Source organism: Schistocerca americana, chromosome 2 (assembly GCF_021461395.2).
Source record: "Schistocerca americana isolate TAMUIC-IGC-003095 chromosome 2, iqSchAmer2.1, whole genome shotgun sequence".
Classification (NCBI taxonomy): domain Eukaryota; kingdom Metazoa; phylum Arthropoda; class Insecta; order Orthoptera; family Acrididae; genus Schistocerca; species Schistocerca americana.
In genome coordinates this window covers 255,345,334-255,417,422 of record NC_060120.1, presented here as the reverse complement: position 1 = coordinate 255,417,422, position 72,089 = coordinate 255,345,334, and the positions used below count along the sequence as shown (strand labels likewise).

Below are 72,089 nucleotides of genomic sequence, written 5' to 3'. Positions count from 1 at the left end.
TTTCGGTCCACCACGTCTCACAAAGGGAGATCAGCGTTGAATGAGATGAGTCAGTTTGATCTGAAATTTTCTTCAAAAGGTTTTCCCGAAGTGGAGATTGTGGAAAAAATTTTACTATACTTTTTATTGTTACAATACAGTTCCGCATCATAGGTATTTCACACAAATGCGCAAGAACTAAATTAAGAACATGTGCCACACAGTGTACAAATTGCACTCTCGGATATTGTTCTGCAATTATTGTTCTCACGCCTCGTAACCGGCCGCTCATTACTGCAGCGCCATCAAAGCCTTGCCCTACCAATTTGTCCATATCCAAGTTATAAGATAAGAGATGTGTTATGATCGTGTTTGCCAATGCTTGCGCTGAAACATCTTCCACGTAGATAGTCAAGAAAAATCCTCCCTGATGATCGATTTTCCAAATGAGCAGTCTACATATCGTAAACATAACGCTAGTTGTTCTTGGCGTGATATGTCTTTTGTTTCGTCAGCCAGTACAGTAAAAAAAACCTGCCTTCTTGACCCTTTACGGTACTTGTGTTTCAATAGCATTACCACACAGCTCGATAACTTCACTCTGAATTCCTAAAGAGGTATACACTGCTCTACTGTGGATTTTTTGCGTACGTAAGTGATTCGTAAGTGCTTCATCACCCGATCGAGTACGAAATCGAAGTATCTCTCTAAAATTACCGTCATTATGTGCAGGTTCGTTTATTCCAACTTCTCTAGAATCACGGCATCCTCTTAGCGCAATTTATTTCCTGTCTTCCACAGAGAAGAATTGTTTCTACAATAGCTTTCAATCTTCTTCTGTTCTCTTCAGCAATTTTACTGTTTTCCACATTGATGGACTTCGTAACATCAAGAGCTTTTCCCTCCATGACTTTTATAAAATTTGCTGCCTGCTCGACAGCAAATTTGATATTTTGTATCAGCATGGTGATAAAGCTGTCTAAAGCTTTCTTCGAGTTAGTAAATGGCTTACTAACAAAGGCTCCAAGCTCCTGATGACGACAGCCGGCTTGCATTTTTCCAAGTAAAACACATATTTTGCAAAATGCTCCCTGCATGATTTCTGAATACGCAAGCCATGAGTACCTGGTAGTCCAATGACGTTGATAAGAAAGGCTCTTCTTGCCAGTGACTGGAAACTTGAAAGTATCCGGTGGGGTCCAAGGCTCTTTTAATGCTCGCAGCTTTTCCTCATCATTGGCTGGAGGATGCCCGACATATCTCCCATTGTCATAATCTATGTATTTAGCTGGAGACAATTCCACCCTAGCTGTAAAAGAGAAGTAGAAAATGAAACACTACGAAAACATGCATCCATTTTCGCTGGTGTACAACTAGCTATAGTAATGGACAATAAATCACAGCCTGCTACTTTGTTGCAGATGTTTTTCTGTCATGGTTATGTCTTTGACACACTTCCTGAAATACCTGTGACAGGATAATGCATACCTGTTACATAGTGGTCAGTGTCAAAACTAATGCTTGTTATTGAGCTGTGACAGTCATAAAAGTCCTCCATTACCATCCAGCATTAGTGCAATTTCTGTTTTATTGAGAATATCTCCCAAAATAACCTCCACAAAACTGATAATACAAAATAATAGCTGTACAGCTCTTCTTAAATAACAACTATGGTGGTATTACAGTACATGTATAGTATTATTTGACATCTTTATATAATTTGTATTCCGTTTTCTGCAAGCTTACTTGTTTAAATAAGTGCTAGGAACTTTTTAGAATTTCCTGTTCAATGCAGTCTGTCTGCTTTCTTACTTACAGTATGTACAAGGGTTTCAACAAGATTATATGAAAGGGCTCTGTTAAAATTTTGGTACCATTGGCTTTAAATATTTTTAATATCTGTATTTTATGTAGTGTGAATTCGTTTGAAATCAAACTTTTGTACTGTTTACTTGAAAGATATTTTAATTTTTGCAACTTCATCTAACCAAAGTTCTAAATAAATTCGTGAGATTTCTATGTAGCTTAAGATTAAATACAGTGCTATCGTATACAAGAACACGGAGTTGAGGGCGACTTTGACGCAGCGACCATCGGCAGGTTGTTTCAGAATAGAAATTCGCTGCACTTGCGCGGGCCCGTATGACTGCTGCTGTGTTTTGACACTGACGGTTGTGAGGCAGTAGATTTGTGGTATCGCTCGGCTACTTCCACTGTGTGACAGCTGGCCTTTCGCAGCAACAGCAGACGTTGCGGCCAGATTTATGGTACGTGAAGCACACAACTCAAATAACAATCAGCCAAAGCCATTCGATGCAACTCTCAAAAATTGTCGAGAAAATCGATTTGAAGTTTTGCAATTATATGTAAGTACCAATAATTAACACCGCTGTCTCAGCTTTAAGTGTAGCCCAGGCGTCGGCACGGTAGCTCAGCGTGTTCGGTCAGAGAACTGGTTGGCCTGTGTAATAAAAAAACTGAGTAGAAAGATCAACAAACGAACTTGATCGGATGTCATGGGACGTCCGCAACGACCAAACACAAAAAACGGTGGTAGCGTACTGGCCTCACAACCATATAGTCGGTGATTCGAATTTGCCACGATAGTTCAATTTTTTTCGTTGTTCAAATACTTCCACAATTTTAATATATAATGGTAATTTTTACGAAAAAATGCACATGTTTTTGTTTATTCGTAATTTCCTATATACAGGCCTCCCTACCAACCGTGCCACGTCACGCCGTTAGGCCGCCACTCACGTAGCTGCTGACTGTTGGGTGGGGCCAGCCCCCCCTCTCATAGCGGCCAGCCAGTCGCTAACGGCGTGACGTCGCACAGCTCTTGTAAGGCCTGTGTGTTAGAAGGTGTTGGCAGTACGCGCTCTACGGAACGTTGGCGAAGCAGATTGTGTTTTGACGAGGTGTGCGCTAGATCCCCTTCTGACAAGAGAAAAAACGACTGTGATGTTGGACGCGTATGACGGCAATTTATTAAATATAGAAGGTTACGAATAAACAAAAAATATGTGCATTTTTCGTAAAAATTACCATTAGATATTAAAATTGTTGAAGTATTTGAACACTAAGGAAAAAAAAAAACCATCACGGCACGATTCGAAACACACTCTATGGTTGTGAGGCCAGTACACTACCACCTGAGCTACACTTAAAGCTGAGACGGCGGTGTTAATTATCACTAGGCAACAAAAAATAATAATTTTTAAATGTTTCGAGCACTTCATGAGGCAATTCCTACTAATTTTGGGTTGAGAAAAACAAAAGTGACAATGAAAAATTTTTATTAGCTCTAGTTTCTATGATATACACAAGGTAGAAGTATTACATGTTAATGGATTGAGAGAAAAGGTTTTAATTACATACATGCTAACAACAATGAAAGTGCATTTGATTTTTTTAACTGGTAATTACATCCTAAGAGTTCTAAATTGCTGAAAAATACTTCGCAGATGGTCGTGTCTGAAGAGAATCATGTTGTGGCCTATTGACTTCGTCGTCTTTTAGCTTGGCTCTTGTAATGGAGTTCCGCAGAATCCCCACACAAAGACCAATAGTAATCCGCAAGCATTGCTTCATTCCAACGGCCCTAATATCTTTGTTCCATAACAGAAATGTCCTGATGGAATCTCTCACCATGTTCATCACAAACAGCTCCATAACTAGGAGGGAAAAAGTCTAGATGGGAGTGGAGAAAATGGATCTTAAGGGACATGTTACATCCAAGGTTACGGTATTTTTGCACTAGCACTGTCACCAAATGCTTGTAGTTATCATCTCTTTTGTTGCCTAAGAATCCATGAACAACACCCTTGAAGGCTTCCCAAGCTTCCTTTTCTTTCCCCTCCAAAACTTGGTCAAATGCAGGATGCTTTAGAAGTTCTCTTATTTGTGGTCCGACAAAAATGCCTTCCTTAACTTTTGCATCACTTAATTTCGAAAATTTCTCTCTTATGTACTTAAAGGCCCGTCCTTCTCGGTTCATAACTTTGACCAAGTTTTTCATCAAACCCAGCTTGATAGGCAGCGTTGGAAGAAGAACGTCTTTTGGGTCCACAAGAGGCTTGGCAACGACATTTTTCTCGCTTGGGTGAAGATTTCTTGCAGGCTGTCTTCTTTAATATAATGCAATTTCCTATCTCTACTGTCCCTTATACATAAGAAGCAGCAATGCTTTGTGTAACCCATTTGCATTCCTAAGAGTATGGCAATGACTTTTAGATCACCACAGATTTTCCATTTGTGTTCATGATATTTGAGCCCAAGAGAGCTGTCATATTTGCATGTCTCCTTCACGTGAACAGCATGACCAACAGGAATAGATGAAAGAAGGTTCCCGTTGTGAAGCAACACAGTTTTCAAACTAAGCTTGAAGGAGTCTATGAATAGCCTCCATTCAGTTGGATCATGGTTCAGATTCAAAGATTTAATCAATGTCGCAGCAAACAACAAGATTATTTTTCTTCTCAAAAAAAAAAAAATAAATAAATAAAAAAAAATAAAAAAGGGAAGCAGTTCCATGTGACGTTTTCTGTATTATGAGATTCTCACATCACTTTGGAGAAGATTCCATTGCTGTAGTCGAGACCCAAGAATTTCTGCATTCTCCTTTGACAGGCCAAGGTCTCTAAAGAGATCACTCAATTCCGCTTGACTCAGTCTGTGCAGTTTATCATCTTTTCCCTCAAAATCAGGGTCATGGGATGTTCTTGGTTGTTCTTGTTCCACACTGTCTTCATTTTCTACTTCAAACACACAATTTTCGGGTGGAGTAGGAACTGGTAAACTATCCGAATGTGGAATGGGTCGAATAGCAGATGGAAGATTCGGGTACTGAACTGTTCTTCTTTTCTTCGTAGACAATCCTGCCTTTATAGGTGGAGTCAGGCAGAAATAGCAGTCATCTGTATGGTTTGTAGGCTCCCGCCAAATGATAGGCACAGCGAAAGCCAGAATAGTTTCTTATTTTTCAGCCATTCTAGCAATGTAACCGAACATGCGTTGCAACATATATGTGGAGCCCAAGACTTATCTTGGTCCCCTGCTTTCATACCAAAATATATACTGATAGGCAGTCTTTACAAGAGGCATCAGGTTGCATTTCTGTGAGAAAAATGTTATTTCACCACAAATATAACAAACGTTATTCACCATTTTTACACATTTTCGTGGCATTTTTACAAATTTTACACTAAAAGAGCACTCGCGAACCAGAAATTTTGCATTAATTTGAGTAGAAACTACATGTAATTCAGTCACAGCAACAGTATCTATGTTTATGACTTGCAAACAGCTGAAGAGCATTTGTGTTTAGTTATTTGACAGGCGTGCCAACTAAAAAAAAAACCCAAATTTAAAATCTTCACACTAAAAAATGAAGTGTCACTTCATCTTCAAAACAAGAGCTAATCTGTCATTTTTATGGTGATTTTTGAATTCAGCAGATGGAAATACATGGTAATTCCCCATTTTTAAGCTCGAAACATTTTCATTGTTGCCCAATGTTATTGGTAATTACATATAATAGCAAAACTTCAAAGTCGATTTTCTCGAGAATTTTTGAGGGTTGCGTCCAATGGCTTTGGCTGATTGTTATTTGAGTTGTGTACTTCACGTACCATAAATATCAAAAAATTCTAAAATCCGCTACCCATGTGGTCTCCTTTTTAGAACCTACAATAAAGTTTGTTCACAAGGAAAACAAAAGGGGAAGTAAGTTCCACTTAACACTTCCTAGCCGAGTGAGGTGTTAGGGACGGTGCGAGGGGAAGAAGCCGCTCTTTCGTCATGAAGTGTTAACACTACATTTGTCTTTTGTGTACAAAAGCTTGTAGTTTTTGCGGAATTGATAGTTTCATGTTGAATGATGGCACTTGTAGCTGCTACTTTCGTATCAGTTCTCATAGACAATTCGAAATTAAAAGAAATACAATTGTACATTTTACATTGTGTCAATGAAAAGAACTTGGCTCAACGATCACTTCTCAGTAGCTTCATATGCAAAGTTCTGTATTAGTTTACTGAGGATGGCAGCAGCTAGATAAAGAACATGAGTAAGTCGAGGTCGACCGACTTGTACTTGCTATTGTAGATTCAACTCCTGTGAACTTGACTTTCCTGTACCTTTTTCATCAGAGATGGATTTGCGTATAGGCCCACTAGGCACGGACGTAAGAACGGTAGCTTTAGAGGTCGGCATTTTTTGCATTCTATTTAATATTTTATGTTTTAAAAATAACTGCTCTAACACATGGCAAGAATGATAAATATTGTGAAATAACCGGGTAGTTTGAACAACCCGTAACAACGACAATCGACAATACAAGTTTGAAATATTGTTAGTTTACTTGGCGACTCAATGGAAATTTAAACACTCATTTTCCGCCTGGAATCGAGTTTGGAAAAGTTATTATTGCCAGAATGCTGTCGGCTTGCAAGTTAACGTTCATTGAGAATAGAGAAAGGATCGACAATGAAAATAAATTATTCTGCATTGTCATTCTTGTCTTAACGATTTTATCTCATAGCACAGATTGGTCAAGTAATCCAAGCTAGTCAGTTTATCATTGTTGTGTTTAAAGTAAAAAGCTTTCTGCTCGTGTACAGTGTGGTTCGATTTTCAACTGGAACTTTTTATTTACAAACTTTTTTTTGTGCTGGTGTTGGTTGACAATTGCATAAGTATCTTTAACGTGAATAAGAGTGACAAAAACGAACGTGCAAAATTAAGTGGAGCGCATATATTACGGTGTGTTTAGGGGTGCAATTTTTTTTTTATACGCCACTGTTTGTCACATTTACTTTTCAGCCAATGAACAGTCAGCATTTCTGCTGGCAAAAGAAAGCTACTTCAATATGTACAAAGTTGCAGCCACTATTCAATATTAAACTTCATAAAATTATATCACACTGTACAGTCTCAGTGATCGTAGTTTCAAGATTAGGTACCACAAAAAGAGAGCTCCAAAACAATCACACGCTTTCTATTTTTATATTCGCCATGGAAAACTTATTTTAGAAAAAATATAAGAAACTTTCAATAAGTGATTGAATAATTCTGTAAGTTGAGAACTGCCAATACATGTGCCTGTAACCACATGAAACTTCATTAACATCAGACTAACACATTTCAAGAGTTTTGAAGTGAGTAGTTCCTAGGGTAAACGCCCATAATCCAGGCAGTTGTTACTATAAATATAAGTAGAAATTAGTTGTTAAACATTATAACCAAATTCTCTCGTGCAATAGCCTAACGCGGAATTAAACTAGAAAAAATTGGTATAACGTATTTTGCGATAGGCCCATTTGTTCACTTGCAATTAAACGTTAAACTAGAAGGTTCTTCGTTATTTTTTTACAAAACTGCGGCTCAAAATCATATAACCCTTTTTATAATGGTAAATAGGAGACTCACCGTCGGCCGGAGTGGCCGAGCGGTTCTAGGCGCTACAGTCTGGAACCGCGCGACCGCTACGGTCGCAGGTTCGAATCCTGCGTCGGGCATGGATGTGTGTAATGTCCTTAGGTTAGTTAGGTTTAAGTAGTTCTAAATTCTAGGGGACTGATGACCTCAGAAGTTAAGTCCCATAGTGCTCAGGGCCATCTCAACCATTTTTGAGAGTCACCCTTCTATGCTTCATCCTCAGTTTTCCTGGATGGTCCTGCTTCTTCATGCTGGGATTCCGCATCACGTGGTGACATGCCACTTTCTTTCGAAACAAGTGCATCAGAATTCTTTGTCTTTTTTAGAAAAAAAGAAGAAGCGATTTCTGTCTTGTACTTTACATAGTTGTTTCTTTTCTTTTTTCAAACATGACTCTTTTAACAACTAAACACACGCATGCACAGTTTAAGCTGCCTTAACACACGACGCGCGAAACTTCGTCACTCTAATTGTGGCTGCCCAAGGGGAAGCGACAGAACACACTGGATTCGTTCCGTTCAGTGTTGCCAGCCAAAAATAAGTTAATTCCGCTAAGAGCACATCCAAATTCCACTACAGTTTCAAATGTAATTTATGATATAGTCTACGTAATTCCTGACGATAAACAGACTAAATAAATAATTTAAGCTATAAACAAATATATTCCATATCTTTCCAGCTGGGGCATTTAACGATCAGCGACAGCTAGGACGACAGTGTCCAGTGATGGGCCTGAATATAGTGCTTCGTTCAAATAGTTGCTGTTGACATAGTAATTGTTGTTTGATGCGACAGGTAATTTTCCTCATTATATGGAATCTGAACTGGCTGAGGCGTAAGGAATTAATTTACAAGGTTTTTTTAAGCATTGTGTGTGTGAAACGTTCAATGTTTATTAAAATCACAGTGAAATGTATGAATTTGTTGATGCAGCAATATTTTGATCACCTACAGTTCTCAGATAATAATTGATACGTTTTTCAAACTCACGGAAATGTTCCTCCGTAATTGTGTACGAAATATAATAATTAACAGTAACGGTTCTTGTTTTGGATGTGTAGTCATACTTTCAACAAGTCACTTAACGTTTCTGCGAGTAGCTTAATAAGTCATTTAGTTTTAATGTCTATCATCATGGAGAAAGTCTGTTCGGTATCTGCATTCCCGTGCATATATTACATGTTTTGTACTTGGCAGTGAAAATTTACGAGGTTTTACATTTCGCCAAAGAAGGTTGAATTCCGCTGCATTTTTGACAATTTCAGAATTTCGCCGCTACGCCACGAAGGCCAAAAAACTCCAATACGCGTAGCGGAATTCCTCTACGGTTGGCAAGATGGCACTCACTTCCTTTGCACACGTAGTGAGGGTGGGGGTAGACACCCCGCCGCATTTGCAGCCTCATTCCTCCATGGCTTGTCACTATGGCAACCAAGCGCAGTGCGCGACTGTTTTGTGGCACGGGGTTTCAAAAGCGTTTATTCTTCTTCTTCTTCTTCTTCTTCTTTTTTTTTTTTAATTCCGATTTTGGCCGTCTAGGGACCGCGTTAAACAACTATTTTTCAATGTACATTTCTCCTATTGCGCTCCTCCTCTTTTCTCTTCAGCCAATATGTCTTCATCCTCTCTCTGTGCTGCTCCCTTCGGTCTTCTGTCCACGCTGTTCCTCCAGTTCTTCTCTTCTTCACTTCAAATCCTTCAAAATGTTGGATTTTGTCTCTCATTAAGTCTCTGTTGGTTATATCATCATCTCCTATACCCATCTCCTCTAAGTCTGCTTTGACTTCTTTGAACCAGGTAATTTGGATTCTGGGGCTCTTGTCAAAAAACATGAATATTTTCTTTGTCAGCCTTTCATCATTTATTCTTTTCAAATGGGCGTAAAAGCTTACTCTTCTCTTCCTCATAGTATCTCCCACTTTCTCAATTTTGTCATACACTTCTCTATTACTTCTAAGCTTCCAAGTCCCATTCTCAAACCTCGGCCCAAGTACTCTTCTAATGATTTTTCGCTCCTTTTTTGCTATAGCTTCCATTTCCTTGTTAGTGTTCATTGCTAAACATTCAGATGCATACAGACACTCTGGCTTAATCACAGTGTTGTAGTGACTTATTTTTGCGTTAATTGATACTGACTTCTTGTTGTACACATTCTTTGTTAGCTGGAATGCCATTTCCATTTTTCTTGTTCTTGTTTTATTTCCTTCTTTATCTGAAGCATTGGGCTGGATGATTTCCCCTAAATATTTGAAATTAGAAACCTTCTTTATCTGGCCATACTTTGTAATCATATTGTTCGGTGCCTCTTTTACATTGGTTAGGTACTCTGTCTTTTCAAAGGAGATTTTCAGTCCTGCTTTTTCTGCTGTTTCATTCAGAATATTGATCTGTTTGACTGCTTCTTCCAAACTTCCTGCCAGAATCGCTAAATCATCAGCAAAAGCGAGGCAATCTACTTCTAATCCATCCTTTATTCTTCCTAATCTGATTTTTTGTATTCCTTCTTCAGTCGTTTTCTTCCTCCACTCTCTAATAACTTTTTCTAACACACAGTTGAATAGGGTAGGTGACAACCCATCTCCTTGTCTTAATCCTGTTCTGATTTTGAATGGTTTGGATACCTCACCACGGAACTTTACTTTTGCATAGGTATCCGTAAGTGTTTCTTTGACGATTGCGACTGTTTTCTTGTCTGCTCCAAACTCCCTAAGGATGTTAACCAAGGTTGTTCTGTCAACGGAGTCGTACGCCTTCTTGAAGTCAACAAACGTGATAAAGATGTCTTTTCCTCTTAATCGTCTATATTTAATAATTAACTTCAAGTTTAAAATTTGCTCCACACAAGATCTTCCCTTCCTAAAGCCTGCTTGGTATTCACCAATTTCTTGATCAAGTTGTTTCTCCAATTTGTTTTGTAGGGCCTTAGATAGAATTTTATGCGTTACCGGAAGTAAAGATATCCCTCTGTAGTTATTTGCATCGGTTTTATCCCCTTTCTTGAAGATGGGGTGGATTAATGCAGTTTTCGATTCTTCCGGTATACGTTCCGTTCTCCAAATCTCATTGATTATTCCCAGTAGTTTTTCTTGAGTTGTATTATCCACACTTTTCCACATTTCTGCAATTATCATGTCTTCCCCTGGTGCTTTATTGTTCTTAAGGTTTTTAATGATTTCTCTGATTTCTATGAGGCATGGGGGTTCAGAATTATTGTTTACTGTGTTTGGGGTGTTGGCTGGTAATTTTTCAATAGGTTCCTGACAGTCGAGGAGTTGTTCAAAATATTTTGCTAATATTTCACAATTTTCTTCATTATTCATTGCCAGTTTTCCACTGGTATCTTTAAAACACAGATTTGTTGCTACATATTTTTGTAGTTTCTGTCTGAATGTGCTGTAAAAGGATCTGTTATTGTTTCTCTTAAAATCTTTATCCATTTGTGTAAGTTGGTTCTTTTCAAATAGTCTTTTTACTGATCTAATGAGTTTTGCTGTAGAAGATCTTTGCTGTTTGAACTCCAGGTAGTCCTTATCACTTTTGGTTGAGTGCCATTTCTTCCATGCCTTCATCCTTTGTTCTATTGCTTCCTCACATATCTCATCCCACCATTCGTGTTTCTTTCTCTTTTTCATTTTTGCGACTTCTTGAGCAGATCTTATCATTCCTTCTTTTATATCTTCCCATTTATCCGTTTATTCTTCTAATATTGGCGTTTTTGTGTAAACTAAGGAAGGGAGTGGGGGAGTCCGGACCCCCTGGACCCCCCCCCCCCCTCTTATACAGGGTGAGTCACCTAACATTACCGCTGGATATGTTTCGTAAACCACATCAAATACTGACGAATCGATTCCACAGACCGAACGTGAGGAGAGGGGCTAGTGTAATTGGTTAATACAAACCATAAAAAAATGCACGGAAGTATGTTTTTTAACACAAACCTACGTTTTTTAAATGGAACCCCGTTAGTTTTGTTAGCACATCTGAACATATAAACAAATACGTAATCAGTGCCGTTTGTTGCATTGCAAAATGTTAATTACATCTGGAGATATTGTAACCTAAAAGATGACGCTTGAGTACCACTCCTCCGCTGTTCGATCGTGTGTATCGGAGAGTACCGAATTACGTAGGGATCCAAAGGGAACGGTGATGGACCTTAGGTACAGAAGAGACTGGAACAGCACATTACGTCCACATGCTAACACCTTTTTATTGGTCATTTTCACTGACGCACATGTGCATTACCATGAGGGGTGAGGTACACGTACACACGTGGTTTCCGTTTTCAATTACGGAGTGGAATAGAGTGTGTCCCGACATGTCAGGCCAATAGATGTTCAATGTGGTGGCCATCATTTGCTGCACACAATTGCAATCTCTGGCGTAATGAATGTCGTACACGCCGCGGTACATGTGGTGTAATGTCGCCGCAGGCTGCCACAATACGTGGTTTCATATCCTCTGGGGTTGTAGGCACAACACGGTACACATTCTCCTTTAACGTACCCCACAGAAAGAAGTCCAGAGGTGTAAGATCAGGAGAACGGGCTGGCCAATTTATGCGTCCTCCACGTCCTATGAAACGCCCGTCGAACATCCAGGGTCAGCCTAGTGTTAATTGCGGAATGTGCAGGTGCACCATCATGCTGATACCACATACGTCGACTCGTTTCCAGTGGGACATTTTCGAGCAACGTTGGCCGATCATTCTGTAGAAACGCGGTGTATGTTGCAGCTGTTTTGGCCCCTGCAATGAAGTGAGGACCAATGAGGTGGTCGCCAATGATTCCGCACCATACATTTACAGTACACGGTCGCTGTCGCTCTACCTGTCTGAGCCAGCGAGGATTGCCCACGGACCAGTAATGCATGTTCCGTAAATTCACTGCCCCGTGGTTTGTGAAACCCGCTTCATCGGTAAACAGGTAGAACTGCAACGCATTCTCTGTTAATGCCCATTGACAGAATTGCACTTGATGATTAAAGTCATCACCATGTAATTGCTGATGTAGCGACACATGAAACGGGTGAGAGCGGTGACGATGCAGTATGCGCATGACACTACTTTGACTCAGTCCACCGGCTCTCGGAATGTCCGGTGTACTCATGTGTGGGTTCATGGCAACAGCAGCTAACACACCAACTGCACCCGCTTCTCCTGTGACGGGCCTGTTACGGACCCGTTTGCGTGCTATGACCATACCTGTTGCATACAGTTGGCGGTAGATGTTTTGCAATGCGCGGCACGTTGGATGCTCTCTGTCCGGGTGCCGTTCTGCATACACCCTGCAGGCTTCAGCTGCATTTCGTCGACACTCGCCGTAGATGAGTATCATCTCCGCCTTTTCAGGGTTCGAATACACCATGGTCACAGTTCCTACAACACTACACTATCACAGACGTCTGGTAACACGATGTACTACAGCTGGTCTGCGTGCGGAGACGAATGCAGAATAACAATAGCAGCAAGCGCTACATGCGGACACTGCGACAGCTAGACCAAACCACAACAGTGCACTACAGCCACACTCGTAAACACGGTCCTCATCATAAACATGTCCCTGCAGATGCTGCTCGCCGACCGTGGCCCGTGTTTGTTACAACACGCAACTGAACGTCGGAGGTTTCAAGCGTCAACTTTAGGTTGCAATATCTCCGGGTGTAATTAAATTTTACAATGCAACAAACGGCACTGATTACGTATTTGTTTATATGTTCAGATGTGATAACAAAACTAACGTGGGTCCATTAAAAAAAACGTATGTTTGTGTTAAAAAACATACTTCCGTGCATTTTTGTATGGTTTGTATTAAACAATTACACTAGCCCCTCTCCTCACGTTCGTTCTGTGGAATCGGTTCGTCAGTATTTGATGTAGTTTACGAAATATATCCAGCGGTAACGTTAGGCGACTCACCCTGTATACGCCCGTGGTTAAGTGTTCTACACCTGTTTATGCATTCTTTCCTGTACAGACCTAGACCAGTACCTGGCTAGGAATTTGTTCTCAAATTCCGAGAACGTCGGACACTGTTCCGCAATCTCCATCGACCACAGTGTCGCGTCTCCCGTAGTAAATGAAATCACGAACTGAATTTTCTGGTGTTCAGTCCATGACACAGGTAACACATTTCGAAAACTTTTGACAAAACTCAAGGGATGTACTTTTTCCTTTCATCACTAAACGTTTGAAACTGCCGGTGTTTAGTTAAAGATTCTTCGTGCTTTGTTGGTAGCACTCCGGCTTCTGTTGCAGCGACAATGCTTGGATAATTCACCGGAGAGAGCGGCTGCATTCTCTCGCGGTCTGATTTTCCTGTTCCGTACATATCAAGTGGTACATTTCCGACTGCGCTTCCACTTCCAGCCGAGTCGCGGCATGGGCTACACACTCATTAATCTTTTGCCCTAAAGTATTCGACATTTCTTCAACAGTTCTATTGATGTTCTTTACCTGATTTTCCAAAACTCTTTGTGGCTTGTCCAACTGAGCGTGTAGCTCGTCTAAGTGTGACACCTGTTGCGGAATGTCTTTGTTTCGTTCAACTAATTTTTCAACTAGTCTTTCTTTACGTGTCTTAACCATGTTTGCCGAAATCTACTATCACTATCTGGACACAAGTATACAAAGAAATCTGATCCCCCCCAAAATGTCACATACACAAAATATACAAAACACACACAAAATATTGAAATAACCTAAAGAAATCCTGTCAATCACTTCAAATGAAGCTATAACCCACCGACTTTACAGTGTAAACCTTTCACAATACATCTATAGTGTACTGCTAAAAATCTATCTATGCAGAAATATTACTAGGACGGCAATACACACACAAGTGAACCTGTCATTAATTGCACTGGAGTTTATTTGAACTAGACACAGCGGATTGTGTGACCTATGCCACAAACTCTATTCACTGTTTAGAAAATTCTAAAACTGATTCACTCACAAGTATCAAGTTACAGCAAATGAATCTGACTGAAATTCACTGTGGCAAAAGAATGTAATTTTACTTTAAATACGTGACTGTGACAAATTTGTGCCAACAAAGTCAGCATAGTACATGGCCCCTGGATTCCTCCCTCTTCTTGGTTCCAGGCCAGAAGCACATGCACTGACACCCTTACCTTTAGTAAGTGGTATTGCGTGCTGCTGCATATATCTCCGTTGAGACAATTGTATGTACTGAGTCAGTTGCAGGTCCAAAATCTACACCGCCTCGGTCTCGTACAGTTGTTATTCAGGTGTTTATGTTGGGGTACGTGGGACAATGTTACATATACAGGAATCTCAGTTATTCTTTATGTACTCAATATTTATGTACATAAATTTGGTAGATAAAAATTCGAGCCCCTCGTTCGTGGGCGCCATTTATCGTGGTACTCGGGATTGAGCGTGTTGTTAAATTCTATGTACAGGGTGAGGCAGTGAAACGGCACGATTTTGTAAAACCACCAAAGATTTATTTACAAGTAAAATCATAATAGTTGAACATGGATCTCAAGTACAAGAGTGGAAATTAAAGATTTAACTTAAAAACAATCATTTTTTAAATATGGTGTCAGTGAGGTGTCGTCCTTATTTTTGCACACATTGTCTAAGCCTGAGATGAAATTGTCCCATGACGTTTCGTAGCATCTGTACTGGAATGTTGTTAATTTCCTGTCGAATTCGCTCCTTCAGGTCTTCTTTTGTTCTTGGTGGATTTTCCTGGAAGACTTTGCACTTGAGGTAGCCCCAAAGAAAAAAGTCTGGTGCCGTCAGATCTGGTGAACGGGCAGGCCAGGGGAAATCGCCATTCCTGCTGATTAGACGTCGTGGAAATGCAAGTCTGAGCAATTCCATTGAGACATTAGCAGTATGGCTTGTTGCACCATCTTGTTGGAAGAGTGTTTCAGCATCTGGATCATGTCGATCAATTCCAGGCAGACCAAAAATGGTCAACATGTCAGCATAACGTCCAGAGGTGACCGTCACTGTGTTGCCATCTTCATCTTCAAAAAAATAGGGCCCCATGATTCCACGAGATGACATTGCGCACCAGACTGTTACTTTTTCAGAATGGAGAGGTTTTTCATGAAGTTCGTGCGGGTTATCTGAGGACCAATATCTGAAGTTTTGCTTATTTACGTACCCACTAAGATGAAAGTGGGCTTCATCACTCATCCATAAGTTATGCACTCTTTCTTCATTTCGTTCAATAACGTTAAGCATTGACTGGCAAAAGCGTATACGGTTATTGTAGTCATTAGGTTTAAGGGCTTGCACTACCTGAATTTTGTATGGATGATAGTGAAGGTCACTCTTCAAAATCCGTCTTACTGATCGATTGCTGAGACCAAGTTCTGCGCTGTGCCGTCTCGCGGATTTTCGCGGACTTCGTCCCAACGCTTCGCGCACACGATTAATGTTCTCGGGTGTCCGGATTGTTTTTGTGCTGCCGCCTCTTTTCTTTGTTGTGCTAGCAGTAGCTTCAAAGGTTTTAACCCAAAGGAGAATGGCTTTCCTTGATGGCACGGGAGCCCGTGGCGGCAGGTTGAATTCACGACGAAAGGCGCGTTGAGCACCAACCACACTATCCGCGTTTTTGTAATATGCCTTTACGGCATATGCACGTTGCGCACTCGACCAACGCTCCATGGCTACTGAAACTTCCACCACTCTAGACGCCCAAGGTCACTTCCCCCACTCTCGCAACCCCCCTCCGCGCCCGACAACCACTATCGAAATCGTGCCGTTTCACTGCCTCACCCTGTATACAGTGATTAATAAAAAAAATAGTGAAAACTGCAGTATTATCTACTCAGTTAAATATTGTGGGCTAGCATGAGACTTTGTAATCATCCAGTACCACGATAACATACGCACAGAATCAGCTATATTCCGAAGTACGCACATAGTTAGCGTGAGCGCTCCTATTATGGAGAGAAAATATGCGTGCTCTTACACAAACTGTAATGATTAATTTGGTTCTTAAGGGCTACTGGTCGTGTATGTACCAACTTTCACAAAGAAACTAAGATATTTTTTATGCTTATTAAACGGAATATTTTTCTGTATTTGCTATTCGTTAACTGCAAGGCAAAAACTGAGGAGAATCTCATCAGCCATTAAGCGGCCAATCTTAAACATGTTGAACTCATTCGATAGGAAAACATTAATGAATGGAATTTGTCTTTACTTTACTAGCTTTGAAATTATTAAAAGATCAAAATAGAGAAGTCTCCCGCATTTACATTTAATATTACAGACACTATTTCTGACTGAAAAATATCGTCAGCGTAATGGCCGACCAAATGCTGCTAGGGAAAGAGAGCTCGCCGCAACACGAAGTTCTGAAATAGTTATTGCTTACAATTAATGGTGTGGCTATTATGGGAGGGGCTCACTACTTCAATAGCCAACACTTTTTTAATAACAATTGGACATATGTTCTGATGAATTACAGACAGACTTACATTAAATATCAGACTGTGAAACAATGGTGGCCTTCCGCTAGTCGAATCAAGGTAGGAAAAAATCTCACCCAGAAAACATTATCTCTGTTCTTCTTCATCTACATTACACAGGTACTATAAACAAAAGGCTATTTGTTAAACGCTGTTTGCGAGCTTTACAGATAGTGAATTACAGTTTTTAATATTTGATTTTCATCGCGCACAAGGACGCAGTCTTTCAGTAATTTATAGTTCACACATCACTATTTTTTAACTGACAAAAACCCTTTTAATTTTTCGCGAAATGTCAATTTATATGACTTTCCGTCTCGAAGATTCTGACTGACAAGGGGGAAAACATAAAGCGGAAACTTCGGCCCGCTGTTTCTGGTGAAGAAAAGCAGCCGGATAGGAGGTTGATGCTGTTGCAAAATGGGTCGCAAGATGTTCCGCGAGAATCAACGGGTCCGTGCGAAGACCATACGGGAGGGCAAGGCCCGGGAGGTTGGACTGCCGGTGGCAACCTTGGAGAGAGCGAACTGTAACCCATACCCGTGACAGAGGAACAGTAGAACCGAGGGACGAAACAAAGCGTTCCCAACACACCCGTTTGTTCCGTTTGATTAAGTAACTGTCTTTGGCGCGAAGGCGTTAAAAGGTAATAAGATTGACAGCGTATGGGTGCCTCCTAAAGTGCTGCAAAGCTGGACGGCGATCACAGATGACAATGGTAATGTCTGTACTCCACCATGGGACTTGCCGGCGGCGTAATGGTCCAGAGGAGCGTGGGATAACAAGGCTAGCAGTGCGAACAATCGCATCAGACACGTCACGTAGGACGTCATCAATACAACCCGGCAAAGAGGGAGAAAAAACGACCTGAGAAGTATATAGAGGCCAATCGGCGCGTTGGAAAGACCAACGAGGTAACCTGTCCATCGGAAGCGGGAAGGGAGCGAGAGAATCAACGGGAAGTGGTCACTGTCGCTAAGGTCGTCTTGTGGCGACCAGTGTAATGAAGTGAGGAGGGAGGGAGAAGAAAGAGAAAGGTCAGTGGCAGAAAAGTTACCATGACCAGCTCTGAAATGGGTAGTAGAGCCATCATTAAGCAGGCACAAGTCGTGGTCTGCAAGAAACTGGTCTATGAAAAGACCCCGACTAGATGGAAGGGATGATGAGCATTAAAATCGTTGAGAAGGAGGAAGGGAGGAGGAAGTTGCTGAACAAGGGCAGTTAAGACAGCAGGTGTAGGAGTCCTGTCAGGAGGGAGATAAAGATTGCAAACTATGACCCCAGAGTCCAGGTGGACCCTAATCGCAACCGCTTCCAATGTAGTTTGAAGAGGAATCCACGTGCTAGCAACGTCCGTACGGACCAACGTACAAACGCCACCAGCGCCCTGCAGGAGGCTACCCGATTTCGACAGAAAGCATAGAACCCACAGAGGGTCGATGAGTGATATCAGTAAAATGAGATTCCTGTAGAACCACGTAAGCTGCAGAGTAAAACGAAATAAGGGATTTCAACTCCGGAAGGTGACGGTAATATCTATTACGATTCCATTGGATAACCACAGAAAAATGATTCAAATGGGGGGTGAACAGGCTAAAAAGCCAGTCATGCCGCCTGGTCATCATCCGTTACGCACAAAGAGGGGGCGACATCCATGAACAGCAGGTCAGAGTCAGGTTGCGAAGGTGGGAACGGGACCACTGGCGACACAAGAGGCTCCTTGACCCGGGACTTATGTTTCTTCTTCTTTTCTGTTTGAAATTGAGGATGGCTGTGCTGCAAAAGGAAGCCAGCTGCCGCAAGATCTGGAACAGAAAGAGAGCGGGCGACCTGGGGGCCCACAGACTGTGTGGCAGCAGACCTTTTTTTAAAAAAATTTATCCATTGTTTTTCAGTGTTTCGTCCGCGACTGTTTTACTTTCGTAAAATGAAGGCGGTTTGTTCTTCAGCAGACCTTTGGCTTGGAAGGTGCTGGGAAGGGGGTCCTAGGAGGAGCGACCTTGACCGGCAGACGCCGAAGTAATGGGTCACTTCTCTGGCTGGGGAGGGGGAGCGGGGGCCGGAGGGGAGGGGTGGAGGAGAGGGGTTTCGGACTGGGGTAAGGAAGGGGGAGGAAGGGGTGAAGATGTAACTAAAGCGTAGCTAGACGTCATTGACACAGGATGAAGATGTGCATACTTCTTACGAGCCGCAGTGTAGGTTAGACGATCAAGGGAGCTCCTGTTTCTTCTTTTCCTTCTTATAAGCCGGGCATCCAGTGGATGTGAATTTTATTTATTTAGCGTATGGCATCTCCAGAGTAAAATTGCTTACATACTATCAATTAATATAATAAACGAACTACAAATATATTATTAAATGATTGATTGCAAACAACAATATGCGAAAGATTAGGGGGACAGCCACTGCAGCTATTACACGTTCACATCTAAGCAGGTCACCCACTAAACAGCACACTGATCCCTGTGGGAGCCCATTGTTTGTAAAGTAGCATTCATGATATCCCTCCATTCTCCGTCAAACCTCCTCGCAGGACATTCGAAGATCAGGTGAGGGATTGTTTGTTCTTCTGCACCACAGTCGCATCTTGGGTCATCAGTGAGTTTCCATTTGTGGAGAATGGCCTTACACCTGCCGTGGTTAGTCCTCACACGATTAAGTCTGCACCAAGTTCTTCTGGGCATTTGAATTCCTTCCACTGGTATCGAAGGATCAAAATCAGTGATGAGAGGATGGTGATTATTCAGCGACCAGTATTGCCTCCATTCCTTTGCTATGTCGTACCTTTCTGGGAATTTGAGGACTCCGTCTTCCCACATAGGTTTCCTGGATTTTAGGCGGGTAGTTGGTAGATGGTCCAATATTTTTCGGATAGGTGTATCGTCAGAGACAGAGGGGTCATTAATTTTCTTCCATTCTCGGATAGCTGTTTGTTGCCTTCTGAGGGAGGGAGGAGCTATATTGCAAAGGGCATGAAGCCAGGGAAGTGGAGTTCATTGCAGAGTTCCTGAGACAATCCTCATCTTGGTATTAAGCTGGACATCTATTTTCTTAGTGTGTGTGCTCTTGTACCAGACTGGGACGCAGTATTCTGCCACCGAGTAAACAAGAGATTGTGCTGCGGTGCGTAGGGTGTTAGCTTGAGCTCCCCAGGAGGTTCCAGTCGGCTTTCTTAATATGTTATTTCGATTTTTATCTTTTGACTGGTTATTTCTAGGTGGTTTTTATAGGTTAGTGGCCGGTCAAGAGTGATTCCTAGATATTTTGGATGGCAGTTGTGCGTCAATCGCTCACTGCAGAATGTTGCTTGTAACTCTCGTCTTGCCTCATGATTGTTCAGGTGGAATATGCGTACCTCAGTTTTATTTGAATTTGGCCAGAGTCTCCATTTCGTATAATACTGGTTAAGAATTTGAAGGTCCGTTGACAGAGTAGCTTCCCCCTCTCCGAATGTCTTGCTCTGAGTGGCTACTGCAATGTCATCTGCATAGCAGAATTTTTGCGATTTAGTTGCTGGCATGTCACTCGTGTATAGGTTGAAGAGAAGGGGAACCAACACTGATCCCTGTGGGATCTACGTTGACCTACGTTCACTCTGAAGTAGCGATTTTTCAATATGTTTTCCCGAATCTTAGTTGTCTTACGGCAAGGGATCGCTTTTTCCAGCTTGAGTATGAGTCCCTCAAGCCAGATGATATCATAGGCGGCCGAGAGGTCCACAAAAGCCACACAGGTTTTTTGGGCCCTTTGAAAGCCTGACTCAGTGTATGAGGTTGCCAAGGACTTGTTCACAGCAGCTCCGTTTGTTCCTAAATCCTGCCTGGTCTGTGGGAATTGGTCTATCTATGGAGTCATATATATTCTGTTGTACGGCAGTACAGCAGTCTTTCTACACTATTGGCCATTAAAATTGCTACACCAAGAATATATTTTACTAGAACTGGCATGTGATTACATTTTCACGCAATTTGGGTGCATAGATCCTGAGAAATCAGTACCCAGAACAACCACCTCTGGCCGTAATAACGGCCTTGGTACACCTGGGCATTGAGTCAAATAGAGCTTGGATGGCGTGTACAGGTACAGCTACCCATGCGGCTTCAACACGATACCACAGTTCATCAAGAGTAGTGATTGGCGTATTGTGACGAGCCAGTTGCTCGGCTGTCATTGACCAGACGTTTTCAATTGGTGAGAGATCTGGAGAATGTGCTGGCCAGGACAGCAGTCGAACATTTTCTGTATCCAGAAAGGCCTGTACAGGACCTGCAACATGCGGTCGTGCATTATCCTGCTGAAATGTAGGGTTTCACAGGGATCGAATGAAGGGTAGAGCCACGGGTCGTAACACATCTGAAATGTACGTCCACTGTTCAAAGTGCCTCACGGCGGGTGATACGCCAGTATGGCGATGACGAATACACGCTCCCAATGTGCGTTCACCGCGATGTCGCCAAACACGGATGCGACCATCATGATGCTGTAAACAGAATCAGGATTTATCCGAAAAAATGACGTTTTGCCATTCGTGCACCCAGGTTCGTCGTTGAGTACACCATCGCAGGCGCTCCTGTCTGTGACGCAGCGTCAAGGGTAACCGCAACCATGGTCTCCGAGCTGATAGTCCATGCTGCTGCAAACGTGGTCGAACTGTTCGTGCAGTGGTTGTTGTCTTGCAAACGTGCCCATCTGTTGACTCAGGGATCGAGACGTGGCTGCACGATCCGTTACAGCCATGCGGATAAGATGCCTGTCATCTCAACTGGTAGTAATATGAGGCCGTTGGGATCCAGCACCGCATCCCGTATTACCCTCCTGAACCCACCGATTCCATATTCTGCTAACATTCATTGGATCTCGACCAACGCGAGCAGCAATGTCGCGTTACAATATACCGCAATCGCGATAGGCTATAATCCGACCTTTATCAAAGTTGGAAACGTGATGGTACGCATTTCTCCTCCTTACACTAGGCATCACAACAACGTTTCACCATGCAGTGCCGGCCAACTGCTGTTTGTGTATGAGAAATCGGTTGGAAATTTTCCTCATGTCAGCACGTTGTAGGTGTCGCCACCGGCGCCAACGTTGTGTGAATGCTCTGAAAAGCTAATCATTTGCATATCACAGCATGTTCTTCCTGTCGGTTAAATTTCGCGTCTGTAGCACGTCATCTTCGTGGTGTAGCAGTTTTAATGACCAGTAGTGTAATAGCTTGTAGCAAATGCTCAATAGGGCTATTGGCCGATAGCTAGCTGGGTCATCCTGTGGCTTTCCTGGTTTTAAGATTGCGAGGATTTTGGCTGTCTTGAACTGATGGGGAACTCGGCTGGCGTTCATGATGTCACAGTAGAATTGTCTAAGCCATGCACGGGCTTTGGGGGGGGGGGGGGGGGGGGTCAGGTGTCTGATGAATTCAGGGAATATTCCGTCTAGACCGGCGGCTTTCCTCAGTTTGAGAGATTGTATCGCGTTATTCATTTCCAAACCTGTGAATGGAATAGAGAAATCCGTATGTTCTTCGAGTTGGCTGTCGATTGTTTAAATCTCTGCTTTAATCTCTTTCGCGAAGATATCATCTACTGAGACATTTTCCGCCTGTCGTTTAATCTGTAGTGCCACTTGTGAAGGAGATATTTTAGGGTTGTTATTGATTAGGGGAATTGTTGTTCCCAACTGGCGTAAGAGGGACCATGCATTCCTGCGAGATCGGGTGAAGTCCAGGTTTTTTGTTGTATGTTCCCATCTTTCCCGTGTGCCTTCATTTATGGCGCGTAGTATTTGGTTTCTTATGTCAGGATCTCCAGTTCTTTGGAATTCGTTATAAAGCATTTCAGCTTCTCGATTCCAACAAGGGATGTATTCTTTCCTATAGCCATGTGGGATGGTACATTTTGCTGCTGCAGTAAGGACACCCACAAACCGTGTATGGTTCTCTGCAGAGGGTGGGACCCATCGCAGGTGTGAGTCCACTTCCTTGGCACAAGTTGTCCAGTCTGCTTTTCTGAAGTTCCATCTTGGTTTCTGTGTGGATCTAATTAGGGGGAGTTGCACTCCAAGGCTCAGTAATATTGGGAGGTGTTATGTGCGGGGGACACCAGGTAATACCCTTTTAATATGTAGTGGATTCATCATTTGATTAGTTTTTATGAGGCATAGATCTGGGTTAGTTTCACTTTGCCATTGTTTGTTGAGTACTCCCAGTTTGTATGGTGGGAATTAAAATCGCCGACATAGACTCCAGGATGCCCAATAGTTGGTAGGGGAGGGTTGGGCCATGTAACACAAGGAGGTTTGTAGACTGTAGTTATTTTTATTCCATAGACTTCGATTACCATGGATTCCACACCTTCCCGCACCGCGCAGTCAAGCACTTTGTAGTTTTGGATGTCATTCCGTACATATGTCATTGATTAGGGGGAGATGGAAGATTTCCTACAATGTTGTAGCCATACATTCTCGCTCTAATTGTGAGCCGAGGTTCATCTGCGGTATGTATCTCTTGCAGTGCTATAATGTCTATGTGGTTATCTTTAGCTGTCCTACTCAATTGTTCGCATTTGTCTCGGCTTAAGCCTCCAACATTTAGTCGTAAGATACGGACACAAGTTCTGATATCTCTTGTCAGGTGGTTCTGATAAGAACCATTACCTTTTTGCTTTTTCATTTTCCTCTTTAGATTTTCTTGACCGTGAGAGAAATTCATTCTAGTTCGGCCGCCTAGTGTGTAGACTGTTTGCCGTTCCGTCGCCACGGACCGTTCGGGGGTACACCGTCTTGGAGGTCGTCTACACTTCGTATCCTGGCGAATGTGAAGAATGATTGCCATAACATTTAACACACACAGGAGGGGGAACACAGGAACTCTCTTCGTGGAGTGGACGTCCACAGTCACCACAGAGAGGGGCCTGCGAACAGTGGGAAGACGTGTCCAAAATGCAAGAACGTAAAACATCTCATAGGTGGTGGGATGTACGGCTTCATGTCACATCGACAAACCATGATCTTTACCTTCTCAGGGAGGGTATCCCCTTCAAAGTCCAGGATAAAGGCACCAGTATCAATGCGATTGCCCTTTGGGCGCTTCTGAACACGCTGAACAAAGTGAACACCCCGCCGTCCTAGGTTGTCCGTAAGTTCATCAGTTTGAAGGATGAGGTCCCTGTCAAAAATTACACCTTGAACCATATTCAAAGACTGGTGGGAGGTAATGGACACAGGAATTGTGCCAAGATGGTCACAGGCATGAAGGACCGCGGACTGGGTAGCTGAAGCAGTTTTGATCAACAACGAACTCGACCGCATCTTGCTCAGAGTGTCCACTTCGCGAAACTTGCCTTCAGTGTGTTCCACAAAAAATAAAGGTTTGGTATTGGTGAAAGTATCCCCATCAGCCCTGGTACAATCCAGATAGCGAGGGAAAGGTTTCACCCCTAGTCGACGAGCCTGACCCTCCTCCCAGGGCATAGCCATGGAAGGGAAGGCCGATTTCCATTCAAAGAGACGGCCATAGAAGAATGGCCAGAGTTCTGAACCCGTATGCGTTTCATTTGCATAGCGTCCGCCCTGATACCACCCACTCTGATCAGGGGCACTCCCCATGGGCGCCACCCAGTCACAGCAAGGGCCGCCTGCCCCGGCGGCCATTGCCAGGCGTTCCGATGCTCCAGGATGACAAGCAACCACTCATAAGCTTACATGGGGAGGTCACAGTTCAGGCATCAGAATTGTGTTCCCTGTAATTTCAGGGGGCTCAACCAAAAGGGTACATAGCGACCCCACCACACGGGCTGGCTACCGTGCTGGCTATGTACCCTAGAATCAGACAACGAAAAGATGGAATGAACTAGGAGGGCACACGCCAGACACACTAGGTAAGGTGCTACTGTCCAAATGGCTCACACGACGGAATAGAAATTTAGTAATGGAGGTCAAACCCCAGAGGGGGACCAGAGAATGCCAAAAGGATGAGGTAATTACTCAACAAAACCAAATCGCAAAGCCAACATAACCAGGAGGATAGCGGGGCCAACATAAACAAGGACACCAAGAGAGGGAGAGAAGAGGGCGGAGAGGAAGGAGAAAGGACAGGAAAGGAGGGGAAGGGAAAGGAAATGGAAATGCAGCCCGGGAAAGAAGGAAGGCTGCAAAATCTCGGGGCCCCGAGCTCGCCATGCGCGTATTCACGAAAGGACCCTGAGCCCCCTGGCGGGAGGTGTCACCGAAATTATGGATCGTTTTCCGCTAAAATGCACTCTGGCTTTACCGAATTTATGAAGTATTCTTCCCTGAGTTTCTTGGTTATGATCGTATTGTTGGCTTTCCTGACTGGCTAAAGGTGTACACATTTCGAAAAGACATCTATCGCAACCAAAATTTGAGTAAAACTTCCTTTTGATTTGGTTGGTGGTCCATAGAGATCGAGAGCTGAAATTTCACCAGGGTTTTGAGGAATAATGCTACGCATGAGGTCTTTGTGCTGAATCGAAGACACTTTAGTTGTTTGACAGAGATCACAAGATTTTAGAATTGATCGTACTTCCCGTGCCGTTTTATCGAAGATGACGTTCTCTTGTAATTTTAGTGTACATTTACGTGGTCCAGAATGACCATAGCTCACGTGCCCATATCTTACTAATTCGTCCACAACATGTATGGGTACATTTAGCCTCCAATGATCAGAATTCAAGTTGCTTCATCGGTAAAGCATGCCATCTTGTTTTAAATAATATGACATATCGTGTCACTACCCTCGGAATTCGGATCATCATATTTTTCTGTAACGATCCTCAATATTTCGTTAGCGGCCTGTTCCTGTTTGATGTTCCGCAGTATCTTGCTAATATGACGCTCGCCTTCGACACCTCGCTTAAAATGAATCCTTATATCTTTCTGGCGTGGATGCCTAACATTAACTGAATCTTGTTCTTCTGATAGCCTTGACAGCGCATCCGGCACGACTTTCTGCTTTCCTGGTACATACTGAATCTCAGAACTATTTCTGAAGCACGAACGAGCACCGGGTTAGTCCGTCGTGCATCAATTTGCAACTCATTAAGAATGATAATGCTTTGTGATCTGTCACTACGACCGTATGCCTTACAAATAAATAAAAACGAAACGTTTCGAAACTCCAAACGATGGCAAGTGCTTCTCTTTCCGTGACAGTATATTTTCGCTCCCAGCTCGTGAGTGCGCGACTCGCAAGTGCAATAGTATGATTTTCAGTGACTCCATTAACTTCAATTAATTGATATAATTTTGCACCAAGAGCATAATCACTTGAATCAGTCACAAGATAAAAACTTTTTACTTAAATCAGGGTGGCGAAGGAGAGATGCTTCACAGAGTTCATGAGACCATTTCCATATAGCATCCTTTTTCAGGAATTCCATTAATACAGGAGAAGATAAGCAGCATCCAGAAAGAAAACGACGATAAAAATTACAAAAGCCAAAAAAAACGACTAAGTTGCTTACGGCACTTCGGTGACGGAAAATTTTTTGCTGTGTCCATACTTGTTGGACCCGGTTCAATCAAGTAATATGCCCAAGGAATTTAATTTGCCACTTGGCGAATTCCGATTTTTCCAGGTTAACAGTCACTCCAGAGCTCTCCTAAATGCTTCAAGTACCAGATGAATAATTTCCAAATGTGCTTCCCATGAAGCTGTGCTAATCAAAATATCTTCCACATAAAGCGTTACATGTCTCAACAAATCTTCGCCTAAAACTTTATCCAGTGCTCTCATAAAAGCCGCCGAAGAAATCGACAGACCAAAAGGCATTCTCTGAAACTGGTAACTTCTCCCATTATAAAGAAATGCTGTATACTTTCTATTCTCTTCTAGCAGGAATTGCTAGTAACTACTAGTAAAATCAAGGCTACTTAGATATTTGACTCCTTTGAATCTTTGTTACAAAAACTCCAGATTTTCTGGCTGATCACGCTGCGGCAAAACTACACTATTCATTGTATGGGCGTCAAGAACAATGCGAATTTTGCCATCCTTCTTTGCCGTGGCTTGTATTGGGTTTGAATATTCGCTGTCTGAGCGCTCAGTTGTTTGATTATTCATCCTCTGTATTTCCTAGTTAACAGCTTCCCTGTTTGCTAATGGTATCGCGTTTGACATACTACGGAATGGCTCATGATCTTTTACTTTAATTTTACAGACACATCCTTTAATTAATTCCGGTATCCTTGAAAATATGTCGACGTATCATCTCAGCACTTACCTCAATTCTTTTCGTTCTGTGTGAGGCAAGTCCATTAACGCTCGAACCTTGATTTGAATACAGTTTAGAGTACCCTCCTCGTTCCTCTCTCGCAACTTAGCGTAGTTCTCTGAATTGTTTAAAGTTACAGTTTCATCTTCTCCTCTATAACGCATCATCCTTAACTTAACGCCCACAGCGCCCTTATCATCATCATCATCATCATCATCCACAATAAATCCCTTAAATGCAATTCTCCTTTCTTTATTATCGTTCCTCGTCCGCAGACAATTCTCCTCAAATTTAATACTGCATCTCATTTCTGACAACCAGTCAACTCGGAGAACTACTCCAACATTGAGAGAACCAAAGATTAACACACTCTGCTCATATTCGTTCCTTTGGGTACGAAATCTTAGTAATGCTTGTCCTGTAACTGGTTTGCTTCTGTTTCCAATTGCACTGACAATACGTACGCCGTTGACAGGAAATTTGGGATTGGCTACAAGATTAATTACGCAAATAGATTTTCAGAAATAGCACTTGCCTCACTAGACGAATCAATTAATGTATCCATAACATTACCACATACTTCTACAAACGGCTTAAGAATTTCTGTATTGGTTTCTTCACCTTCTCGGCACAAATCTTCTTTGAAGTCATTTACACGTTCACAATTTATGACATTTATCATAATATCCGACCCTTGTTCCTCTGACAGTTTCGGAGCGGGTCGTCTCCTAATCTTTGCTTAGTTTAACTGATCAGAATCTCGCTGATTGCAATCGCGGCTTCCTCCACGTTCTGGTGATCGATACTGTCCTCTGTCTCTGTCATTGTGCGGCCGGTTCGGCGGATGATTTGACCTGAATCCGCCTTGTACATTGCATCCGTTTCTTCTGTGTCTATCATAGTCTCGGGGATCACATACTTTCGGTCGTCCGTAACTTGGAATTCTTTCCCGCGATGGGCCGTTATGACGATTCGGGTAATTACTGTTACTGTTTCGCTCACGTTGTTCCCGTTCGGCATTGAGCACTTCCATTCGGTCAATTAGCAAACACACTTGCTCCATTGTTAACTGTGGTGTGAGTGCTAACTTCTGACGCCCTAAAAATGGTAATTTCTGGATTCGTTGTTTGTTACCTTTTGTCGTATCTCATCTACCTCATCACTTAGTACATCACATCGAGTTTGTACACAGTTAACAATCTTAATGATCGACTCTGTTGGCTTTACAAGAACTTTTAATTTTGACGATTTCGTCATTTTGAGCCTTAATTTTGACATTAACTTTGCTAACAGAATCATCGGTTTGCTTACACCGTCCATTAATTTGTATTTTTGACATTCTTTCCGGAGCTCGTCATGCTTTTTGTTCAATGAGCTGGTGAGTTCCGTTCGCAAATTACTAATCGCATTAGTTAGCGTCTGGTAATCATTTTTTATTTCCTGATGGAACTTTTTTGTTTCCTCATAAGATTTTGTTTCCTCACGCACCTTTTTATTTTCCTCGTGAAAAGCTCTTGTTTCTACACGCGTCTGTCTAATTTCCTCATGAACACTTTTGATTGCTTCTAACAATTGAGACATACAGCACTTACTGGCAGTAGCAGTTCGTATTTGTTGAGTAAGCATCGGCGTTGAACTTGTTTTAGGTAAATCAAAACTAACAATACCAGTGTCCTCTGTCGAATTAACTGTAGTATTTTCCATCACATTAATTTGTTCTCAGTCAACGACGTTATCAAATCGTCCTCCCCCTATTTAGTAAAACTGTCGTTTTGTTCTGAATTACCCATATTAACACTGTTCACAACAAGCACTCTTCGTTACAACTTATGCCTGCTCTTAATTGTAAAGTTCTTTCGAGACCTAAAAGTCAGTAACACTATTGATTGTTCCTAATCCTGTTCTTTCCTACACAACGTTGAATTCAATTAATTTCGATGCACTGCTGTGCTGAAATGCTGCTAACTAATCGTTTACTGTGTTGTCTTCTCCGCCGTCCCCGAAGATTGCTGTGGAATCTAAGTCTGACACACGCGTCGCCATACGTAAACTCCCCCCAGTTTCGCATGAACTTTATTATTCGCATACGCTGAAGATGAAATTATATTTAATTAATTTAGCATAATCAGTAACAGCCCATTTGCTTCAAACTCATTGTCGTGCCGTTCTGTTGTTGTGAAATCTAAGGAAAACTACTAAATGATAACATGTCCTTTCTCAAATACTGGATTATATTAATTAAAACACCCATTTGTAAACCATCATTTATAAACACTCAACAGAAATCAAATACTGTGTGCCATTATACCTATATTCTGCCAGTAATCTCCGGCCTCGCTGCCGTTCAACCGTCTCTAGCCTCTGGTGCACCCGACTTCCAATAACGGACTCCCGCTCACCCACTCGCAAACTGTTGACTGCAATGCAGTTAAGTTTATGATCGTTACCTAGAGCGTATGATCGATACTATGTAAGGGAACAGCTATGTAATAGTACTGTACCCTTACAACTAGAGCGCACGCGGCCATAAAACACTTCTTGAGCCCACACGCGGGCTACACACGTAACCCAACAAGAATTTTTTTTTTTTTTTTTTACAAATTACGACATAATTGAAAGAAAACACCTTGCATAAATACCAGATATCTTTATTTTAATCACCTTTACAAATAAAATTCAACTTTTCACCTGTCGTAAGCAAAGAAATAAAAAAAACTCTTCAAAAATCTATGTTCGAGCACCAGTTTTGATATGTTCACATAATTTTTATTTCAAAAATAATACTTATTAGTTTCCTGATTTCTGATCTTCTAATGGAACCAATAAACAATTTTTCACGACCATCGTCATTCAGCTGGCATACATTCAGGGCACAAGAGAGCCTTGATGGTCGCTGCAAATGGGTATCTTATATCTGCTGCACTGTTTACGCGTGCTGCATTCGCGAGCTCTGCTACAAAAAGAACAACGGCCAAGTACTCCGTGAGTATGTGTAACAGGGTGCATGGGTTGTTCTGGAAGTCCAAGAAATAGTGTGCCTTTCAGTTTGATAGATCTGGGTGTATTTCTGCGATATTGGATGGTCAATAGAATGTCTTGTTAGTGCGAATCGAACTTGTAGATAGTGACGGTGGACAACTTTCGTTTCGGAGTTGTTCATCTGATATGTCACAAGACCATTTATGCCAGCCATATTGACAGAGTGGCAAAACAATGTGAGATGCTCAACAACTGTATTTAGTAACGTCGTATTGTCTACAAATTTTATCAAAAATATCAACGCCAGTCTTTGGTTATAAAATGTGATGATCTTTGGTTTTCTAGTATCACCGCATCACCACTGCCAGCATCGATTTTGTAATCATTGTGAAGTGTAAATAACAAAAAAACTACTTTCTTTCGCTTCGGCACATAACTGACTAGCGTGCAATCTGGTTGAAACCAGAAAATGGATTAATTTATTTCTCGATTTTGTGTTGTTTTTAACAATTCAGATATATTTGGTTTATTCTTTCTTAGTGTTCCTATGGCCGTAATCTTGTGAGTCAACAGTTCTTTGCATGTAGGCACACTAGTAAACCAGTTGTCCTTAGTTATATTGTATCCTAGACCATATGATGGACTCAAATTTCGATGGACGATACCAGGCACTTTATGTGATTCTCTAAATGGTCCCTCTGGTTGCATGCCTACGTACATCTGAAAATTATAGGCATGTTTATTCTACACGTCCACCACCATAATGATTTTTCTGCCGAGCTTAGCTGGTTTACACAGGGCGGAGCACTGTATCCAAATGGTAGCAGTGCCGATTTCCGTGCTCGCTCGTAACATCTTCACTTCATCACTAAATTATTTCGTAAAAAGTAGTGTGCACAACAACGAAACTTGTATTCGTCTGGATGAACTCTTAAATGAGCAAAACGCACTTGGGTGAAACTTACTTAGTTTGACCCTATCGCAAAATCTATTTCGCTTACCGCTCTACAGCGAGAGGGTAGCGCACTTCTCAACTTCAGGAGCGCCTTTGACTCTTCTCTATTGAGTATCTTAGATAACTTAGGTGCTTCATTTCTTCTAAACATACCAGTCCGGCTCTGGTCACGAACATGGCGCATAATAGGATTCCGGAATCGCTAACGCACAAAGTCGTGTATCACGACTGAAGGGGGATCCTACATAATGGGAGTATTGCTATAGTGCAACATATCTAGAATGCAGGCCTATGGTGGGCCTTTACATACTAGGGTCATAAATGTAAAATACAAGTGCATATTGTACAAAACAAATGGCATAAATTATAAAAATAGATGCATGGTATAACATATAGAGTATAGGAAGGGCTTTGCTACGCAGCAAAATGACTGTGAAATGCTTAAACGTAACGCAAAATCATAAGGGGAGAAAAAATACAAGTTATTGGGTGTCAGTTATTAATCGGCTAGCAGCTAGCAACTGGCAACGCATAGTGGGTCGGACATTGCTCAACACCTCTAATCATACAAAATGCGCATAATACTGAGCCTTCTCGTATATATCTGGGTGGGGAAGAAGAGGTTACGCACCGTTTACTGGTGGGGTGTAATTGTTTTAGTGTTCTGGTGGTGTATCATGTCGTAGTGACGGGACGGACTTACCTGTAATTATTTTTTTTCTTGTCGGCTGTGGCCAAGGCTCGAAGCTTGGTTCTCTTGGGTCGTGTGCTCTCTCCTAATACCTGTAAAGCTATCAGGAGTATACGGGGGACAATTCGATAGTCGATTTTGATAAGTCTTACAGTCCAAGAGCCAGGTACAAGTTCGAGGAATTCTTGAATACACACAATTCTTTCATGCACTGCAGAACGAATATTTATTAAATTTACCCAGTAATGATGAAACTATAAAGAATTTAAATTTTGTGTTTTTGGGCGATTAAGCTTTTTCATTGGAAGAGAACTTCTTAAAACCTTATTCTCAAAGAGAATTAGATCACGACAGAAGAATTTTTAACTACAGATTATCACGTCCTCGCAATGTTCTAGAAAATGTTTTTGGTATAATATCATGATTTAGAATTCTCCATACATCAATCAACATGAAGATCGAAAAGATAAATTAAGTTATTTTGGCCATATGTGCATTACACAATTTTTTACGTAGACGAAGTAAAGGATACATTCCAGTTGCAGCATTGGACGCGGAAGATTTAGTAGACTGTACATTACATGAGGGTGATTGGCGAAAGGGAGCAGTGGAATTACCTGGTTTACAGTCTGCAGTGTCAAGAAATCCATCTATACAAGCAAAAGACAATCGAGAAGCATATAAGAAATGTTTTGTATCAGAAGGAAGTGTGCCCTGACAGGAAGACATGTTACGCGCTGGAAGAGCGGAACATGTTTCATTCCATGGGAACTGTATAGTAAAAGATAATGATGTTCTAACATTTTTCTGGAAGTTCTATTGCTATAAAATACACTCAAGTAACTGTATTCTTGACAGTATAAATACACAACCGTTAACTCATTTTTTCAAGTTGTCTTTCATTGTGTTGACTTCCATCATCGATCGTAACCTCGTTGGCCCCATCACTGCCTTCATTGTCAGTTCCATTGTCATCTTCAGTCAGAGATACCGCTCTGCACACCCACAGAAATATCCACGTTCGGACAACTCGCACTTGGCAGCTTTTGATCTACAGTAAATAAAAGCAAGTCGTAGTACCACAAAGTTGGTACATAGATGTCATCGAGAGAACTGCCACTACGCTTACTGTCACAAACTTTCTTCAGCTCCTTTCTACATGAGCCCTCTAAAGCTTGGAATTTTTCTTGCATCAAAGCCACGGTTAGCTTAAGGAAAAACTGGCTTGCAAAACACAACCAATTTATCATAAGCTTCGTTCTTTAAATTCTTATTTATGTAATCTTTTGATCTCACTTTCCACAGGCACTGTTGCTCTTTGTAGATGTTTCGCGTCGAGTACTGTCGGTTACCAAAAACAAGCGGGAGAGTGCACAATAATTCACGTCGCTGTAGGCAACTCAGGGGAGCACAAGCAGCACACGTGAGAACGCCACACGCCAGGCGTCTAAGTGTGAATGCGCTGGCGGGCAAGAGCGGGGCGTATCTAAGGCTATGTACACATGATAGCGTTGCATTGCGCGTTGCAACGCACTTCAGAGAAAGTGGCGTGTACATACGTACGGCGTTGACGCCGCGCTGAACTCCAGTTTAGCCGTGGAAGTTGAAGAGGCAGCATGTCTTTGGATTATGCACCGCAGGCTTAAAGAACGGAGACGAAGGCAAAGACAGTACTGGGTATATACGATTTTACGTGACAAATTAACTCACGGATCTTTTGTAACTCTGGCCCATGTTTTCTTAGATTTGGGTACAAAGTTTTTTAATTACTTAAGAATGTCGATTGCGTCCTTTGACGAGTTATTGAACATAGTTCATGATGACCTGGCACCTAGTGGGGACTACGTTAGGGATAGTATTTCACCAGAAGAGAAACTCGTAATCACATTGAGGTAAGTTTATTTATAAACTGATATTACATTTACGGTGTAAATTATTGTATATAAAATAACAAATTGACAAGACATCAATTTAAAATTTTTGTTCTTTCTTTAAGTAAAGAAAATCCTTCAGTTTTAGTACAAATCCAATATTTCAGAACTTTGTAGAGAAGTGCAACTATCTGCTGGTGAGGCGGTCTCTTGTGGTCGTCGTGGGGTCTGAGTTGCATGTGTTGGAAAAGCTCCTGAGTGTACGTGGCCATATTGTATATTCGGCAATGGTTGATGTTCAGACCCTGCTTGTGAGGTGACCGGTACTTGTGGAGACTGAGAAGCTTGGGCTGGAAAAGCACCTGGGTATACTTGGCCATGTTGCATACTGGAGAATGGTTGGTAGTGCACAGGTCCACGTGTCTCATTAATCGCAGTTGCGTTGTAGAAATCTAGAGCTCTTTGTATTGTTTCAAGTAACTGAATTTTCGATCTAATTTTACCTTGTTCAGGCGCTTTCTTCAGTTCCTTGTACAGAGAGAGACAAAAGAGTTTGTGCTCATCTTCGTTATTTTTTTCATTTCTCTTTGTTCTCTTAGCAAAATAATTTTGTTTAAAATGTCCGAAAAATGTTTATAAACTGGATTTAACTTAATTTTTTCTTACTTACTGGGTTTTCGGTACTTTGTTCAGGCCTGTTCAAATCGTCAGTAGCTGCTTCCTCCTCCTCCAAGATGACTGTGTCCTGGCCGTGGTCGTCAAGATTACTGGTAGTCTCCTTATTACTTACTATATTTTCTAAAAATTGGAGCCGTGAGAAATATATATATAAAGAGTAGAGCTGCTTGCTCCAGATCCCGATATCTTGGTCTTCTTTCTTTTTAATTCTATGGCAAAATTGTCACGCAGAGTCTTCCATCTCTTTTGCAAAGTTGTTCCTAAAAAAATATTGTAAACTTTGTAGTCAATTAACACAGTAAAAAATTAACATGTTTTTTCCAGGTATCTGGCAACAGGATGTTCTTTTGCTGAACTTCATTACAATTACAGAGTAGGAAATCAACCATAGGGAACATAATCCGTCAAGTTTGTGCAGTAATATGGAACAAATTGAAAACAATTTGTATACCGCCCATGACAGAAGCAAGTGGGAACAAGTTAGTAACGACTTTCTAAAGTATGCCAACTTTCCTAACTGCCTTGGAGCACTGAACTGTAAACATGTTCGTATTGTGCAACCCAATGATTCAGGGTCCCTTTTTTACAACTACAAACATTTTCATTCACTTGTACTACTAGCTTTTTGTGATGCTAACTACCGTTTTTTGTTTGTGGATGTTGGTTCCTATAGCAAAAGTAATGATTCATCAGTTTTCGAGGAATCAATATTTTACAAAAAACTCATAGAAGGTACATTGAATATTCCACAGGCAAAACCAATTTCAAATGTGGACATTACACCATTGCCTCATGTTTTTGTGTCAGATGATGCGTTCAGTCTGTCGAAACACATCATGTGTCCATACGTTGGAAAATTATTGTCTCATATTAAAAGAGTTTTAAACTACCGATTGTCAAGATCTCGCAGGTATATTGAATGCACCTTCGGTGTTGTGGCAAACAAATGGAGAATATTTCATAGGCCTCTAAATGTCAGTTTAGAACTTGCAGAAAGTATAGTTTTGGCATGTTGTGTGTTGCATAACTATGTACAACAACGAGATCGGTACAGGTATGAAGATACATTTTATAAGGCGCCAACATGTATGCAAAAGAAGTAAGGGACAGATTTGCTCGTTACTTCATCAGTGAAGGCAAGCTACCATGGCAAGATAAAATGGTGTAAACAAGAGTGTAATTGCGAACACTTATGAGACAAGTTTATGTTAATAATACAACATTACATTGCCCATTAGAACAATACAGTGTAATTATGAACAATTAAATATTTTTCTGTCATGCATTTCTCTGTAATATTGATTAGATATTATACACTATTTGTAATAGACATCATGTTAACAACTTTCTGTAAATAAAATTAAGATAACATAAATAGATAGCTTTAGTTACCTTTGACAGATATTACATCCAAATAGGCTTCGTCAGTAGTTACATATACAAATGTTTATTTGTATGTTAATTATTCAATTTTACACATAATTATTCGCATTATGCTCTATTATAAGTAATGCTATTAAATAGTAACTGCTTTAACTTACGACAAAATTTAGAGCCACAAGGTAAAACAGTTACTTATGTGTAACTGTACTAATCTACTGTGTAGATTAGTAAGCCTGTTTATCTCTGCCTGACTACTGCATCCTACATCCATTCGAATCTGCTTACCGTTGTCTCTACAATTTTGCTTCCATTACCAAACTGCTGGTTCCTCGATGGCTCAGAATATGTACTGTCAACAACAGCACCTTTTAGACAAGTTGTGCCATAATTTCATTTTTCTCCTCAGTTTGATTCAGTACCTCTTCATTTGTTATGCAATATACATATCCAATACTCACCATTCTTCTTTAGCACCACATTGCGAAAGCATTCATTGTCTTCTTGAAGGAACTGTTTATTTTACACATTTCAATTACATACAAGTCTACACTCCACACTTTAACTTCACAAAAATTTCCCAACATTTAAATTTATAATTGGGGTCACAAAATCCTCTTTTTCAAATATGCGTCTCTTGCTATTATCAGTCTACATTTTTTTATCTTGCCTACTTTTGTCTTCTCAACTACTGCTTCCCTTTAAAGTCCTTGAAGTTACAACTGTAGTACAGTTTCTGTACAAGCTGTAAAGAATTTTGTGTCTGTGTTTCATCACTGATACCTCCCGAGCTTCTAAGAGTGTATTTCAGTCAAGATCTCTTAATCGACAAGTACCATTAACGTAGGTTTGTCTTTCTTCTGTCTGTCTACTAAGATAGGTTTTAGGATCAATATTACGTCTAGTGATCATACATTTCACAGGATTCTAAGATTGTGCTCAGTTTAGTTTGTATAATCTCCTCGTTCCCATACACACATTCCCTCCGCCTTCCAGCCTTCCTTCTCTGCTGTTTTCTGGTTTGCCAGCTGAGCTGTTGATATTCGTGCAGTTGCTTTTCTTTGCTCCAAAGATTTTTTTTTAATTTGATTGTGCTACATGCAGCATCTGTCTTTTCCAAGTGCAACTGCAAAGCTTTTGTTGATTTACGATTTTGCACTTTGTGTCAGTGTAATTTTTTAGACATCTGTTTTTCCTATTGCCCACTTGATTTACTCCTTTTTTATATTTGCTTCTGTTGTCAATTCAATATAGCGTGTGTTATGCAAGGCTTTCTACTGCACCTATTCCTTCCTCTATTTCAATCAATCGTTGGCTAATGTTCTCTTTAAGAGTGTCGACAAGCTATGGTCTTAACTTATTCATCTCTTAATTCGCTACATTTAGCTGTCTCTTTCGTTGCAGTCTGCAATAATTACCTTCAGTGTGCGTCTCCACCTGTAAATGTCTTAGAATTTAAAATCTTGTTTCGAAAAGTCTACTGCGTTCACGTATTTATTTCATGATTCTTGAACAAAGATTTAGAAATGATTAAATGACACTCTGCTCGAAATTTTATCTGGCGGCTCACCCTTTCATTTCTTCCCCCTAGCCCATCTTCTCCTACTATTTCACCTTCCCGTCCCTGCTATCGAATTCCAGTCTTTCATTGTATTTCAAATTGTTGTCTACTGTAACAATCTGAATAATTTTCTTTATTTTATCGTACACCTTTCCAAACTGTTCACCGTCTGTAGTGTCGGTAGACATGAAAACTTGTCTATGGCGGGTGGGTGTCCGTTTTATGTCTACATTTGCTATGGTAATGCTAAAGGCAGTTTAGGATGGAGTTGACTATTGTTTCACTAACAAATACTTAAAGACTGGTTGAAATATGTGACCTTAATAGAGCAAATACTGAGGATCAACTTACAGACACAGGCGCGGCTCGTAGTTTCTATACTGGGGAAGGCTGCGGCATTTATCGATCGGAGTCATCATAGACCTTGGGTTACACTACAGATTAGTCTCACATAAACAACTAAGAATTCAGGGGGAGGGGGTGGGCAGGTCACTCTCTGCCCATAATTTTACGTACTGTATCTTCTATAATCAAGTATTAAATATCATTAGAAGCTAACTTCGAGTTAAAATCTTTGGTTAGTGTTTTTATACGTCATCATTACATTTTCTGACACTTTGCAACAAATCATATGAAAAGACGCGTTTCGGAGAGATCTTTAATGCGATGAATGTTAACTTTGCGGCTGCTTAATATTTTTGGTGTTTTCAGTTCTAAACTTAAGGCGTTTATTGTGGTTTACCTCCAAAGCTCGACGTTTACGAGTTCGCATGACGATACTGTGATGTTTTGGTGACGTCACAGGTCTTGTGCTGTGATTGGGTGGCATGAGCAATCCGTGCAACTGCCATATTAATTCACATGTTTGAGAAGCTGGGCGCTGATGACCACGCTGTTTAGCGCCCGAAAACCTCAAACCACAAACCACACACGTTTGAGAAGCGAACAGTTCGTATTTATTGTGTATTATGAAAATATGCATTTATGTGAAACAGCGCACTAAAGATCTCTCCAAAATACGTCATGTTTAGTACGATTTGTTGTGCTAAAGTACACAAAATGTGACACTGTATCGCAACACACTGTACCGGTAGCAAAAGTGATTCGTTTCAGAAAATGTCATCTCGTTTATGACTGGCTAAACATGACACTACCCTTTTTTACTCACTTCACTTAATAGGCTAAGTAGGACTTAATATAAAGAAATTACCTCTTATCGATTATAAACGCACTTTTGCTTACCTCAATTAATTTGTTTATAGACGAAGTCCCCCTCTGCGCAGAAAAATGGTCTATGACCATTTCATTGAAATTTGGCCGATTCAGTAATTCTTTTTCTAGAGAACACATTGCAAGCGCACAAAGTCTGTCCTCATTCATAGTGTTGCGCATGATGTTTTCACTCTTAACGTAGAGAAGCAGCGTTCTGCCTCTCCGGTCGTCATGGGGAAGGTTACTATTATTTGCAGAAGTTTTACACTTTCAGGAAAATCTTTAGCCAGATTGTTATCGTGAAGAAAGTTCAACAAGGTCAAAGCACCTGACGCCTTCATAAAATCTTTTCGGCTGAAACAACACGTTCAGCTCATGACGTAGATCTGAAGACTGTAAATTGAACAAATTAACAGCTATTTTAAGCTCTTTTCCGGAAAAACAGTTTGATGTTTTGCAAACAACGATGGATCTAACAGCTGTGCAATCGATAAGTGATCATTGAAACTGAATCGTTCTCTGATCTGAGTTGTGATGAGGTTGCAAACGTTTCGTGCACACACTATTGTTGATTCCGTGAAACGTCCCCGTTTTGCAGTTGGTTCTACCTGTTCCCAGTGATCGTCAGTTTCAAGTGAGGCCCTAATTTGCTGGACAGAATCTGCAAAGTGCGATACATATTCAACAGCTTCCACTGCATCAATATTCCTCTGCTGCAGCTGATTAAAGAGAATGTCACAATGAGGCATGGCTGTATTTTAAAAAATTAACCAGAAGAGGAAATCTTCGTCTTGCAGGAAACCCTTCAGTCCCGTGGCCTTGTTTATTGTCTTGTAATCACTGGCATCATCATCAATAATTCTTTCTAGGCACTCAACAATTTCCTTTTGGTATTTGTACACAGTGGTTACGCTCCGTGATTTAAAATTCCATCTGATGGACTGAGGACAGGTAGGAATACGCTTCTTCACTACTTCGTCAAGAATGGCTGTACGGCTAGAAGACCGGGAAAAAAGGTGGAAATTCCTTCCAAGTTGCTAAAGAAGATCCGCGCTTGTTTATTGCCCGTCACACAACGTTCAACAATTAAATTTAACTGATGGGCGTAACAGTGAATAAAGTGAGCATTCCTGTACATTTCTCTAATTCTAGTTTGAACTCCACTTTTATGGCCACTCACAACGAGAGCACCGTCGCAATACTGAGCTATCAGTTTTTCAGGTGTTTCATGTACATTCATTTTCTCTAGCTCGCAGAGAACAGCTGCAGTTACGTTGTCTGCACTGTGATTTTTTGGGCGTACAAAGGAAACAAATCTTTCATTTATTTGTCCCAGTAGCTCATAGCGAATTATTAGGACCAATTGTGACAAATTTGCACAGTCAGTAGTTTCATCAACTTCTATTGTGAGAAAGTTTGCCTTCGACAGTTCACTACTGATGAGATTGAGGCATACCTCATAAATTGATTCCTGGAGTTCATTGTGAATTGTCTTCGATAGGCCTACGAAGACACGGTTTTCTGATTTCTCAATGTGCTGCGTCAAGGCGCAGTCCAGTTCTGCCATAAGACTGACTAATCCTCGAAAAATTCCTGGGTTTTTGGAATTTTCTTTTTCGTCGTGGCCCCTTGAGGCACAGTCTATCAGTTTACCCAGAATATACCGATTTTTTGATACATTTTCATTATATATCTTTATATTACGGCGGTAAGCACTTTCTAATTGGCACATAATGTGCACTTTCCCTAGCATTGAAACCTCAATGAAACCATTTAAATGTTTTTCGCTGGCATTATGTCTTTCCACCTTTGCGTGAAAATTCTTTAAGTCAGTGATACCAGTTTCAGCCTAGGCACTATCAGTGCTATTTGTAAGAAGACAGGTGAAACAGAAAAATGCATTTTTCACTTCACAACCACACAACCACTCAGCTGCATCGTACATTGCTCTTTTAAAACTGCGTTTGTATCCTTGCCTAGATTTGCACTGTTTCTGTTCTTGATTGATCGTTAGATCGGGTCTGGGTGCACCAAGTTCTTTCACTTTCATCCTATGGCCGTGTTCCAAGTTTTTACCTATTAAATTGCACACTGAATTCATATTGCGCTGGTTTCACACTCACGGTATGTCGCAGATATTCACAAGCAAGTAAAACTCACTAAAATCTTGCAAAATATACTCTGAAAAAGAAACTTGCTAATATCACACGGTATCAACAAAAGCAGTCAGCATCAGCAAGCAAGCAAGGAAAGTAAAGTAACGGGACAAATTTCGCGCGCTTTGTCCTCTAATCACTTATGAAACTATCGCTAGATGGAAGTACTGTTATGTTACAGTAGTCTAGTGCACTCTGGCGGCATATTTGCAAACTTATTCTAAATGTGGATAAAATAGCCAATGGCGGAAACAAAACAACTATGTAAAACATTATCAAAACAATAATACTAAACGTCGATTAATGACGCATCGAAGCGTAGTAGAGATGTGCAGAGACAGATTGGATGGCGAAGTTTCGGCCACTCTACATTCCTTTATTACATAGATAGTGGAACGTGAAAAACGCTTGGTGTTTGGTATGACACCCTTAGGCTGCAAGCTCTGAGCCTTCGGGTCACCCATAAAGAGCAGTGCTATGTAGAAGCCACGCCCCCAAACCGCTACTACATGCAGCTTACGGACGTTCCAAGCCGCAGCCTAAACACTACTAACCGTTCGGAAAGCAACTATCGATACAAACAGTTCCAAAAACGTTGACCGTCGTTATTTTAATGGGAAATATGCGAAATTCGCCCTGATAATTTAAATTATGGAATACGATCTTGCGAAATTTACTTTAACATATATTTTGGGACGGCTCCGCTTCAGAGCCTTTAATTACGAGCCGCGCCTGTACAGACATATTCAGCCACAAATAACTGCCTACTATATTAAATGAAATTTGCTATCATTGTAAACTGAATGTAGGTATTGGAATGTTAAAAAATGTTATGAGAATCACGAGAATTGGTTATTTCGGACTGATCACTTTTCTAAATTTCGACAGCATGCTGCAAGCATTCAATGAGCGCTTGTCTAAAAACTCAACCACAGAAGATGCAGAATACCATTACTGCATGAATGTTGCTGATGCCTTACGCCGGCTAGACCCACGGTCCCGCGCAAAGGCAAAAATCGAAATTGACATGCTGCTATATGATTTAGAATTCCCAAGTGAATCTAATGAGACAACGTAAAACCATTGGAAGGCCTATAATATGTTATTTCAGTGAAAGAAAAAATAAGTTATTTCTTTCTTTTTCTTTAAGTGTCATATGCTATGTTTTTATTTCATTTAAAGTGTTAACAATCAGTACAAGCCTTGCAACAATGTTTTTGTCACCAATACTACAGTATGCACAATAATGTGTGCCTTCTCGTTGTTGGAGTGCAGCGATATATTTCCTTTTCTTACCCAAGATTGCACCCCAGACTGTTATCTCGGAACCATCAGTTGGTTTCTGGGACAAAAATAAACGATGTAGATACGCAGAAATAGCAATAACTCAGTTGTCAAAAAGGAACCAGAACTCCGCAGTTGCGTAAATATGCCATGAAATTACAAATTACTATAGGCAGCAGAAATGTTACTACACAGTCGTAATTATTCGTCATAATCACCACGATACTCTACTTAGGACTACTGAGCTTTAACCGAAAGAAGTTTACTACTATGTCACAGAATATGGATGCTAAATAATTACTAGTTTCACTAATTTCATTTTGTTTATTTTTAACTGTTCCACTCCTCTACAGCCACGTGTAACAACACCTGCTTGCCAGCTGGTCTTCCCAGCATCACTGTTAAAGTAGTCTTTGTAGGCAGTTCCTACAGCGTCTGATACTCAGGTGTAATTTCCTTTCCCAAAAGATCGAACATCTCTAATTGCACCCTCTTGCGATACACCTTTACGCCAGGTGCCATGTATAATTTCTTGAACGCCATTTTCACTATCTAAAAGTCCTGGTGAACAGTACAGTCCGCTGGATGTACGTTCCAGTTGGTCGCAGTCTTTCAAGTAATTGTGAAGGGCCACAGTTCCCATAATAATTAGTTTCACTGTTTCTACATCAGCCGTTATAGCACGGCGGTATATTCGCCATTTCGTTGTCAAAATGCCGAATGTATTTTCAATTAACCTGCGTGCCCGGCACAGACGGTAATTAAATATTGCCTCACAAGGTGATAGTGCGCTCTTCGATCGGCCTGCATATGGTCGCATGATGTTTGGTGTCAGAGGAAAAGCTTCGTCTGCAACAAATACGAGTACATGTGGCAGGACGACGTCAGTATCAGGCAGTACAGATGGCGGAGGCAGGTTTAATGTTTGCTTCATGAGGCGATTTCCAGATTCTGTGTAACCAAAAATGCCCCCATCACTGTCTCTTCCTGCAGCTCCAATGTCCACCCATGTGAACTTACAATTGGCATCACATGCCGCCATTAACACTACACTGTGGATCCCTTTATAATTGAAGTATTCTGATCCAGAATTTGCGGGGCACTGCATTACGACATGTTTGCCGTCGATAGCCCCTACACAGTTTTTGGGCACTGCCACTTAGTCTGAAAATCGTAAGCAATGCTTAACCAATCGTCCGTTGTTGGTTTTGGAAGAAACTTAGGCTGGAGGACATTCCATAGTGTTTGGAAGGTCTTACGGATAATCCTGCATGTAGTTGATCGTCCAGCACGGTAATTCAATGCAATCATTTGCTGTGTGTCTCCATGAGCGAGATATCTGTAAGTAAATAAATTACATCTTCAGTTGACGCGAGCAAGGCTGTTCCAGATTATTATATTGCATGAGTGCACAGAAAAGTAATAGTAACCTAACGATGATTTAGATGAAACGCAGAACGTATTTGTACAATATCTTAACAGTACCAGCTAGTAATTACACAGGGTTCCATGATCGTTAAAAGCAAAATTAATTTAAGTTGCTGACATGTACTCAACACTGCTTGAGACAGTAGTATCTTATATGCTTCTGGAATTAACGCAGCGTGTATCGTTTGATTTTTAAAATTCATTGCAGGATGAATGTAGCGAGTTAAAATGGTGTACATGTCGCATAACTGATCAGAGTTGCTATTAGTTTCGGTTAGAACGTAGTAACATGAAAGAAAATTCGTCTCACAAACATATTTTAAAATGCAGTAGAGTAGTTCAGTACATTACTTAACTGAACTCTCAGACATACGCAACTGCATACAAAAATGAGCAGCAATTTCGGCTAACTATTTAAAACAGCTTCAAATATTGAAATTTCCTGTACGTGAGTGTCATGGCAAGTTGTTCCTCTAGAGTGATTGGTTTTTTAAATTTTGTCGTCTGTTTCATGATGTGCGGAGCAATCATTGACAATAACTCATCGTATCTATTAATACAAGACAAAACAGTGAAATTCATGAAAGAATATTATGTAAATAAGAAAATAACTAAAGAGCTTTAAAAACTGGTACGTCATCATGTAGCTTCGTCTTTCACATGATACAATATAATTTGTGTGTTTTAGAAATAGGAAGCATGCCTCTATAGCTGTTCTACGGACTTATCCTTCAATTTTTAAAAATATTGTTGTCACTTGCATCTTTATCATGGCATACTACAGCTTAACAGTTCAATTACGAATATCAAATGTAACATATATTTACCTCTGCGGTGTCATTCGAAAATATATACAGAACTTCTGTATGTCCTTTTCCCTCATATCCCGTACGAGGGTGTGAAACTCTTTCTTCACCTCTACTACGAAGAAGTGGGCATATCCAGTATCTGGGCCGGGACTTGTCACTGTGGTATGCTTCCAGTGCTTTGCACAGAATGTACGTAGATGCACCACACTGTGTGTTTCATTCTTCGTGTATTTTGCGTGGCAACAGCAGACGCAAGTTCAGTAACAGCTGTTGTAAATGACACACGCGAGGCACGGGCCATAGTTTTGTTGTGCACACCATACCGCATATTATGGTACTCTTGTCACATCAAACCATTCCTGACGTTTCCTTTTTGTCCCTCTTTCGAATAATTTTAAAGTTTGGTTAATCATTTGCACTGCCGTATTTGCTGCAGATTTCATCTTATCTCCGGAATGCATGGACACATTAAAAAGCACTGCAACTGCACATTCCAAGTCACCGTTACAAGCCATGTTAGCGAATGAATCTGTCTCCAAGGTGAACGTTGAAGCGCCTTTCAGTGGGCCCCCACCCTTATCTCAGTGGCTGTCTGTCATTGGTTACCGCTAGCTACTGCCGCTTCCAGGTGGGAACGGCAATTCCGCGAGCCACCGCGTTAAAGCAGAAAATCTAGGCGATTCAGTCCGGAACTACGCGGCCGCTACGGTCGCAGGTTCGAATCCTGCCTCGGGCATGGATGTGTGTGATGTCCTTAGGTTAGTTAGGTTTAACTAGTTCTAAGTCCTAGGGGGACTGATGACCTTCGAAGTTAAGTCCCGTAGTGCTCAGAGCCATTTGAACCATTTTTGAGCTTGCCGCTCGGCCTTAAGGGGGGACGTACACGAAACTGCAGTAATTTTAAAAGTATTTTATAAAACTCTAATTTTTTAAGATAATCAATCCAAATTTGGTACAGTTATTAAGAAATGTTATGCGCATATGAACCTAAATTTTCATTTTTATTGACCTTTTACATCTTTAATTATTAACAATTAATTTTTTTTCAACAATGTAATTACAAATGTTCCTTTTTTGAGAAAACTGTGAGAGCAATGTTAATGAATTTTTGTACACACTTTCATACCAAATAATTACAAAACTCTGTGGAGCAGAATTTTTATATCTTCTTTTGTTCAGTTTTTACGGGTCTCCCAATTTCCCTGAAAAATAATATATCAAATTTAAGGAATATTTTCTACCATAAATACCTTACTATTTTATTAAATGAAAATTCCTTCCACAGAATTTTTCACTATAGTACTGACTAGTCATATACCAAATTTCACTTCTCTACCTTTTGTGGTTTTTGAGAAAAAGGTACATAAAGTTATAAAAATGTAAGTTACGGGAAAACTGAATCAATGATTTGATAGTGTTTGTATTAGGTCTTACCGTCTCTGTGTGAACTAGTGCAAGCCATATGCATACTCCTCTTCATCTGCAAGCAGTCTCTTCTTTGCTTGTCTTCTTTGGTTAACCTGCTGTTCAATTTTATTGGCTGTAATATCAGCCGCAGCAACTCTTTTGTCATCGATGTCCTTCAATATTGAATAGGTGAAAGCTCCTGGATGAAATCCTAGCCTCTGTAGAGTTTTTATTCTTCCAAGATTACCATTGTTAAAAACTAAACAAGCATCATATGCAGCAATTTCAACAATAATTGTTGAAACAAATGTTGTTTTTGGGCAACGTTTCCAAATCAGTGAGTTGTAACTTTCATTAGGGTTTTGTGTCTTTCCATGCACACACTTTCGTAGGAGGTCTGGCTCTGCTAAACACCTAAATGTTGGTTTTATAGCACTTAAAACAGCCACAGGTAAACTGTGCTTGTGTGAATAGTTCATGCCATCACGCTCAGCCTGCTTGAATTTGCACCACGATATGTCACACAAATTATGTACAGGTTTGTCATCTGTGGATAGTTTATGAAAATAAATAGACCACACAGCCTTCTGCATGTTATTCAAATTTCCACTGTTGTCCCTTATTGCCTTGCCATAGTACACTTGTAAAGAATGAATTTCTTTGTCTGTGAGTCTGTTGGGACCACCTAAAAGTTTTCCATCCTCAAGTTTCCTGCCCTTCAATTCACGTTTCAATTTTAAAAGTCTGCCTCCCATTCGTTTTTGCACATGTCCAACACATTCCAACTTTTCTATAGCACAATGGGGACCATAAGGTTCACTTTCCAAAACAGTTTTGAAGGAGCTGGAGTCACCATCACCAAGGTATTTTGTGTATCTAACACCGTACTTTTCCACACTTCGATGGAACATAAGTTTCATAGCTGCAGGTTCCATTCCACCACTAGAACCAGAATAATTTCTACAGCACACTTTCTTGTGTTCAACCTGCCACTTATTTTCTTCCACTTCACCAGCTCTCTTTCCGAGTACACAGCTATAGCAATATTTGCTCATTACCTGAACGTCAAGAATTTTTCCAGTATCAACACTAATGACAGATGATACTCCATACAGTGATGTATGTCCACGCTTCATCCACGTTCCATCACATGACACACACAAATCGGTGTCTGGCGTGTTATCTGCTTCTGTCTTTAGTTCACTATTCATCTTCACAGCTTCCTTTGCAGAGGACTTCAAGTTTTCTTCCACTTCCTCTTGAAGAGCACTTAGCAGTGTTTTATTTCCAGTGGTGTACCTAGCACTTGGTTGTGGCATGTTCATGATCCCACAAAACAGTCTGGTACCTTCCCTGCCTATGCCCAAACATCTCATGCCATATATTAAACGCATATTTGCTTCATATATCCGGTTACTTGATGCCGAAGTTCTAAAAGCAGTGTCTGAATGACAGCTTTCACAAGTAAGATGCAACATACACACTATTCCAATTCTGTTTTCTTCGTCATATAATCTCAAACTTTTTGCACCACAGTCAGCACATACACAAGCAGATGATATAATATCAGATAGTATTTTCAAATCAATAAGCCTAAAACCACTAGTAGCTTGAGTGTCTGAGCCACAATCATCAAGTGATTGACAGCTGTCAATTTTCCTTCTCGAAGCACTCGCTTTCTTGGTTGAAGTATCGTTTCCATTTGTTATTATGGGGCTGGTTTTCAAGTTGTCTTTACTACATCGAGAAGCTTGACACTTTCTAACCTTTTTAAACACCTTACTAGAACGCGGCATGCTGCAAAATATAATAACAAGTCTACTTACAACTTTCGTAAAAATGTATTCCAAACAAACACTCGTAAACAAACGCTATAAATCAAAGAATATAAAACCAGCGGCAGAGATATTATTCCACAGCCTTCTTGATGTAGTACACAAACGTTCCCTGCATTGTGACTGCACAAAACTGGAAAAAAACGCAGTATAAATAGATATACGAGAGGATGAAGACCAAGATGGGGGGGCGTCGCCCTGTGCAAGCTATTACAAATTATTATTTTTTTCCCCCTTAGAAGCGGAATTGGAACGTAATATTTGGTAATTGAAATTTCAATACCATGTAGTAAATGAAGAGCCAATAAAATTTTTTTCACAAATTTGGTCATTTTCATGTACGTCCCCCCTTAACGCGTCTGCATTCGTCAACATCACTATAACTCGAGTGGCGTTCGCTGCGGCAGCTGTTATGAGAGAACGCCAATACGACGGAAGGCTGTGTGGCGAACCACGAATGCGTGCTCTTGTGTTGCGCGTCAAGCGCGAAGTGTTACTGGCAGCTTCATTGGCTACGGCATGTTGAACTTCACTTAGGTCGATAAGACGGGCCTAACGGTGAGCGATCCCACTTCTATTTTTCCACTTTTTTTCAAGTTTATTTTTCTTACTCACTCTGAAGTGAATTCTTCCTCTGAACCCACACATCCCTTCATCTACAGCAATTGTTGGGAGGGAGCATCTGATAACTGACATGGTCGAACCATTCATAAAACGTTATAATTTTGAAAAGTGGGTCATAATTCTGTTGCTCTTTAGGTTTGTAATTTTCATTATTGTTCAAGTGCAAGTTTGACAGAATTGCTTTGAATCTGTCCGTGCTCTTTATGCTAGGAGCAAAGGACGAAGAAAGCATTTAATTTGTCGACCAGTAATCATGCAATGACGACTTTTTCACAAGACACATGCGAAAAATAATAGCAAGAAAAGAATAAATGTCACTCACCATCACAGGCTGCCTCTTAGCAAACAAAGTGTTTTTCTTTAGAGAGTTATTCCTTCTCATTTTATTGATGATGCGTGCTGCATATCTATTAGTTTCAGTTTTGATTGTTTTCGTAATTTCGTCTGTCATAAAATCACTGAAACAATCGTAAGCACTTGATATTCCGTTTATTTGTGCAGTAACTCCACTATGTTCCCCAAAAAAACAGGAACATCCGGCAAAACATCGGCTTCTGTCCACACTGTACCTTCGCCTTCATTTAGAGAGCGTCGTACCTTTTTAGGTGGTGGAGGAGTTTCAAATGCGACGGCAATTTTACGGCGTTAGTTTCGCCATCTATTGCAGGTGATGGACTGGAACCGAACTCGCGGCCGCATACTATATGTACCTGGCGCGTCAACGTCCAAGGGCTTCTCCGCGGTCATTTTCGGTGCGGTTCTCTTGCTACCTGCGACGGTCGTTCACTGCAGCGCGGGAAGCCAGGATCCGTTTACCTTGAGGCTTTCTTCTTTCTTGTTGAAGTTATTCTCGTGTTTTTGTATTTCTATAGTTTCTCTGAACAAGCGGGTGTGATAGCTCTTTTCTGCAGTCAGAACTTGCGTGTCGGCGAATTTCACTACCTGCAATGTTGCTTATGTTCTGCGATCCTGGTGTTGGTTGATCGTCCAGTCATTCCAACATAAACTTGTCATTATGTGCTTGGTATGCGGTATATTCCCGACGCTGCAAGTGGGGTCCCTTTTCTCATTTGCCGTTCTGAGACACTCTTTGCTCTTTTTTGTCGGTTTGTAAATAGTCTTTACGTCGTGTTTGCGCCATATGCGGCCGATTCTGTCCATTACTTTCGGAATGTATGGCAGAAAGGCCGTACCCGACATTTGTTACTTCACTGTTTGGCTCTGTTATACTTCTAATACAACTTGAGGAGTACCCATTGCTCCTCAGAACACTTTCCAAGTGTTGTATTTCGCGTCTGAGGTGCTGCGCCTCGCATATTCGCCTTGCTCACGTTACGAGCCCATTAATCATGTCTCTTTTCTGGCTCGGGTGGTGATCTGATAATTTGTGCAGGTATCCGTGTATGTCGGTGTTCGATACAAGCTGTGTCCCAGGTTTTCACCATTCCTTGTGACCAGCACATGTAGAAATGGTAGTTTTTTGTCCTTTTCTACTTCCATGGTAAATTTTGTTGACACGGAGGCTGTTCAGGCGTCTTGGGAAGTCGCCGAGCTGTTCTCATCATGGCCCCACACAACGAAGGCATCATCGACGTATCTCTACCACACCTTAGGTTTACAAGATACTAAGTCCAGTGCTTGTGCTTCGAAATGTTCCATGAAGAAGTTGGCCACCACTGGACTACGAGGACTACCCATGGTAACGTCTTCCAGCTGTTCGTAGAAGTTGCCATTCCACGTGAAATAGCTCGTGGTGAGACATGCTTGAAAGAGCTTTGTGATATCTTGCGGGAAATTGGAACCGATGTGCTCCAGAGTGCGTCTGAGTGCCACTTTCGTAAACAAAGAAACAACGTCAAAGCTGACCAGGGTGTCATTTGCTACAACTTTTAGTTTCTTCAGCTTCTCAATGAAATGTCTTGAATCCTTTATGTATGTGCCAGTCTTTCCCAAGTGCGACTGGATTTTTTTTTTCCATCTTTCATTCCTTACCCTGAAGGGGTAAGGCGGGCACATGGAGAGCCTATTGCTCTTTGGTGCCTTATATTAACTTAGGGTATGCTGTGGTGACACTTTTTATTTGGAGAAAGGGGGTATGGCTATTCTAATCTTATTCTGTGTCTCATCTCGTTTATCATCCGTTCCTGTCGTGTGGAAGGGTAAAAAGATCCTGGCATTTGCCCGAGTGCTGAGGGAAACCTACCTAAAACTTCAGCAAGGATCTGTTGAATCTTCTGTTTCTTGTGTTTAGTTGTTTATCTTCTTTAGTGTCTGGTCAGTGTGTGGTCGTGTTTTTCGTTCTTGTTTTAAGTGTCTTCTTCTTCTGGTTCGTCCTCCTGAAGGTGTTTTATCATGTCCTCTGGTACGTCATTGTTGGTGAAGTTGGTTGCTAAATTCGCATCTATTGCCTTTATGCTTGTTTTGATTATTATAGCTGGACAGGGATATTTTGTTTTTGGGTAGCTCAGGACTCTTTAATTTTTTAGTAAGATGTCTGTTGTAGCTGTTCTATCCTGTAATCTGTTGGTGCCGATTTTGGCGGCTAATTCTAGCCATCTTTTCCTGAATGGGTGCACTTGTGCGTTTCTGTATACTAATTCATTTCGGGTCCTGGGGTTCATCTGGCCTGCTATCTTTTTTTTTTTTTTTTTTTTTTTTTTTTTTTTTTTTTTTTTTGCCATTATCCTCAGTGTCACAGTTTTATTTGCCATCCGTACCGGAGCAGCGTATTCTGGTATGGGGCGAACAAAAGCTTTGTACGTGTAGATCATTGTTTCTATTTTGGCTCCTTTTGTCCTGCCTCTTAAGTAGGCGGAGTAGGTTTAGTCTCGTTTTGGCTTTTGTCGTGATGTCCCTTGCTTGTGCCCACCCATTTTTATAAGCTTGTAATATAGACCTTTGTGCCGCACTTTGTCGAACACTCTTTCAATGTCTAAAAATATGGCAGCGGCGCAGTCTAGGTGGTTTAGGCCTTCGATGACTCCGCTGCATAGCTGCACTATTGGGTCTATGGTCTTTCTGAAACCTGACTGGCAGTCAGGTATTAAATGGTTTTTGTCTGCAAAGGTGATTAGTCTGTTTCTGATTATAGTTTCGAAGACTTTCCCTGGTACCGGAAGCAGAGTGATGGGATGATATGATCTGGGGTCATTGGGTGGTTTCCCTGGTTTGGGAAGCATTACTATTTTTGCTTGTTTCCATTGGACTGGGACGTTGCCTGTTTTCAAGGGTGCGTTGTACAGAGTCGTGAGACAGGTGATCATTGTCTCTCTGGGGGCTAGGCGTATCTGGTTTCTTTTAATACCATCTTTTCCTGGCGCGCTGTTTTTTCCTTTTAGAATGGCTTCCTCCACTTCAGAGTTTGTAACTTCTGCTATGAGCGCTGCTTCGGCTTCTGTCGGTGTACCGATGGTTTTTAGTAGTGTTTCTAGTTCAAGTGTGATCTCTCTTTCTGGATGTTAAGTCGAACTTTGGGTCAGTTGGGAAGCTGTGTATTTCGTCGAGAACTTCTCTGAATATGTTTGCCTTTTTTGTTTCATGTGTTATAATATTTCCTTCGTGGTAAAGGGGTGGATCTGATCTGTGGCGAATTCCTGTTACTTTCCGGAAGGTGTGCCAATATCTGTTTGTCTATTATCTAGATTTTTGCAGGTTTCTGCCCATTTGTCTGCTCTGAACTCTTTCAGTTGCTACTTGACCAAATCGTTCAGTCTGTTCTATTCTCGTTTGTATTCGCAGTCGGCCGTTTGCTTGAAAAGTTTGTATATACGTCTTTTTTCTTTTATTGTGTTTAATATTCTCTGCGGAATTCGGTCTGCGTTGGGTTTTATGATTTTGGTTGGCGCGTTGTTTGTCGCCGGGTTCGTGATTGTCTGTACAATATCGGTGTTGTATTGTTCCAGATCTTCGATGCTTGTGATTTCTTTGGCTGGCGGTAAGATTTTCGTAAGTTCCTTTTAGTAGTTTTGAAAGCTTACATTTTGATATCAACTATGGATTTTCTATTTTTGTTGCTATGTGGTGGGTGCATCAGGTGAGTTCGTATTATTAACGGCAGGTGTTCTGAGCCTGTGCTGTCCCCTGGCCATGGGGGGCTGAGGTGTATATATATATATATATATATATAAAATCACAAATAATATGGTCTGGGATGGAAGTTCCTTGGTGGTTTATAAAAGTTGGCTTGTTGTGGGGCAGTCTTACTCCGTTTTCAATGTTTTCTAGATGTGTTGTTAGTGCTACACCGTTCCTGTAATTTCTGGTGTCTCCAAATGTTTCGGATCTTGCGTTAAAATCCCCAATGATTATAAAATCGCCTCAGTTTTTGATGTAGAGTAGAAATTCGGTTGGAATTTCGTCATCAGGTGGGATGTATGTGGTTACTAGGTGTAGGAATTTGCTTGCACTTGTTTGTAATTGGAGGTGGATAGCCTGGATGTGTGAGAACTGAGGCGGTAATTCGATCCTTATTGCTGGTGTTTTCTTATTGTGGAAAACCGCCACGCCGCCTTTAGGAGTGCTTCTGGGTACAGGGATGGCTGGCTTTTAGTTCGTGCATGACGAAATCGTGTAAGCGAAGAGGGTAGTTTGTCGTCCTCGTTTTCAGAACTCCTAGAATGGCTAGTTTCTCCTTGGTGGCAGCTTTTCCAGCATTGGATGCTTCGTGCTGAAGTCATTGGCGTTTACGAAGCCAATGTTTATGTCGTCTTTATACGCGTCCTCCATCTTGTTTGTGTCTTCTGTCTGGTGTGTTTCTTTAGTTACAGGTCTGAAGGCCTTGTTTTGAGCGACGATGCTTCCAGTACAGGTGGTGTCGTTAGTTGGCTGTCCGAACTGCGTGTTGTGGACTCCTGTGTTATTGGTTCCTTATTGGGAGTAGCAGGGGTCGCGGCCTCTTTTGATGTGGATGGTTGTATTCTGTTTTGTGTTGAGGTGACGGGTACATCTTCGATTGGCCCATTGTGGCGAGAAACTGTTTAATAGAAATGGCCCCTCCACGCACGCACCAACGTGGTGACCAGACCAAGAGTTCTACTGTCACCTCGGGTCAACATTTTAGTTATCTAATAGGTGGATCACAGGATGCTAGGCTGTGATGTTATCCGTGTGTCTGGGTAAGATTACGCATTAACACGATCCATCAGGTGATAGATAGTGGACGAAACCCGAATGAGGGTAGCAATTTGAAGAGCTGAGGAGAAAAGTGTCGAGGCTCATGCCGTGGGGAAGAAACCTCTGCGACAGTGGGTTGGGTAGTAAAAGCAGTTGTGGCTTACTACCTGCGATAGTTTTTGCAGGGTTGGGTTTGTTAGTATGGGTATCATGCATCATTACCGTGGCAAGCGATGGCGATGTATCCCAGTTTGCTGCAGCCGCTGCATTCCTGGAACAATCAAGATCGTTATATAGTAGTGGAAGATCGGCCATAGACCATCTCACTGCGCGTGTGTGTGTGTGTGTGTGGGGGGGGGGGGGGGGGGGGTGGAGCTTGTCTGCATGCAGTGTACAGTACGACTTCCCCGTGTAGTGCCAGTTATTCGGCAAGTGTGTTCCAGCTGGATATCCAGTAATGGCGTCTGATTAACAGGGGCTCACCTGTACCGTTGTGTTTGCGTGTACTTGGCCATAGATGTTAGGTCCTTACAAGTATGTCTTTTGGTCTTTCATGTTTCCATCTATGCTTGTGGTCGTAGTTCCCCAGATTCTGAATAAATTGGTTCCGCGAATGGCTGGAGTTTCTGTATAGTCTTGTGGTGAGTTTGTGGATTAGCTCCGTGACAGTCTCAAATCGGTATTCCCGGTGAAGATCCGCGATGCGTGTGTACCGTGGAGCATTGCTTATGATTTTGAGTACTTTGTTTTGTAGGAGCTGCAGACGGCGCAGGCGTGTGGGCGCAGCGTATCCCCAGACATGAGCTGCGTACGTCATCAGGGGTCGAATAAGTGTCATGTACATGGACCTCGACACCCTTCTGTTCAGTGTGCTACGCCTGTTGAGCATAGGGTAGAGCTGTTTGAGCCTCGCGCTTGCTCGGTTGGTCATGTGTTGTATGTGGTCCCCCCAGAGTAATTTTCGGCCCAGCCAGACACCAAGGTATTTGACTTTCTCACAGAAACGTATTGGGCGTGCATGTAGAGTTATTGGTCTGCAGTATCGGTGTTTGCGCAGTTGCCTCGGTCTTCTAGTGAACAGAACGGCTTCGCACTTGTCGACTTTTACTCTAACACGTCATTTCTCCAACCAAGGCTCCGCCACTCTGAGTGCACTGTAAGCGTGACGTAATGTTTGATGGTTTCCAATCTTGCGCGAGGATGGCTGTGTCATCCGCGTAGATTGCCATCGTTGTGTTGTGTGTGGTTGGGAGATCGTTTATGTAGAGCTTAAACAGTAGGGGCTCTAGGATGCTTCCCTGGGGCACTCGCGCGTGTATACTGTGTCATGTTGATTGTTTTCCCAGCACGTCAGTGTTGAAACTCCTGTCTGTGAGGTATGAGTGTATGAGACGCACCAGCCCGTCGGGGAATCCCGCGTCGCTGAGTTTGCGAATGAGGCCATTGTGCCACAGACGGTCGAAAGCCTTTTCGATTCCAGGAACACCGCCCCTGTTGCTTTGTTTGTGTTGAAGCCATGTGTTATATGTTCAACGACCCATAAGAGTGGTTGTGTTGTGGAGTGGTGATTTCTGAAGCCGACTTCCTCCGGTCTCAAGATGTCGTTTGTTATGCAGTGCCTAGTGATGCGTTCTCAACAATCTTGCTGAGCGAGCTCAGAAGGCTGATGGGTCGGTAATTTTGTGGGAGGCTGTGGTCTTTCCCCAGCTTCCTGAACATCAGGACCTTGGCCGTCTTCCAAAAGGCGGGAAAGTGTTGGTGTTTTAGTATTGCATTCGTTATGTGTGTTAGATATTCAGTGGTTTTATCTGTAAACTCATGGAGGACACGGTTTTGAATGCCATCATGACCAGGGGCTTTCCTAGCAGAAGAATGCGTTATAGCCCAGGAGACTTCGGCTGTACTAGCATGTCGAATGTCGTCGCGCGATGGTTGGGCTAAAATGCGTGTAACCTCCTGGTCAGTAGCAAATGGATCTGATGGTACCAGGCTCGGTATGAATGACGCTGCGAGTGTGCGGGCCATTAGTTCTGCTTTCTCTTCCGCTGAGTACATGTATGCAGGTCCGTCAGGCCCTTGAAGCGTTGGGGTGTACATTTTCTCCCTGGTGAAGTGTCGGGCTAGTTGCCACACGCCAGGTCGCGCGGTGTCCAGCCCTTCGAGTTTTTCGTTACACTGTTGTGTTCTGTGTGTTCGTATTTTGTCATGTATGATGCCCTGTAGCCTGTTAATGTGCCGTTTGAAGTACTGACGCCTGGTACGCTGCCATTGTCTCCTCATTGTTATTAGGCCTAGGATTTCCTGGGGCAGGGCCGCACTGTGTTGTTGTGAGGTGCGATCAGGTATGGTGCCCGTCGTTGCGTCCTGGACGGCGTTAGTGAGGGTTTCTACTGCCTCGTCAATTTGTGCTGTTTCGTTAATTTCATGTAAGGGTGAGATGTGGCTATCGAGCGTTTCCTTGAACAATGTCCAATTCGCACGCCCGTAGTCCAACATCCTGCGTTGTTCCATGTGCTGCAGTGTTTCCTCAATGTATAGTATTACGGGTTGGTGGTTTGAGGGCAGATCGTTTTCAGCAGCAACGTTAAGTGTCGATGTAATGCCCGTGATGAGGGCCACGTCTAACACGTCTAGCCTGTGGCCCCTCAGATAGGGAATGTGCGTCGGTTCAGTCGGCGCTAGTGTAATGTAGTTCCTGCCTAGTGAATGTTCATACAGTTTTTTGCCGTTGGGATTTCGTATGCGTGAATTCCATTCTGGATGTTTTGCGTTCAGATCTCCAGCGACTATTACTCGCGGTGAGATGTTGAGTAGTGTGCTGATATCGCGTGTTGAATTGCCTGCAGGACTGTTGTATACCTATATCAGTATGGTGTAGGCTCCGTTGAACTTGACTCTGACGGCCGTAGCCTCGATTTTTCCAGTTCAGGGAGCTCTATGTTGTGTGCTCAATGTCTTTGTGTATGACGATTGCAGTTCCACCTGCCACGGCGTCGCCCGGTCGGTCGGTACAATAGACGCAGTAGCCAGGAAAGTTTAATTGTATGTGCGGTTTAAGCGTGGTCTCTTTGTAACACCTCCGTTTATTTATCCCGACCTGATCTGATCGAATAGCAGCCCAGTATTTATTATTAATATGACCGTGTACCTAATGGGGCTGGTAATCGGAATTGACTGCTACGGAAGTTGTTACTTTCCAGTTCGTCCTGTTCAATACTGTAATAATGAAATATCTGGTAACAAGAAAAACACCAACACAGTTTCACTAATTACGAACCTGTATTCTTCTCAAAAACACAAAAAAGGAGACAGCCACTGCCTTCGTCATACATATCTAATTACGGCTAATCTCAGCACAGGCTTCTTCATTTTCCATTATCGTCACACGCTAATCCATCACTGCATCCAACACTGCAATCCAAGGTGATGCCGGCGCGGTAGACGCGAAACCAAATATCGGCGCTAGAAATGTCACTGATCACTTTCGTAATAATACTTCTTCACCTTCCCGGTATTATTCTAGTACAAAGGGGTCTAACCACGGCGATGGCGACTCCCTTCTCCGTTAAAGCCTTGTATTTCAACAAAGACCTCCACACACCTCTACTCGCAACATGGCACTGCTCAACTCCACACTCGCTCTCGCAACACGACACAATCGATTGTTCGCCCTATCGACCTCTGCCGAGTGCAAATTTATAGTAAGGGCCTACGGACCCCTTACATCCCCGCCCTCGAAAACTTCTTTGGAGCCTCTGGCGTAAAAGAATCGGCAAGGAAATTAGATATTATTACATCTGAACAAAACACACAGTGTAAATAATTAATGAAATTACAATTCACCAAATAATCCCTCGACTCCGGTAGTGGGCTGCCTCCACAATAATATTCTACAAAAGGTTATTACATCTCACAAACATGACATTGTCCAAATCACAATTTTTTATCGGGCAGCAATAATCCTCTATAGTCCATATTGAATGTAACACACAACATCAATCTATCTTAATTAACATAGCATGGTAAATATTTTTATAAACTTATCTTACATTCAATTTCAAAAATCTGCACTTTCAAAGGTTTGTCTGGGCCATTAACTACATATTTGTTACTGGTTAATCTTTTATAACTAGCCACAGCAAAGACAAGGACAAAAAAAACTAGTTGAATGCCAGCTACCCCTTTGGTATGCCGTCCTTTCAGCGGGGTTCCTGCCGTCCATACTACTATCGCTCTAACTTATAACTCACTTGGCCAACATGCATTAAAGTTAAGGAAGAAATTCACAACTTATTCATTTGAGTTTTTAACACAAGCACAATTGAATATCAAAACTAAATATAGCATTTACTCCTTGACTTATGCAATTATTTGACAATCCCTCATACCTCTACAGATTTCATAATATTAAATGCTCCATTATACCATTAAGTATGTCTTACATAACTATTTGCAACACTATAACTAATGTGGTCACCCAATGATAAATTTTAAACCACTGATCATTTCATTTTGCCAAACATTACTGCCATATGTGAATTGTTATCAAGAAAGCTTAGATGAGAGGTACAATATTTCCTGTTATACTGACATTAATCCAAATCTTCTATATGGATATTTATTATTCAGTACACAGTGCCATAATTCTGCTTCTGAAGCTTGATGTAAGTACAACCATACTTGACTTTGATAGCTAATTGGATACATGAATTACTCATTACTCATGAGTTACACTTTCTGTTTTATTCAGCATACTTCAGATAAACGTGTATACCTACAAATAACTTGCAAACAGATGTTGCTCATGTGCTAAATGACATACTTCAATACTTCAAACATCTCATACTCCATACATTTCATTACACACGACTCCCTCAACTTAACAGCAACTTCCACTGCAAATAAATATATATCTTCAGCCTACATCAACCCTCCATATTCGCTGCAATAACTACATAAGAATACTACTCCAGGCTCCTTGGCCTCTCTGTTCATCATATTTCACATCATTTATTCGAACAACTATCTCCTCATGTATTTGTTTCTTTGTATGTTCATCTACTTATAAGCTGATACATTACTTCAATTCTCTTACAATTCCTTGACCTTTTCATGCCTCATAAAACAACTCTATAAGATTACACAAACTCTTGTTTGACCAGTTAGCTTCCCCACATCATTTTATAAACATTAGCTTTCTGATCTGGTTCTCATTTTATTACTTCTGGCACTAATAATTTTGCAATATACTGACACTAAACTGAGCTTTCAACTTATTGATTCTTTGACACCTCACACACTACATCAACAGTAACTACTTATCCTTATTTTTAAGCCAACTATAAATCTGCTACATGGTTCCTGACTGAATTACTTGGATGACCACTACCAATCCCAACTACTACACACTAACTTTCTTAACCTAAGGATAGAGAAAGATGGTAGAGGAGTGAAACTTGAAATAAGAAATAAAGTCTCACCCAGCTGGGAGTGTACCAGTCGCCACTTGGTATACCAGCAAAACAGTTGCTAGCTCCCTACACCTAACTTTCTTCAATTCGTATCTCTTGATCCCTTTGTCTATCATCTCTTCTCTCATAATTCCTGTCATTATCATCATCATCTCTTCCATGATTGTGGTGAAACTGTTGACCATTGCCATGGTTCCTACGTCCATTACCCCCACCTCTACCTCTGTAATTTGGTGGGCTATTAAAACGAATTTGATGGTAATTATTTCCATCTTGGTTCTGATCACACATCTGATTGTTTTCCTGTGCACGAATAGTTTCTAATTGCTCCAATACTTCCATTACAGTATCTTGATCGTTAATCAGGCTCCCGGATACAGTTTCTTGCATTCTCCGGCTCAATCTTCTTTTTATCGCTGATATCATTATGTCATCACTCAGGGGTTGTTCCAAGGTGTCGTTCAATTCCCACAAATGTTCGGCAAACTCTCTCAACATTCCTCTCCATGTATTAAGTGACTTGCGGTGTAGTAGGTCTTCAAGTGCTGCACACTGATGACTTTTGGACCAGTATTTCTTCAAGAATTCCCCTTCAAACTGATCATAACTAGTAGTCCCTTCCTTCTTCCTGACTCCCCAGGTGAAGGCCTCACTTTCCATCCTATGTATTGCAAATTGAATCTTATCTGCGTCTTTGACATGTGCTGGGAAAACTCCTTTTAACCATTTCATAAATATCATTGGGTGCAACCCTCCTTTCGGTTTAAACTTCTGCCCTGTATTATTTTGCGCGTACCGATTATCACTGCTCATCAAGGTAACGACTCTACCTTCCCCAACGGTTAAAGTGGCATTGCTAATTCGTTTATCAATTTCTTCTGTCTTGCTCTCCAATTGTTGCACTCCCTATTGTAATTGCCGGACCTCCATTGCAACCCTCGTGTTATCCTCTTCTCGTTGCATGGCTATAGCATTTTTCAGATTGACAGCCAATTGGTTTTGCCTATCTCCTATCCCCTTAACCGCATCATTGCATTGCTTCTGCATCTGCGTCACCTCGGCGATTCGATGATTGCAATTTGTTTCCACTACGGTGATCCTTTCTCCTAATTCGGCTTTAGTTTCTTCAATATCGTCTTCTGTCTTTTTTCTTAACTTTCCCTCCATCTTCCCCACGTCTCCCTGAACTTGGTCTATGCTCTTCTGTAGCTTACTCTCTCTCTTGTTGACGTCCATCTTCAGTCGTTCTTGTAACTCCTGCATTTCCTTCTTCAGACTATATTCTTCATTTGCGATGTTTTGATCTCTTGTGCTAGAGTTTCCTTAAATGATTTTTCTAAGCTTTCTTTGGTCTCTTGTAAACCTTCCTTTAATGATTTGCGGAATATTTCTTCCCTTTCTCTAGTTTCTTGGAAACCTTCCTTTATTGTTGCCTTGATTTCCTTTAGCCAGTCTGCTAACATCAACCGTATATCCGCACTCACTGAAACTGGCTTATCTCTCGTCGTTTGTCCCGGTGTCTCAGGGTAACTAGTTGAATGTGCTAATGGGCCTTCTAATGACAATCCATAATCACTGTCCTGAATCATCTCTGTCTTCCTGTCCTATCCCTTTCCTTTCAACTACTATCCCTTTCCTTTCAACTACTGCCTCACAAACCTGCTTATCTTCAGTAGACATGTTTGGTTTATTTTTTTTTAATGCACAGGCAAGTAATATAAAATAACCTCTAGTAACCCAAAACACTCCTAATTACCACTAAACTAATCAAACAGTAACTGCAGTATCTTCAGTTAATCCCAAAATTGATTCGATACGTATGAGCACTAAACATAACGACTCTCAAAACCTAATAATTTCAAATATCAATTTTCACATACACAGTTTATGTAAAATGTTTTAAATAAGACAAATCACACCATTCATTAAATCTATAAATGTAAAATCTCCATAAACAATGAGCATATCTGTATAATCACCATTTAGACAGCGCAGTATGCATAAATAAGTATGCTATATTTCAGAGTATGTTTCGCAAACTTTTCGGAAATTACTGTAATTGGGCACTTCTCCTAAGGTGAAACACAGTTTAAAACTGTTTATTTATCGTGAAGACAGTATACTGCAATTTAATGTTATGCTAACTAGTTGTCTTCACTCACCAACTGACGTTACCACGAGTCGCGATGTTTTGACGTTTGAAGTGGGCGTGGCGCTGTACTGCCGCCGGAGCCGCGTGAAGTCGCGCTGAAGATCTGTGGTGAGTCGTCGTAGTTCTCAGTCGGCCGCTCTGTGGCGCTGCAGGCGGGCGTGGTTTGTAGTTCGGCCGCTAGATGCCGGGTTGGCGCTCGGTGCCTCGAAGTCGCGCTGGTCGCTGCCCAGTGTAGTGCGTCTGTGTCTGACTTACTCCTTGCACAGGTAGTTGGGGTGATGTGTCAAATCACCTCGCGGATCGAAGTTCTTTGGCGCAGCTGCTGCACGGGTCTGCGTGACGTCATTCAACAGTTGCGTCGCCACATAAATTGTCGCCTGCATAACAGTTTATGGGCCCACATGAAGTTGCTCGATTTTCATTATTCAAAAAGCAATTTCGGTCATAACATTACTACTAAACACTTCTTTAAAAGCTTCCGTGACGAATTCTTAGCTCGTTTTGTTGTGGCAATGTTCACACGTGTCTTTCTTTAGTGTTCACTTTTCACAGTTTTTCGTGCGGATGTACGTGTTTGCTCATTATAACACAGTTTATCGACACTATTTCTCTTATCTGATATGGCGGAAAACAGTCCCTACCGGAACTTCATATTGTTCAAAATGCACTGTTTCTTGTCGCGATTTTAAAGTTTATACTCTGTCTTCATCCGAAATTGAAAAATATTTTCTCGCGTTAAGCAAGATAAAATTACCTATTGTTCTTTACGATTCGTCCGAAGATTGCACTTGTCCTTTCACGGTAAGCCAAGGTGTAACACCTCTGTTTATTTATCCCGACCTGATCTGATCGAATAGCAGCCCAATATTTATTATTAATATGACCGGGGCTGGTGATCGGAATTGACTGCTACGGAAGTTGTTACTTTCCAGTTCGTCCTGTTCAATACTGTAATAATGAAATGTCTGGTAACAAGAAAAACATCAACACAGTTTCACTAATTACGAACCTGTATTCTTCTCAAAAACACAAAAAAGGAGACAGCCACCGCCTTCGTCATACATATCTAATTACGGCTAATCTCAGCACAGGCTTCTTCATTTTCCATTATCGTCACACGCTAATCCATCACTACATCCAACACTGCAATTCAACACTGCAATCCAAGGTGATGCCGGCGCGGTAGACGCGAAACCAAATATCGGCGCTAGAAATGTCACTGATCACTTTCGTAATAGTACTTCTTCACCTTCCCGGTATTATTCTAGTACAAAGGGGTCTAACCACGGCGATGGCGACTCCCTTCTCCGTTAAAGCCTTGTATTTCAACAAAGACCTCCACACACCTCTACCCGCAACATGGCACTGCTCAACTCCACACTCGCTCTCGCAACACGACACAATCGATTGTTCGCCCTATCGACCTCTGCCGAGTGCAAATTTATAGTAAGGGCCTACGGACCCCTTACATTTTTCAGTAGTGCGACAAGGATTCCATTGCGCTCCATGAATCGGCAAATTCTGCCCTTTTGTTGTGGATCGAGTTTGCATTCCAGAACTGCATCTGTGATAGTGTGCGCAGGTTTGCGTTACGGGCCGGGTGTGATATATTATTCATGTAAGAGTGTGAAAGAGTATTGTGATGGCAGTGTGTATGACAGCCCAGTATTGCCCGGGCTGGGTGATGAGTGTAGTGACGGCCGTCAGCACCTTGGTAAGGATTTGAACTGTCGTGTATCGAGGGAATAGTGTTTCCAGTATTCCTCCAGGTGGTATGTTGGTGTTGGGTGTGGCAGCCTGAGGTGCTGTTGTAGAGTTAGCGGCCGCTTGTGCGGGTATTGGTGTGGTGGCATTTGTGTTTATGTTTTGTGGCAGAGGTTGTGGCGCCTGTGTTACTTCTGTGGTGAGGGGGGATGGAAGGGTGGGTTACAGTCTCGATGTCTTGTTGACTGTTTACCTGTGTGTTATTGGTCTGTTGTTGTTGGGTGGCCTGTTGTGGTGATTTGGTGTTCCCCGCCCTGTGCTTACGTGTACGTCTATTCCTCCTCTGGGCTTGGGGTTCTGGGGGTTCTTGTGTGGGCGTGTTTTCCTGTATAGTGTGCGTTTCTTCGCAGCACGTGACTTCCGGGAGTGGGGTCGTGTTGTTTGGGGGCATAGGTGTTGGCACCAATGCTTGTTGGTTTTGTGGTGTTGTCTGTGGCTGTTGTGTAGCTGTTGCAACGGTTGTTTCGCTTTTGTGTGAAGGGCGCTGAGGTTCCGCGGCCTGTACCGTTTCGCCAGGGCGTGCAACCGTGGCAAACGTTACGCCGTTCCTTACTGGGTTCGGCGCTGGCCTTGGATGCGGAATGTCGTACTGTACCCTGTTCTTTTCTTGCTTACGCTTCAGCGCCTGTTTGTATGCACTACAGTGTCTGAAATAGGCCGCATGGGGCCCACTGCAGTTGGCACAGCATAGCTGGTTTGGCTGTGCTTGTGTGCAGGTGTCGGATTTGTGATTGCCAGCACATCCGCGGCAACGAGTTGCCAGGCCACAACGAAGGGCCGAGTGGCCGAGTCGCTGGCAGTTGTTACATTGTTGGGGGACCTTGGGTGGTTCGTAGTGTTCTAAACGTACGTCCATCCGCAGAAACCTCTTTATCTGCAGGATGGCACGGTAATCAACCGTGTCGGCTAACTCAACCATGGTGGTAGCGGTAAGTGTGTGCGGAACCCCGTCATCCGGGAGGCACTTTTACAGTCGAATCCCAGATAACAGAGCGCCGCCTGTACCGTCTCATTAGGGGTACTGGGCGCTCCCTTGATCACGTACTGGTGGGTTCTCTCGTCCAGCGTTCTGTACGTGTAGTGTTCGATCTTCCGATCTTTGAGGAAGGTCAGAAGATCTTTGTATTCGCTGTCTGTGGCAACGTACAGTGAGGCCCTATCCCCCGAGTACTTTGCTAGTAATGTGCTGTTAATGTGCCTTTCCGCGAATGCAGTGTTAAGGGCACTAAGGTTCCCATAGTTTTGTATAACGACTGGCGGGAAACCAGTCTTGTGTTGTGTAGGCACAGCTGCGGCTTTGTGTGCTTTGTTGTTATTCGGCATAGCCATGTTTGTGTTTTGTTTGGTGTTATTGTTGCTAGCCTGAGATGTGGTAGTTGGTGTAGGCAACAGCGCCTTTCGGTTACCTAGCGAGTTTGGTTGCTCGCTTGTCTGCATTGTTTTCCTGGGTTTGCGTTTAGGGCCCTCCACCTGCCAGGGCTCTGTGTAGTGGTTTTCTGGGTCCGCTTCCACCGGCGCTGCCTGGATCTCTTGAGGCTGCGGTGTCGGTGGGACAATGGTGCATGACTGTCCAGTTACAGGGGAGTGTAATGTAATGTTGAGTGTCCTTGTTTTTGTTGGTGAGACGTCCACCCCGAAAAGTTCGGTAATTAGCTGGCGCGACTCGATCTGCTTTTGCGCTTTCGCGCCAAGCTGTCGAGCGTCGCCAGCCGTTCCCTTGATTTCGGTAGCGGGCGGGGCGCGAGTTTCGGCGGGTGCAGTCGATCCGCGCGCTTCGTGTGTTGCGGTCTTGCTGCGGGTAACATCAGGAGAAGTGCTAGCGGCTTCCGCCATCTCGCACTTGGGATTATTTATTAGGTAGGGAGGGGGAGACGACAATTCTGCTTTTCTCGAAATGCAAGAAAGTGTATGTTGTTCCCTATTGAAATGGGAGTTCCCTATTTACTAACATGCGCTGTTAGTGCAAGCGCGGCACCTAAAGGAGGTGCGGAAGAAGAAAGGCCTGCAGCACGCGGGCGTGATCCTGTGAAGGAGCCCTGGTACTGCCTCAGAGTCCCTAAAAGAACGTGAGAATCACGTTGGGTAACCGGAGGCTACCGGGAGCTGTGAGCCGAAGCTCTTTCGCGGCAGTCCGCGACTAGTTGTGCGGCTTTGTGTCGAAGGGGAGCAGGCTCAACCCTTCGGCACTCGGCCGGTTGCCGCTGGGCGGCTGCGCCGGGAGCGGCTGATGTGCACTCCCCGGGCGCTGCCGGGCGACTGGCTGTGGAGCGAGCGAGCGCGCGCGCGCACACACACACACGTGAAGGAGGATGTCCTCGACTGAAGTAGAAGTACTAGCGCTCAGGTGCGCTTCTCCTTCTGGCTTGACGGTTAGGGGAGGAAAAATACCTGGAGCTTTCAATTTGCTTGACTTTTGTGCGTTTCTTTTTTTTGTGATTTTTTTTTTTTTTTTTTTAAATATAAGAAAGATGAAACGATAGTCAGAGGGACAGTAAGAGAAGAGGAAAACGAACGGCCTAAGTGGCTGGCCGGTAGATTTAGACAATGAGTCCCGCCCCGTCTGGTGATTACCTTTCGTGGTTTCGCTACTGCCATTGGGAGCGTTGGTGGGCGATAGCTTTCTTGATTTCCCTGATCTCGGCACTTTCCTGCCCCCTACCGGAACGGTACTCTTCCGTCACCCATTCATCCGCGAGGTCGAACAGTATGTCCCAGTCGCGGGGCGTGAAAATGGGGTGGGAGTTGATTATGGCTAACTCTTTCCTTGTGACCACCTCCTGGAACATGCAACGCAAGTTGCCGCGGCGGTGCGGACGGTGGGGGAGGGGAGGCTTAGGCAAGTCGGGTGGGGTGAAGGGGTACGAGTGGTCCAAGTAGTCCAAGTAGGGGTAGTAGCCGTCTCGTAGTGACGCCGCAATCTGCTTGAGGAAGGGCTGCAGGCTACGCACACCTGGGAGTTGTAGGTACAGCCTCACCTTCGCTGTTGGCTCCTCATCGTGAGAGGAGGCGGTCGGCGCCACGGCACCACTGCTTGCGGCTACCTCATCAGAGGGGAGCAATCTAGGCGTCACATCATCTGTCTCCATTGGCGCCACCTCCTGCTTTGCTGCACAGGGCGAGGCGGTGGATGTCTGTGTGGTGGCGTCGACCCTCACCGGCCGACTCACAGGGGAGGCGGCGGCAGGAACCGGCGGCTGCTTCTTGAGAGCTCGCAGCTCTTCACGCAGCTGTTGGAGCTGGCGATGAACAGCTACGAGCTCTTCCTTTAGTGCGGCCCTTTCGCCCGCAAAGGCGGTTTGGAAGCTGGCCACAGCTTGATCAGTGGCGTCTTCGAGGCGGCGCAGCTCGCACCCCTCGCCAAGGCAGGGGGGCGGGGCAGCCGACTTGGCGGCAGACACCGCTGGGCGTGGAGCGGTGGTCTGGCGGCGAGCTGCCATGCGGTATCTGCAACTGCGTGAGTTCGCAGCGTGTGAACCGCCGCAGTTCACGCGCCTGCTGGCTGCACCACGTGGTTTGGCGTAGTTGCGCGTGTCGTGCGCTGCCGCGTACTTCAGACACGCAACAGCGTTCGTGCAAGCACTCGTCATGTGACCCATCTGCTGGCACTTGTAGCACTGGACGGTGTCCAGTGCCCGCCGTTTGCGCTTCTGCTGCGGCTGGCGTTTGCGACCGCGGGTGTTCCCCAACGCTTCGACGAGGAGCTGGAGCGCAGCTGTCAACTTGCTTCCCTTGCGTCCAGACATTGCGAACCGGAACGGAGCTGGCGGTAGAGCGCTGGTAGCGGCCGGCTGGCGCGCGGGCGGATGGAGGGGGTAGCGGGCGACCTACGGCTGCTGGCGGTCGGCGGCAGCGCTGCGAGGTCCTCTTAGCTCGGCGTCCACGCGACGACTCGCTGTGTTCGCGAGAAACTGTTCGTGTCTTCCTGATCTACAGGTGGAAATGTAGTTTATTCCCTACCGGCACTGGTTCGAATTTTCTGCCAAGGAAAGGTTTTGAAACCTCTTTCATCGCTTCCACTACCTTTGTCTTCGTGTCTGGTAAGATGTTAGTGATGGCTGTCGTAATTGCTCTTATCAGCTCGTCTGTTTTGACGAACTGATCATTAGCGGGTGTTTGCGATTCCTCCTGGGCTGGTTTGTCAATGCATTTTACTGTTTGGGTTGTTTCTAGGGTTGTAGGGGCTGGCGGCCTTTTCAGGCATTTCAGGCGCATTGGGTGGTGGTCGCCTTCGCAGTTTGCGCATTTTACTCTCTCTTCTTTCGAAGTGCATTCGCTTGCGAAGTGGGCCCCGGCGCATCCGGCGCATTTTGGCGTGTGATTGCATTTATCGGCTGGATGTTCGTAGTTGAAGCATTTTTTACAGTGTGCTGGTTGTGGTGGAGGTAGGTGAGGCGGTTCTACTTTGTACGAGCGCATATGTATTCTGAAATTGGTCGATTAGGAGTTTGTCCACAATAGATTGCTCTCTAGTCAGAACGCTGATGTTTGGTGTGAGTTCCGATGTGTTACGTGATCTAATGCGGACCGCACGCTCGAATTTGTACCCCATCGTAGTGAGTTCCTCTTCTATCTTTGCAGTGGTGATATCTAAATCGATGTTTTTGATTACCACGCACATGCATGGTTTTGCGTTGGCATTTCGGTCTTTCGGTGTGCGGTACTCTTCGATGGTGCAGCTGGCTTCTCGCCGGTGGTGAGTCAGGAACTTATCGCTTTTGCTTTTAATGTCTGAGTGTGTGCTGTGTATGGTTGCGGACCTGTTTCGGTGCACCACTACATCAGTTATGTACTGCGCCACGTTCAGAGCCTTCAGTGCATAGCAGAAGGATTTTTGAATTTCTTCTGCTGCTAGATTTTGCACTGTCAGGGAAATGCTTTTCGTGTGGAGAGTTTCGGCTTTGTTCTATTGCGTTGTGTTCCTCCAGTTTGGATGGCTTTCGTTCGGTCACGACAGTGTTCCTGCCGTTTGGTGTCAGCGTTGCTTCGTATTTCGGGGTTTCGGCTCGAGGTTTTGCCGTTATATCGGAATATGATTTTCCCGCCGGTGTTGTTTGCATGTTCGGCCTTTGGGGGCTGTTGCAACTTTGGCACTCATTCTAGGTTTCGTGGTCTTTGTTCCTTTGTCCATGGCTGGACCGGAAGCGGGGTTGGCTGGTGAGCAAAGGCGGCCCGAGGAAGGGCACGCGGTGCGCGTCGTTTGTATCTGCTGTGTGATCGAATGCGTTCCTTTCCTCTTCGCAGGTGTACTACTCTGGCCCTGGTCCTTTGTCCTTGCCTCTGCGAGCGCGGGCTGGTCCGACGTGAACGGGGCCCTGGTTCGCGTATACCCTATCTAACAGCCCTATTTCCGGCTATCCGGAATACTGTCCTCTCTCTGACTCGCCCTAACGGACATGACAATTTGCTTTTCAGATAGACAAGATAAACTTTTCGAGCAGAGAGTTCAAGTGTTTTGCCAGTTTATACGTCTGTGAGCCAGGAGCGCTAACAGTCGCAAATATGTGATTACAATTACTACTAGGCCCCCTGTTGCGTATCTTATTATTCTTTCAAGAGTAGATCGCATAAATCTTCAAGCTTATACAGAGTAACCATTAAACTCAACGTACTCCAACAAGGGACTGTGCGAGGAGACAATATTAACTCAGATAGAGCTCTGAAATTTTCTTGATAAAATAAAACAAAGTTCATTAAGTTATTTATGTATGTGTCTAGACATCATTGCAAAACGGGAATATTATTCACGGAAAAATTTATCGATGCCTAACCCTCCACAAAGAAATGTCAGGACAAGACTTCAAAATGCAATTATTAATCTACCAGGTGTGAGTGGTGCTGCCAGAACTGATCTCAGAGTGCTTCCTTTTGTTTCTTGATGAAGATATGTTCTAAAAGAAGTATTTGGATTACTGATACGTAGGTAAGAAGAACTTTGAGGAATTTTGCCTGTAAATGTAACGGCAGTGAGACAGATGTGGCTGTAATTAAGGTTTTTTTGGGTTACTTATTTTGGCCTCGACTTGTGAACCGTTGAGATATTTCAAATTGCGATGAGTTTGTAACGGTTCCTGTTCCTATTCAGATCCACACTGTTTAATGACTTTCAAACAGGGAGGAGAGAAAGAAAATAGATAAACTTGCACCTGTTGGGGAAATATTGTACAGTTCCAGGTGAACAGTAACACGAACTATAAGGGGCGGTCAAATGAAGACGGCATAGGTGGGAAAAGGAAAGTATACTGTATATTATTTCAAACGTAATCGCCATAACTGTTAATACATTTATTTCGCTTTGAGAAAAAATCTTTAAGGTTGCCTAAAGGAATCTCGATTGTATCCAGGCATGAATCTCTTCGTCCTAAACAAACGGACACGAAGGTCTTTCTCCAGATCACCAAAAATACCCCCCCCCCCCCCCCCCCCCTCAACTCTGTCTCCGTGTCACATAAGAAGACTCAATTTACTGTTTTTCATCCTCCTCCTCTCTAATCAGTTTGCGTTGTTTTCTCCTTAGTACATGTGTAACAGGTACAGCACAAACAGACGCCGGAAGTCTGTGTTCGATAACTGGTTCGTCTCTTCTGTCTCCGTACTTAACATTCGGTTACGCGTACCCCTAATAGATAGATACATGGATAGTCGCTATGGATGTGAAGGATCCAAATGAGGAAAACTGACAAGAACCTGAGAAACGACTGTCATTCTTCATGTATTTTTTGAAACAATTGAACAAAAAAGGTAACATTTTGATTGGAACTGCTTCATCAATTGTTTAATTTCCCAAAAATCTGGGAGTTAGAAACTATAAATTGGCTTAATATAATAACTATTTGATAATATATACATGAAAATAAGTTGTCTGATAGCACCTTAGGAACACAAATGCAAACAATACGCTGGGAATAATCACCTTCAAAAAGATGAAAATAAAGTTCGTGTAAAAGTTGAAAAGTGAAAAATAAATTCTAACATTATCGAAGAAAGATAGGGATTAGAACTAAGGAAAACATCATTCAGTCATTCCATTGTAATCAACAGTGCTTTTTCTTTTTCACAGCCATTAGTACGCAGGAAGGCACAAGTTTGTACAAGCACAGTGGTTGCAGGTATACTTTGTCAGTCTTCTTTTTTTTATTTTGAAGCAGGGGTGGCAACGGTTCCGACTACTAACTTCAGAAGAGTTGGGTTCTGCAGAATTGCGGGTCGAAGAGGTATCAGCAGTTCTGAATAGAATTTGTTCAGTCCTCATACGAATGGACTGTGGTAAATGGGGGACCATCGTTCACCTCACTAACGGTGCTTCAACTAGTTCCGTCCCAAGCTGCCTGAGAATAAGTCATATTTTTTTTCATTTCCGTTAGATAAATGCGTTATTTGCGAATTGATCTCGCTAATGTTGAGAAGTGAATAAAATACAACCATACTCCACCTCCTTGTTACTGTTTGAACAGTGTAGGATGGGCACATTTTACCAACAACTTCCACTCCAATTTTGTGACGGTGGTAGTATGTGACCTTCTCTGGCCTTCTTTATGATCTGTTGATTCGTAGACTGCATCATCTGTGCCCATAATACTGGACATCACAATCAAATTTTTCTTTTTGTGTTATTCTACGGCACGTAAGCAACAATTGTTCCTTCCTTCCTCAAAGCAAAAATGCTGGAAAAGTTTTCCATGTTTTTTATTTCTTTCAACTTCGTAGGGATTTGTTACTTTTTTTAGCGTACCTGCAAAGGATAGATGATGTTTTGTTGACGGTTCTTGGAGCAAAAACACATCTGGAAAGCAATTGTCCGCAGTTACGTTGCGCCCAGAATTGCGAATAGGGGTTGTCAGACATTTCATTACCTCTGCGCTGTTGTTATTGACATGAAATGGCTCATCCGGCTGTCTGCCCGCGTAAAGTTGGAGATTCCAAGTACAAAGCATCTTTGGGTCAACGACGGCACAGATTTTTATTACGAACTTGGCGGTTTTGGACGGAATATATTGTATGAAGGAACACATGCCTTTAAACGCCTCCAGTTTCTCATCAATAGAGGCATCTGCCCCAACTGTGTAAGACTTCTTGCAAACTGCCATGAATTCCTCGAATAAGTCTTTAGTTGGAGCTAAACGATCGAATTTTCTTCGTTACCGGCGAGTTGGTCGATCATAAAATCTTCCACACAAAGTAGATATCGGAATCTTTTTAGACTCGTAGTAAGATGTAATAAACTGAAGAGCGAAAGAAACTGGGACACTTGCCAAATATCGTGTAGCGCAGAAGTGCCACAACACGGCGTGGCATGAACTCGACTTATGTCTGAAGCAGTGCTTGAGGGAACTGACATCCTGAATCCTGCAGAGCTGTCCATAAATCCGTAAAAGCACGAGGGAGTGGAGATCTCTTCATGCTCAATAATGTTCATGTCTGTCGAGTTTGTTGGCCAGCACAAGAGTTTAAAATCAGAAGAGTGTTCCTGGAGCCAATCTGTAGCGGTTCTGGATGTGTAACGTGTCGCATTGTCCTGCTTCAGTTGCCTAAAAGTCGGCGGAATGCACAGTGGGCAGTAATGGATGCAGGTGATCAGTCAGGATGCTTACATACATGTCAGCAGTCAGTGTCGTATCTAGACGTATCAGATTTCTCACTCCAACAGCACACAGCACACGCTATTACAGAGCCTCCACCAGCTTGAACAGTCCCCAGCTGACATGCAGGGTCCATGGATTGATGAGTTGGTCTCCATACACATACACGTTCATCCGTTCGATACAATTTGAAACGAGACTCGTCCGACCAGGTAATATGTTTCCAGTCATCAACCGTCCAATGGCGATGTTGACGGGACCAGGCGAGGTGTAAAACTTCGTGTCGTGCAGTCATGAAGGGTACATATCGATGATGTTTCGGTGAATGGTTCGCAAGCTGACACACATTGATGGCACAACATTGAAATCTGCAATTGCGGAAGGGTTGCACCTGCCACTTTGAACGATTCTCTTAGGTTGTGGTTGGTACCGTTCTTGCAGGATCTTTTTCCGGCGTCAGCGATGTAGGAGATTTGATGTTTTTACCGAATTCCTGATATTCACGGTACACTTGTGAAATGGTCGTACAGGAAAATCCCCACTTCATCGCTACCTCGGAGATGCTGTGTCCCATCGTTGCCAACAAACAGTGACGAAAATGTAAGTGATGTGTTTTCTCCTCATAGTCTGCATACATTGTGCTTTTATATGGGTCGTTTTCTGTACAACTCCGAATGCGGCATCTTTCATTCTGTCATGTACTTTTGTGCCCAAATGAAGGTCATTATAGTGGCTATTCATGAGCCTGTTGCTTAGTTTTGATTCAGTGGATTTTTTTTGTGCATTTAGTTGTGCAAAATATGAATTGGATGAGTACGTGCAATGAAATAATGTGCAAGGCACTATAGTCTCTTAAATCTGCACAGGTGTAAGAAAAAAGGGTACAGTAGTGACATCAAATACAGAATTGCATAGCAAAATAGAGCACAAAGTAGAGCATAAATGGAACATCGAAACGTTATAAATTACAAAGTATAGCTAGCCTAGTAAAAGAGTAGTGAAAACATCAGATGATAGCATAAGTTTCAGGGAAAATGTCAGTATT

At 42.5% G+C, this 72,089-nt stretch overlaps 1 protein-coding gene across 1 annotated transcript; it reads right to left on the bottom strand.

Annotated features, from left to right (window-relative positions):
* Positions 1-45,245: 45,245 nt before the first annotated feature.
* LOC124595518 lies at positions 45,246-47,549 on the bottom strand. Its single transcript, XM_047134285.1, has 2 exons — positions 45,538-47,549; positions 45,246-45,305 (listed from the first exon to the last, which is right to left on the bottom strand). The coding sequence occupies exon 1, from the start codon at positions 47,304-47,306 to the stop codon at positions 45,552-45,554; it is 1,755 nt and encodes a 584-aa protein (XP_046990241.1). The 5' UTR covers positions 47,307-47,549; the 3' UTR covers positions 45,246-45,305; positions 45,538-45,551.
* Between the last annotated feature and the right edge of the window lie 24,540 nt (positions 47,550-72,089).

Excerpts from the sequence above, each read along its gene's own strand:
- LOC124595518 (XM_047134285.1), bottom strand. The coding sequence starts at position 47,306 with ATGCCGCGTTCTAGTAAGGTGTTTAAAAAGGTTAGAAAGTGTCAAGCT.